Source organism: Chlorocebus sabaeus, chromosome 9 (genome assembly GCF_047675955.1).
Source record: "Chlorocebus sabaeus isolate Y175 chromosome 9, mChlSab1.0.hap1, whole genome shotgun sequence".
Classification (NCBI taxonomy): domain Eukaryota; kingdom Metazoa; phylum Chordata; class Mammalia; order Primates; family Cercopithecidae; genus Chlorocebus; species Chlorocebus sabaeus.
Window position 1 is genome coordinate 71,450,367 of NC_132912.1, and position 53,169 is coordinate 71,503,535.

At 42.5% G+C, this 53,169-nt stretch overlaps 1 protein-coding gene and 1 pseudogene across 1 annotated transcript; both read right to left on the reverse strand.

The window, feature by feature from the left end:
* Positions 1-19,311: 19,311 nt before the first annotated feature.
* KIFBP (kinesin family binding protein) lies at positions 19,312-50,078 on the reverse strand. The gene is made up of 7 exons (XM_007963233.3): positions 49,593-50,078; positions 36,742-36,840; positions 31,872-31,951; positions 31,084-31,267; positions 28,077-28,161; positions 25,980-26,095; positions 19,312-20,769 (listed from the first exon to the last, which is right to left on the reverse strand). The coding sequence occupies exons 1-7, from the start codon at positions 50,016-50,018 to the stop codon at positions 19,894-19,896; spliced, it is 1,866 nt and encodes a 621-aa protein (XP_007961424.1). The 5' UTR covers positions 50,019-50,078; the 3' UTR covers positions 19,312-19,893.
* Positions 46,831-47,557, reverse strand: LOC103216082 (mediator of RNA polymerase II transcription subunit 28 pseudogene; annotated as a pseudogene).
* Positions 50,079-53,169: the final 3,091 nt, after the last annotated feature.

A 53,169-nucleotide genomic window follows, 5' to 3' on the forward strand; every position in this document is an offset into this window, starting at 1 on the left:
GGTTATTTAAGTCAATACATGGCTCTTTTCTTTTCTTTTATCTTTTCTTTCTTTTTTGCTTGCAAAGAGACCCAACTAATACAATGTGGTAGGGAGAATAATAGCACCACCACCTCCTCAAAGATGTCCATGTCCTAATTGTCCTAATTCCTGGAAATGGTGACTGTTGCCTTACATAGCAAAGGGAAATTGGGGATACAGGTGGATTAAAAGCTGCTAATCATATGCCCTTAAAAAAGAGAGATATTCCTGGATCATCCGGTGGGCCCAACATCATCACAGAGGTCCTTCCTCACAGAAGTGGAAGAGGAAGACAAAAGATAAGATCCGAGTGATGTGATGTGATGTGAGAGGGGCTAGACTTGCCTTTGCCAGCTTGAAGACAACAGAAGGAGCCACAAGCCAAGGAATGTGGGCAGCCTCTGGAGGCTGGAGAAGGTAAGAAAACTCTCTCTAGAACCTCCAGAGAGGACAGCAGCCCTGTCAACACCTAAGTTTCATGCTGCTGAGACCCGTGTCAGATTTACAGACCTACAGAACTGTAAAATAATAAATTCATGTACTTTTAACCACCAAGTTTGTGGTAATTTGTTACAGCAAATGGAAAACTAAAACATCCAGTATTTCACCAGTTGGTTCATAACACACCTCTATTAAAGCATAGCCAGTGACTCCACATGCCTGCCTGCAGGACAAGCCCACACTCCTCACCTGGAATTCAGGTCCTTCATGGGCTGCTCTGTCTGGCCCCAATCTACTCTCCAGCCTCATAGTGCGATCTCCCAGGCTCAAGCAATCCTCCCACTTCAACCTCCCGAGTAGCTGGGTCCACAGGCATGTGCCAACGTGTCTGGCTAATTTATTATTATTATTATTATTTTTTGCCGAGATGGGAGTCTCCCTATGTTGCCCAGGCTGGTCTTGAACTTCTATGCTCAAATGATACTCCTGCCTCAGTCTCTCAAAATGCTGGGATGACAGGTGTCGGCCACCGCGCCAAGCCAGGCCTCGTGTCTTGATCAGTACTTCTTTCAGTGTCTTCAGCCAGGTTTGATCTCCTCTTTTTTCTCTCTGAGCCTTTGGTGCTAAAACTAACCCAAGTCTTCTTTCCATCTCTTCCCCCACAAAACATGCCATGCTTCCTCTGCATATTGTAACCGCACCTGTCTCTTCCTTCAGCCCAGCTCTGCCAGGTGAACTTCATTCCTCAGTGTTGACACACAAGACTCATTTTGGGTGAGCCTGCTGGCTCGCAGATCCAAGAGGGCTCGCCTCCTTTCCAAACTGTGCACCTCACCTCCCAGCTCATTTTTTTTTTTTTTTTTTTTTTTTTTTTTTTGAGACAGAGTCTCGTTCTGTCACCCAGGCTGGTGTGCTCTCACCTCACTGCAAACTCCACCTCCCAGGTTCAAGCGATTCTTGTGCCTCAGCCTCCCAAGTAACAGGAACTACAGGTACCTGCCACCATGCCCCGCTAATTTTTGTATTTTTATAGATACAGGGGTTTCACCATGTTGGCCAGGCTGGTCTGGAACTTCTGACCTCAAGTGATCTGCCCGCCTCGGCCTCCCGAAGTTCTGGGATTACAGGCATGAGCCACCTCGCCCAGCCCCAGCTCATCTTCTTAAAGAGGTACCTCACCTCCACCTGCACGTCTCAAGGTGTTAGCTGAGCAGCAGTCAGAGAACAATCAGCCTGGACTGGAGTAGGAAGGGGAGCTCCTGGAGGGAGGTCTTTGGGAGAGAAAATAACTCTATAGAGTTGGTTATGATGATGGTGAGTTTGACAGTCTGAAGATATTAAGGGCAAATACTGAAGGGAAAAAGAGCAAAGTTAGGAACTCCAGGAAGAATACTAATCTGTGCAGGAACGGAATATATATAATCAAAGTCTATTTCAGGCTGGGCACAGTGACTCATGCTTGTAATCCCAGCACTTTGGGAAGCCAAGGTGGGAGGATTGCCTGAGCCCAGGAGTTGGAGTCCAGCCTGTGCAACATAGGGAGACCTTTATCTCTACAAAATAAAAATAAATTAGCCGGGTGTGGTGGTGCAGGCCTATAGTCTCAGCTATTTGGGAGACTGAGACTGAGGTGGGAAAATCACTTGAGCCTGGGAGGTTGAGGCTGCAGTGAGCCATGACCACCTCACTTGTACTCCAGCCTGAGCAACAGAGACAGACTCTGTCTCAAAACAAAAACAATAACAACAATAACGATGATGTATATTTTACTTGATTCTGCAGTGGGCAACATATATATATATATATATGCAGTCATAATGTAGATAATATTTGTTGATTGATTACTAACCTTTAGGATCTCCCTAAAGACAGAGATACTGTAATAATTTTTTTTTTTTTTTCTTGAGAAGGAGTCTCACTCAGTCGCCCAGGCTGGAGTGCAGTGGCATGATCTCGGCTCACTGCAACATCCACCTCCCAGGTTCACACGATTCTCCTGCCTCAGCGTCCCGAGTAGCTGATGTTGGAACCTAGGTTTAGATTCCTTCCTGGGATAGGGGGTCGTCTCGAGAGACCACTCAACACGGGAGTCACAGCAGAGAGATTTATTACTAGCGCGCTAGGGTCCTCTGCACAAAGGTGGCAAAGGACCCCGATTGCTTGTTACAGGTAGTTTATATAGGCAAACACCACCGGTTCAAACAAGGCGCGAAATTCAAACAAAGCTTAAGGCGCGAGATTCAAACAAGGCTTAAGGTTCAAAATGATTGGAGCCAGCTATGGTGCGAGCAGGGTGTGTCTTTTCTGATTGGTTGGGGTAGGCTAGTTCTCTGATTGGTTGGGGTGGGCTCGTATGAGGGGTTTTTCCTGGAATTATTTTTCTGTTTGCGTTCCGGGGATATTGGGTGTTTACTAAGGGGCCATCTGGTGTTGGGTGGGTCTGAGTGGCCATCTGGTGTTGGGTGGGTCTGAGTGGGTTGTTTTTCTAAGTTTCAAAATGGCCTAACTTAAGTTTTTAATTTTTATTCCTTTCACTGGGATTACAGGTGCCCACCACAATGCCTGGCTAAGAGATACACTAATAATTATGACAATGTAATAGAATGTATGCTTACCCCTGACAATGTATACATGAGAATAGAGAGGATTGGTGAGGTTGATGAAGAAAGGGAAGTTTGAAGGGCAGGGGCACTAGTATCCTTATCTTAGTGGGTAGTCAAGAAATAGAACAACACATACCTATATCTACAAATTTACTACATGTATTATACATATGCAAGTAGATATATGTATATATATTACATATATGGTTTAACAAAAAGGTGTTAAACTATATTGGGAGATATATTGAAAGAAGTGAGGAGGGGAAGTGGGGTGTTGTAAGTGAATTAAATCATTTGCTATCATTGAAGAAATCAACAGATGTTTTAAATTGCTAAATCAAGAAATAGTGATACAAACGTTATTACAACATGTCGAGGTAACCACCAAAAGACCGTTAAACAGATTTTCTCATGGGAGGGGTGGAGGGGAATGAGTTGGGAACGATAGTACTAGGGAATGAGTAGGGAATGATAGTACTAGGGACTGGGACTGGCACTTTCATTTTAAACTCCTTGCAACTATTATTTTAAAATTGGAGTGTTTTCTCTTTTTCCTTTTTTTTTTTTTTTTTTTTTTTGAGACAGAGTCTTGATCTTGTCCCCCAGGCTGGAGCGTGATGGCGCAATCTCTGCTCACTGCAATCTCCCGGTCCTGGGTTCAGGTGTTTCTCCTGCCTCAGCCTCCTGAGTAGCTGGGATTACAGGCGCGTGCCACCATGCCTGGCTAATTTTTGTATTTTTAGTAGAGATGGGGTTTCACCATGTTGGCCAGGCTGGTCTCGAACTCCTGACCTCAGGTGATCCACCCTCCTCGGCCTCCCAAAGTGCTGGGATTACAGGTGTGAGCCACCACACCCAGCCAAATTTGGGGTGTTTCTTAAATTTATTTATTTATTTTTTAAGAGCTGGATCTTGGTCAGGTGCAGTGGCTCACACCTGTAATCCCAGCACTTTGGGAGGCTGAGGTGGGTGGATCACGAGGTGAGGAGATCAAGACCATCCTGGCTAACATGGTGAAACACTGTCTCTACTAAAAATTCAAAAAATTAGCCAGGTGTGGTGGCACGCACCTATAGTCCCAGCTACTTGGGAGGCTGAGGCAGGAGATTCGCTTGAACCTGGGGGGCGGAGGTTGCAGTGAGCTGAGATCGTGCCACTGCACTCCAGTCTGGGTGACAGAGTGAGACTCCAACTCAGAATAATAATAATAATAAATTTAAAAATTAAGTATATATATACTTATTTATAATAAAATAACTTTAAAAAGGATATGAATAAAAGTATATGTATGTGTGCACATGTGTGTGAGAGAGAGAGAGACAGTAGTATTCAATAAATTCTAATTTAAGGATAAGTAAGCTAAACAGAAGAACTAATGAAAAAAATAAAAATAAAAGCCAGTCACAGTGGCTTGAAAATATAATCCCAGCTACTTGGGATCCTGGGGAGGGAGGATTGCTTGAGCCCAGGAATCCAGGGTAATATAGTGAGACTCCCATCTCTAAAACAATTTTTTTAAGATGAAGAATTAGATATAGATGGTAAGTAATATGTCTTAAGTATGAGGCCAGGCGAGGTAGCTCATGTCTGTAATCTCAGCACTTTGGGAGGCCGAGGCGGGTGGATCACAAGGTCAAGAGATTGAGACCATCCTGGCTAACACGGTGAAACCCTGTCTCTACTAAAAATACAAAAAATTAGCCAGGCACGGTGGCAGGCACCTGTAGTCCCAGCTACTCGGGAAGCCGAGGCAGGAGAATTGCATGAACCTGGGAGGCAGAGTTTGCCGTGAGCCGAGATTGCGCCATTGCACTCCAGCCTGGGTGATAGAGCGAGACTCCGTCTCAAAAAAAAAAAAAAAGAAAAAAGTGAACAAAATTAGCCAAGCATTGTGGCATGCACCTGTAGTCTCAGCTATTCTGGAGGCTGAGGTGGGAAGATCGCTTAAGCCTGGGAGGTCAAAGCTACAGTGAGCCAAGTTTGCACCACTGCACTCCAGCCTAGATGACAGAGTGATACCCTGTCTCAAAAGAAAAAGAAGAAGAAAAAAAGAATGAACAACAGTGCCTGGAGAGATTAGAAGCCTACATCACAATCCTAAGGATCATTATAGGCAAGTGATAGATTGAAAAGACCGTTATAGGAAACATAAGGAAAGGCTGGTAAGACAGAAGAATAGAAAAGTGCAGTGTTGTAGACGGAAAAGGAGGAAGGAGCTTCAAGGAGGAAATAGTCAGCCAGGTGCAGTGGCTCGCGCCTGTAATCCTAGCATTTTGGGAGGCCAAAGCAAGTGGATCACTTGAAGTTTGGAGTTCAAAACCAGCCTGGCCAACATGGTGAAACCCTGTCTTTACTAAAAATGCAAAAAAATTAGCCAAGCATGGTGGCAGGTGCCTATAATTCTAGCTACTTGGGAGACTGAGGCAGGAGAATTGCTTGAACCCAGGAGGTGGAGGTTGCAGTGAGCCAAGATCATACCACTGCACTCTAGCCTGGGCAACGAGAGCGAAACTCCGTCTCAAAAGAAAGAAAGAAAAAAAAGGAGGAAGCAGTCAGTCAGTTAAATGCCATCCTACCAAGAGGTCGGGAATTGTGAGGACTGGAAAGTTAGCATTAGGACAGCAGCAAGGAGGTCCCTGGACCTCCAGTCAATGGCTAAGTCCACTATGTGTTGTATGCACTGTATGTGCATATATTAATAAATTGGGCTGCCTGGCTGCAGAGATATGAGGGGAGAACTGCATTTTTCTCATTCACCAAGTTCCAAGCTCTCATCCACCTGGCATGTGATTTTCATCCCCTTCAAAGGAAGATAGCACTGGCTGGGCTTGGTGACTCATGCCTGTAATCCCAGAACTTTGGGAGGCCAAGGCAGGCAGATTACTTGAGGTTAGGAGTTTGAGACTAGCCTGGCCAATATGGCAAAACCCTGTCTCTACTAAAAATACAAAAATTAGCCAGGCATGATGGCACGCATCTGTAATTCCAGCTACTCAGGAGGTTGAGGCAGGAGAATCCCTTGAACCCAGGAAGCACAGGTTGCAGTGAGCCAAGATCCAGGCATTGCACTCCAGCCTGGGTCGTTGAGTGAAACTCTGTCTCAAAAGAAAACCAAACGAACAACAAAAAACAAAGGAAGATAACACTAATGGTCGGTTTTAGATACAAAATGTCCCCTTCCGGCAGATGCGGATTTCTTCGGGGAAGGCATGCTCTGTGTGCTATAGGAGGAAAGATTGCTTCTCTATAAGCAGGCATTCAGCTTTTATTTTAACCGGACATCACCAGAACATAACCCTTCTTGGGGTGTTAAAGTGTGGCAGGCCAGGCCTCACTCATGCAGGCCTCCATAACAACTTTTTCAGTGCTGACTGACTGGTTAAGGTGAATATTAGAAGCCGGTTTTCTTAGACAAAGGCTGGGATGTAACAAAAGCCCAAAAAGAGTTTTGCCTAGGCCTTTCCTGGGCCTTAAAGCATGACAAAATAATAAAGGAATTCTTAACAGGACCCATTTAGGATTAAACAAGTTTTATTTTGGATCTGAAGGAAATCCCCAGATGTCCACAAACAAGTTTCCTGGGGGTCTGAAGGAACTCCCCAAACCTCTGTGATTTAGCAGGAGACAAGATAAAGTTAATCACCCCATTTAGACTAAATAAATTTAGACTAAATAAATTTACTGAGGCTCCAGAGGAAGGTCTTCAGGACTCACACCTTAGTTACCTTCGATTAAAAGAAATTAATCACTTAGGTCTTCAGATGAATGCACACTTACACGTAGACAGATAGCTTAGAAGGTATATAAGCTCTGGAAAACTTTGTAGTTTTGAGTTGGTCTGGCGATAATTTCTCCACCTTCTCCCTGTCACTGGTTGCAGAAATAAAAACTCTCTTCCTCCCCAGTTCATCTGGGTCTCATTACTGGGCCATGAGAAACAGCAGCCCGACCCTCAGTTTGGTCCGGTAACAAAAGTGGGGGAATCCTAGAGTATTTGCTCTACTCCAAACTTGCAGAGTTCCTGAGAGATGGTCCTAGCTCTAGATTGCTGAGGAAATAGTTAATTACCACAGCCCTGGGACAACCATTTGGGTAATTCCATTCAAATGCCCCAGGAATCACTCCTGCCCAGCCTGTAATCCTAGTCAATCTCTCTTTTCCTTTTCTCACCTTCCTTGAAGCAATCTAGAATATTCTTCAAGGGTCATTAGAGAGGGCCTACCTTTCATCTCAGAGACCTCCCCTTAGGTCCCTGAGAGACCCAGTGCTGTGGTTACCAGGCTCAGCCCCCAGTTGGGATGCACAGAGAATTCTCCTCCCAGTACAGGGAGCTCCAGGGAAGGAGAGGGTTGCAGCTCCTAGGCTCCTAAGGCAGCTGGGGACATTTATTGTGTCCCTCTGTCCCCGGCTGGGTTCCCCTTGGGAATAACTTTCTGGTTCAGAAGCTTCTCCCTGTAAAAGCTTTTCCAATACTCTGTAGCTTGAGTTTCCTTAACTCCAGAAGCATGGGGTTCTAGCACCTTAATGTACATAAATATCACATGGGGTTCTGCTAAAGCATAGATTCCTGGACGTCACTCCCCAGAGTTTCTGATTAGGTCTGGGCCAGAGCCTAGGAATCTGCATTTTAATAGGTATCACTAAATGTTTCTGATGCACATAGTCCTGGGACTTGACTCTAAGAAATAATGCCTTACATTGAATGTGGATACAATCTATATTAAAATTATGATGTTAAGTAAAGTTATCCCCATTATTCAGCATATCATTATATATTATTATGAAGTTAAATTTGGTTTTTTGGTTTTTTTTTTTTTTTTTTTTGAGACGGAGTCTCGCTCTGTCGCCCAAGCTGGAGTTTAGCGGCCGGATCTCAGCTCACTGCAAGCTCCGCCTCCTGGGTTTATGCCATTCTCCTGCCTCAGCCTCCAGAGTAGCTGGGACTACAGGTGCCCGCCACCACGCCCAGCTAGTTTTTTGTATTTTTTAGTAGAGATGTGGTTTCACCGTGTTAGCCAGGATGGTCTCGATCTCCTGACCTCGTGATCTGCCCGTCTCGGCCTCCCAAAGTGCTGGGATTACAGGCTTGAGCCACCGCACCCTGCCCTATTAAGTTAAATTTGTAAGTATCATTAAATAATTGAATGATACAAACAAATCCCTGCTGCTTACCGGGGGAACACAGAGTTGCCTATGTGAGAAGCAGATTAATTAGCAATCAATACTTAAATTTGGAGCTCATAGCTGAGACCTATTTGTTTTCTGTCTGTGTCAGCTTAGTAGCATCTTGGCCTCTTGCACCTTCTTTTTTTTTTTTTTTTTTTTTTTTTGAGATGGAGTCTCGCTCTGTCACCCAGGCTGAAGTACAATGGCACAATCTTGGCTCACTGAAACCTCTGCCTCCCAGGTTCAAGCAATTCTCCTGCCTCAGCCTCCCGAGTAGCTGGGATTACAGGTGCCCGCAACCACGCCTGGCTAATTTTTGTGTTTTTAATAGAGATGGGGTTTCACCATGTTGGCAAGGCTGGTCTCGAACTCCTGACCTTAAGTGATCCACCTGCCTCGGCCTCCTAGTGTGCTGGGGCTACAGGCGTAAGCCACCACACCCCGCTTCTCTAGCACCTTATCAGCTGCTCTGAGAGTTCGGCCTAGTTCTCTATGCACCCCAATGTAACACAAAATGATTTCCATTTATAACAACCATATTTCAAGTCAGATCATCCCAAACATACTTTCTATATTTAGTATCCACACCTTAGTGTATTCCTACGATAAGATGTATATGATTTTTGGACTAGGAAGGCAAGAAGCAAGCCTATGGAATTAACTTTTTACAACTTGGGACACTGGCACATCCTCAGTGAACAAAACCTGGCCGGGTTCAGTGGCTCATGCCTGTAATCCCAGCACTTTGGGAGGCCAAGGCAGTTAGATCACTTGAGGTCAGGGGTTTGAGACCAGCCTGGCCAACATGGTGAAACCCCATCTCTACTAAAAATTTAAAAATTAGATAGATGCAGTGGTGCACACCTGTAGTCCCAGCTACTCAGCCAAAGCAAGAGAATCGCTTGAACCTGGGAGGTGGAGGCTGCAGTGAGCCAAGATCACACCACTGCACTCTAGCCTGGGCAGCAAAGCAAGACTCTGTCTCAAAACAACAACAACAACAAAAAAAGTTACTTTTCCAGACGAATTTGGGAGTCATTTCTCCTTATATATAAGTGGAATGTAATTAGATTTTATGGGCTCCGCGCACAGAAAACACGGATGAAGGATTAACTATTTGGAAGCAGAGTTCAAAACTCTTGAGTCTAAAAGGGCAATGATTTTGACATAAAGTCATCCTACAGTTTTGCACAATCAGTGGAGCAGATTGGAAATTATTCTGTTTTCATTGTTAACATTTCTTGCATGTTTGTTCCATTTTCTTAGTGTCCAAGCAATAGGTTTTGGGTAAATTTAAAGCATAAAAATCATCCACACAAAAGTATAGATAGCTAAAGGGTGATGAGTTCTTCTGATAACAAAACCTGACTTAGAGTGGTAACAGGAAAGGCAAAATGATTAAGATAACCAGTGGAGAAAAAGTGGGTGAGATAATTCAGAAGGAAGTGTGGAGAAAGAGCTCTGTACTGATAGAGTTGGTATGTGGCTGCTGCAGGTCATGTCAGATTCGGCGACTCATAATCATCTAGCACATTCTCAGGTCTGTTTCTATTAACTACATTTTGAACCCCATTTTTACACAGCACATGCATAAAGCCCTCTTGTCACTTCCTGTAGATGAAAAATTAATATTGGGTCATGACCTTCCTGAGAAAGAGGTTACTGGCTTAAAGAGTCTGGTTGGGGCCAGGCAAGATGGCTTTTGCCTGTAATCCCAGCACTTTGGGAGGCCAAGGCTGGAGGATCACCTGAGGTCAGGAGTTCTCGACTAGCCTGGCCAACACAGTGAAATCCCTGTCTGTACTAAAAGTACAAAAATTAGCCAGGCGTGATTGCGGGCGCCTGCAGTCCCAGCTACTCCGGAGGCTGAGACAGGAGAATTGTTTGAACATGGGAGGCAGAGGTTGCAGTGAGCCAAGATCATGCCACTGCATTCCAGTCTGGGTGACAGGGCAAGACTCTATCTCAAAAACAAACAAACAAACAAAAAGACCCTGGTTGGATTATGAGTTATATGGGTGAGGCTTAACGAAAGCTATACTTTCTTTGGGATTTCTCCTTGACACATAGTTCCTGATTGCTTTCTTGAATTTTGTTTTCCCATCCTAGATCTTTTTTCAAAGCTTAATAATAAAAAATAATTTTAAAATAGTAATAGACATTGTGGCCTCCAATAAATTTTTCTTGATTTTTATTTGTAGAGACAGGAGTCTCCCTATGTTGCCCACGTTGGTCTCGAACTCCTAGTCTCAAGCAATCCTCCTGCCTTGGCCTCCCAAAGTGCTGGGATTACAGGCGTGAGCCACCATGTTCAGCTTTAGAATCTTTTTAAAAATATTTATTTATTTATGTTTATGACACAGGGTCTCTCTCTGTCACCCAGGCTGGAGTGCAGTAACGCAATCATGGCTCACTGCAGCCTTGACCTCCCAGGCTCAAGATGAAAGCAATTAATTTTTTAAAAAAAGATTACATCTATCTAGAGAGCAAAATGACTGAAAGGCTCATTTTTGTACTGCAACTGCAACATGAATGCATCTATACATAATTTATTATTGCCCTAACATATTTGAATTCTATATTTTTATAACCCATGATTAGTGACTGTGGTAATCAAAAAGCAGACATGCACTGAAGGTGTCTATGGCAAGCTTAGAAACAGACTCATGCCTCAAGTTTAGTTACAGGCTCATGCTTATAATCCCAGCATTTTGGAGAAGCTGAGGTAGGAGGATTGCTTGAGTCCAAGAGTTTGAGACCAGTCTGGGCAACATGGCGAGACCCCCATCTCTATAAAAAAGAAGAGGGAAAAATATAATATATAAATATGTATTAGTATATATATAATATATAAAATATATTAGTGTATATAAATATATATTCATTTATACTTATATAAATATATAAGTATATATAAATATATAGTATATATTTATATATAATTTATATTTATATAAATATATAGTATATATAAATATACTATATATTTATATATGCTATATATTTTATAATTTATATTTATATATACTATATATTTTATAATTTATATAAATATAATATATATTTATATATACTATATATTTATATATAAATACATCTCAAAAAACAAAAACAAAAAGTTATCTTTAAATGCAATGGGTTTATTATTGTCATTTTAACATAAATTATTTAAATGTATTCACTTAAATTTCAAATGGGGTGAATATAGAAATATATAACATACATAAACAAAAAAATCTTGGTGTCCTTGATAATTTTAAGTGCAAAGGGGCATTGAGGTCTTGGACGACAACTATCTCTGGGAAGCCAGGCTCAGGGAAAGCAGTGTTTGTGGCATAGGCTATGTGAACAGGGGGCAGGACTGCAAAGCAGCCAGTGGAAACACAGTCTTAAAATATAACAAGTCACTACAGAGAGCAAATGACAAATAGCAGAGTATGTTGATGGCTATTGGGATAAAGACTGGTTTTAAGGCCACTGACTGTTATACTTGAATTTTATCTTTTTTTTTTTTTAAGGAGTGCACTTTTATTCAACTGGTCTCAAGTCAGTGTACAGGTAAACCCTGGCTGCCTCCACACCTTCACCTGCTCCCAGGGAGACCAAAAGCCTTCATACATCTGAACCTGGGGGACAAAAAAGAGGGGCCATGATGGCTGATCATTCGAAATGAAACAAAATAAAAAGGTATAAGGGGGAGATTTTTTAAATTTTGCATTACATGATTTCTTTTTTTTTTTGTTTTGTTTTGTTTTGAGATGGAGTTTCGCTCTTGTTGCCCAAGCTGGAGTGCAATGGCACGACCTCTGCTCACTGCAACCTCAGCCTCCTGGGTTCGAGTGATTCTCCTGCCTCAACCTCCCGAGCAGCTGGGACCACAGGCGCATGCCACCATGCCCGGCTAATTTTTTGTATTTCCAGCAGAAACAGGGTTTTACCATGTTAGCCAGTCTGGTCTCAAACTCCTGACCTCAGGTGATCCACCCCGCCCCCCAGCCCTCCAAAGTATTGGGATTACAGGCGTGAGCCACCGCGCCTGTCCCACATTACATAATTTACACGAAAGCAATGCTATCACCTCCCCTGTGTGGACTTGGGAATGGACTGGGCCATTCTCCCTAGACGGAAGTGGGCTAGATTTGGGGAGGGCAAGGGACTTCCTGTAACAATGCACCTCACAATATTTAGAATGTCTATTTTAAAAAAGAACAATGTGGCCCGATATGGTAGCCCATGCCTGTAATCCCAGCACTTTGGGGGATGAGGAGAGCAGATCATTTGAGGTCAAGAGTTTGAGACCAGCCTGACCAACATGGTGAAACCCCATCTCTACTAAAAAAATACAAAAAATTAGCCGGGTGCGGTGGCGGGCGCCTGTAGTCCCAGCTACTCCGGAGGCTGAGGCAGGAGAATGGCGTGAACCCGGGAGGCGGAGCTTGCAGTGAGCTGAGATCCGGCCACTGCACTCCAGCCTGGGCGACAGAGCAAGACTCCGTCTCAAAAAAAAAAAAAAAAAAAAAAAAAAAAAAAAAAAAAAATTTGCCGGGCATGGTGGCATGTGCCTGTAGTCCCAGCTACTCGAGAGGCTGAGGCAGGAGAATCACGTGAACCTGGGAGGCGAAGGTTGCAGCGAGCTGAGATCACATCAAAGCCCTCCAGCCTGGGCAACAGAGTAAGACTCCATCTCAAAACAAATAAATAAATAAAATAAATATTAAAAAAAGAAAAAAAAGAACAATGTACAGTCAAAGTCCTTGGCCACATTGTAGAACTCTGGGGGATGCTCACTCTAACCAACTGCTGTCACCTTCACAGTCCAGGTTTTAAATCCTGAGTCAAGCCAAAAACAAAAACAAACACAAACACACTCACACAAAAACAAAGCCATGCCAATCTTATCTTGTTTTCTGCATCTATTGAGATAATCATGTGGTTTTTGTCTTTGGTTCTGTTTATATGATGGATTATGCTTATTGATTTGCATATGTTGAACCAGCCTTGCATCCCAGGGATGAAGCCGAATTGATCATAGTGGATAAGCTTTTTGATGTGCTGCTGGATTTGGTTTGCCAGTATTTTATTGAGGATTTTTGCATCAATGTTCATCAGGGATATTGGTCTACAATTCTGTTTTTTTGTTGTGTCTCTGCCAGGCTTTGGTATCAGGATGATGCTGGCTTCATAAAATGAGTTAGGGAGGATTCCCTCTTTTTCTATTGATTGGAATAGTTTCAGAAGAAATGGTACCAGCTCCTCTTTGTACCTCTGGTAGAATTCAGCTGTGAATCCGTCTGGTCCTGAACTTTTTTTGGTTGGTAGGCTATTAATTGTTGCCTCAATTTCAGAGCCTGTTATTGGTCTATTCCGGGATTCAACTTCTTCCTGGTTTAGTCTTGGGAGGGTGTATGTGTCCAGGAATTGATCCATTTCTTCTAGATTTTCTAGTTTATTTGCATAGAGGTGTTTATAGTATTCTCTGATGGTAGTTTGTAGTTCTGTGGGATTGGTGGTGATATCCCTTTATCATTTTTTATTGTGTCTATTTGATTCTTCTCTCTTTTCTTCTTTATTAGTCTTACTAGCAGTCTATCAATTTTGTTGACTTTTTCAAACAACCAGCTCCTGGATTCATTGATTTTCTGGAGGGTTTTTTGTGTCGCTATCTCCTTCAGTTCTGCTCTGATCTTAGTTATTTCTTGTCTTCTGCCAGCTTTTGAATGTGTTTGCTTTTGCTTCTCTAGTTGTTTTAATTGTGATGTTAGGGTGTCAATTTTAGATCTTTCCTGCTTTCTCTTGTGGGCATTTAGTGCTATAAATTTCCCTCTACACACTGCTTTAAATGTGTCCCAGAGATTCTGGTATGTTGTATCTTTGTTCTCATTGGTTTCAAAGAACATCTTTATTTCTGCCTTCATTTTGTTATGTACCCAATAGTCATTCAGGAGCAGGTTTGTTCAGTTTTCATGTAGTTGAGAAGTTTTGAGTAAATTTCTTAATCCTGAATTCTAGTTTGATTGCATTGTGGTCTGAGAGACAGTTTGTTATAATTTCTGTTCTTTTACATTTGCTGAGGAGTGCTTTACTTCCAACTATGTGGTCAATTTTGGAATAAGTGCGATGTGGTGCTGAGAAGAATGTGTATTCTGTTGATTTGGGGTGGAGAGTTCTGTAGATGTCTATTAGGTCCACTTGGTGCAGAGCGGAGTTCAATTCCTGGATAGCCTTGTTAACTTTCTGTCTCGTTGATCTGTCTAATGTTGACAGTGGGGTGTTAAAGTCTCCCATTATTATTGTGTAGGAGTCTAAGTCTCTTTGTAGGTCTCCAAGGACTTGTTTTATGAATCTGGGTGCTCCTGTATTGGGTGCATATATATTTAGGATAGTTCTTCTTGTTGAATTGATCCCTTTACCATTATGTAATGGCCTTGTCTCTTCTGATCTTTGTTGGTTTAAAATCTGTTTTATCAGAGACTAGGATTGCAACCCCTGCTTTTTTGTGTTTTCCATTTGCTTGGTAGATCTTCCTCCATCCCTTTATTTTGAGCCTATGTGTGTCTCTGCACGTGAGATGGGTCTCCTGAATACGCACATTGATGGGTCTTGACTCTTTATCCAATTTGCGAGTCTGTGTCTTTTAATTGGGGCATTTAGCCCATTTACATTTAAGTTAATCTTGTTATATGTGAATTTTATCCTGTCATTATGTTAGCTGGTTATTTTGCTCATTAGTTGATGCAGTTCTTCCTAGCATCGATGGTCTTTACAAGTCGGCATGTTTTTGCAGTGGCTGGTACTGGTTGTTCCTTTCCATGTTTAGTACTTCCTTCAGGAACTCTTGTAAGGCAGGCCTGGTGGTGACAAAATCTCTCAGCATTTGCTCGTCTGTAAAGGATTTTATTTCTCCTTCACTTATGAAGCTTAGTTTGGCTGGATATGAAATTCTGGGTTGAAAATTCTTTTCTTTAAGAATGTTGAATATTGGCCCCCACTCTCTTCTGACTTGTAGAGTTTCTGCCGGGAGATCTGCTGTTAGTCTGATGGGCTTCCCTTTGTGGGTAACCTGACCTTTCTCTCTGGCTGCCCTTAACATTTTTTCCTTCATTTCAACTTTGGTGAATCTGACAATTACGTGTCTTGGAGTTGCTCTTCTCGAGGAGTATCTTTGTGGCATTCTCTGTATTTCCTGAATCTGAATGTTGGCCTGCCTTGCTAGGCTGGGGAAGTTCTCCTGCATAATATATCCTGAAAAGTGTTTCCCAACTTGGTTCCATTCTCCTCGTCACTTTCAGGTACACCAATCAGACATAGATTTGGTCTTTTCACATAGTCCCCTATTTCTTGGAGGCTTTGTTCGTTTCTTTTTACTTTTTTCTTTAAACTTCTCTTCTCGTTTCATTTCATTCATTTGATCTTCAATCACTGATACCCTTTCTTCCAGTTGATCAAATCGACTACTGAAGTTTGTGCATGCATCACGCAATTCTCGTGCCATGGTTTTCAGCTCCATCAGGTCATTTAAGGACTTCTCTACACTGGTTATTCTAGTTAGCCATTTGTCTAATCGTTTATCAAGGTTTTTAGCTTTTTTTGCGATAGGCTTGAACATTCTCCTTTAGCTCGGAAAAGTTGGTTATTACCAATCATCTGAAGCCTTCTTCTCTCAACTTGTCAAAGTCATTCTCCGTCCAGCTTTGTTCCATTGCTAGTGAGGAGCTGCGTTCCTTTGGAGGAGAAGAGGCGCTCTAATTTTTAGAATTTTCGGCTTTTCTGCTCTGGTTTCTCCCCATCTTTGTGGTTTTATCTACCTTTGGTCTTTGATGATGGTGACGTACAGATGGGGTTTTGGTGTGGATGTCCTTTCTGTTTGTTAGTTTTCCTTCTAACAGTCTGGACCCTCAGCTGCAGGTCTGTTGGAGTTTGCTGGATGTCCACTCCAGACCCTGTTTACCAGAGTATTACCAGAGGAGGCTGCAGAACAGCAAATATTGCAGAACAGCAAATGTTGCTGCCTGATTGTTCCTCTGGAAGCTTTGGCTCAGAGGGGCACCCAGCCGTGTGAGGTGTCATCAGTCTGCCCCTACTGGGAGGTGCCTCCCAGTTAGGCTACTTGGAGGTCAGGGACCCACTTGAGGAGACAGTCTGTTCACTCTCAGATCTCAAACTCCGTGCTGGGAGAACCACTACTCTCTTCAAAGCTGTCAGACGGGGACGTTTAAGTCTGCAAAAGTTTCTACTGCCTTTTGTTCAGCTATGCCCTGCCCCTAGAGGTGGAGTCTATACAGGCAGGCAGGCCTCCTTGAGCTGTGGTGGGCTCCACCCAGTCTGAGCTTCTCGGCTGCTTTATTTACTTATCCAAGCCTCAGCAATGGCAGGTGCCCCTCCCCGAGCCTCCCTGCAGCCTTGCAGTTCGATCTCAGACTGCTGTGCTAGCAATGAGTGAGGCTCTGTGGGCGTGGGACCCTCCGAGCCAGGTGTAGGATATAATCTCCTGGTGTGCCATTTGCCAAGACCATTGGAAAAGGACAGTAGTAGGGTGGGAGTGACCCGATTTTCCAGGTGCCATCTGTCACAGCTTCCCTTAGCTAGGAAATGGAATTCCCCAACCCCTTGTACTTCCCTGCCTCACCCTGCTTTGGCTCACACTCGGCGGGCTGCATTCACTGTCCAATAAGCCCCAGTGAGATGAACCTGGTACCTCAGTTGGAAATGCAGAAATCACCCATCTTCTCCGTTGCTCACGCTGGGAGCTGTAGACTGGAGCTGTTCCTATTTGGCCATCTTATAACCTCCCCCAAAACTCTTAATTCTAAACCCACATATCCCCTATAAAAACATGCTTTGCCTCCTTCCTTCCTCAGCTTAACATGGCTCTTCTTTTCCCCTCATGCTCTACACTTTACCCTCCAACGTGTTCAAAACACATCCAGAATTTATCCACTTTTCTCCATCTCTACTCCCTCATCCTAGTCCAAACCACTTTCATCTCTCACTTGGATTAATCTTAACAGAAACTCACTTGTTTCTCTGCTTCCTCTGGTTCTCAGCTGCCCTTTCCCCCTTCCCTTGCCCTAAGAGCCAGAGTAGTTTCTTAAAAATTCCAATCAGAGGCCGGGCGCAGTGGCTCATGTCTGTAATCCCAGCACTTTGGGAGGCCGAGGCGGGTGGATCACAAGATCAAGAGATTGAGACCATCCTGGCTAACACGGTGAAACTCCGTATCTACTAAAAATACAAAAAAATTAGCCAGGCGTGGTGGTGGGCGCCTGTAGTCCCAGCTACTCAGGAGGCAGAGGCAGGAGAATGGCGTGAACCCGGGAGGCGGAGCTTGCAGTGAGCCAAGATTGCGCCACTGCACTCCAGCCTGGGTGACAGAGCCAGACTCTGTCTCAAAAAAAAAAAAAAAAAAAAAATTCCAATCAGATCATGCTGCTTCCCTTTTTAAAATTTCATGAAGGTTCCCACTGCACCTTGAATAAAATCCAAACTCCTTACCCTGATCTACAAAGCCCTCTCCAACTGGACTCCCCACTGCTCCTCGCACTGCTCCCCCTTATCTGCTCCAGCCACTCTGGTCTTTCTCATGCCAAACTCCTTCCTGAGCTTGTTCCAGCCCTGGAACACCCTACCTAAAGATGACCTGGCTGCTTTCTTCCCCCATTTAGTTCTCGGCTCAGTGTCACCTCCCACCTTCTCAAAGACCTTTCCAGATCACCACAGCTAAGACAGCACTCCTTCCATTATGTTTACCATTTCAGGCTGGGCGTGGTGGCTCACACCTGTAATCCCAGCACTTTGGGAAGCCGAGGCAGGCAGATCACTTGATGTCAGAAGTTCGAGGCCAGCCTGGCCAGCATGGTGAAACCCCGCCTCTACTAAAAATACAAAAAATTACCCAGGCGTGGTGTTGTGCCACCTGTAATACCAGCTACTCTGGAGGCTGAGGCAGGAGAATTGCTTGAATCCGGGAGGCAGAAATTACAGTGAGCCGAGATCACGCCACTGCACTCCAGCCTGGGCGACAGAGCGAGACTCTGTCTCAAAAAAAAAAAAAAAGTTTACTTTGTTTTCCTTTCTTAACAGCCCTTATGGCCTGAAATTATCTTAGTTGTTTATTCACTCTGTGAGAACAAGTCCTTGTTTATCCTGTTAATCATCATATCCTCTATGATTAGAAAAGTGAGAGCAGGGCCTGACCTTAGTAAAGACTTGAATAAATATCAGTTAAATATTGAGTGAATTACACATTTCTGACTATTATACTCAAAATAATTTTCTTCCTGGAAAATTGATCTCAAAGGGAAAGCAAGGTGATTTTCGTGTATGTGTGTGTGTGTGTGTGTTTACATAAATGTTACAGAATCTTAGCGTTGACCCAGACCTAAGCTTTCAGAAACAATTTTAACAGGCAAGCTAACACACAGAGCTGTTCTCTATATTGAATGTTATGACTGATCTTGACAATACACCGGATAGGAACTCCATTTCATTCCTGCATTTCTTAAAATGACTAACACACTTTAACAAGGTTTAATTATGACAAATATATCCTTTCTCAACAGTGCTTAGAAGTTTATAAACATGCCAGGATCCTCTGACGAGAAATCAGTCAGTAAGGTTTCCTGGGACACAGTAGTAGCTCAATAAATATTTACTAAGTGAATAATATTTTATTTTATTTTGAGACAGGGTCTTACTGTCACCCAGGCTGGAGTGTAGTGGCAATTATGGTTCACTACAGCCTTGGCCTCCTGGGCTCAAGCAATCCTCCCACCTTAGCCTCCCAAGTAGCTGGGATTACAGACAGGTGGCACCATGCCCCAGCTAATTTTTGTATGTTTTGTAGAGATGGGGTCTCACTTTGTTGCCCAGGCTGGTCTCGAACTCCTGGCCTCAAGTGATCCTCCCACCTTGGCCTCCCAAAGTGCTGGGATTACAGGCATGAGCCACCACACTCAGCCATGAATGATATTTTAATGTTTTCTAACTATGCAATGTTATTGAAGAAATACTTTTCTCTAGCTTCAAATAAGCTAGTATCTTTGAGGTATCAAAAAACAAAACCAATGCTCACAAGAAAACAAAAGAGGAAATGGAAGTTTTTATTAGTGAAATAAGTCAGTTTATTTTATTTCCAACAAGGCCTTTTCTCCTATAATTAAGACAAACCATTTTACACTTTATAATAACATAACTTAGTTTTTAGTATTTTCAAAAGGAAAAGATTTTGGGTGGGGGGAATTTAGGAAATCAAATATTTTAGAAGGAGTAACTAGAGAAGTTACTTTTTCAATCTTAATATAGTAACAGGTTTGTCTACCATGTACATTACCCAGCATTTTTTCTTATAAGGAATCTATCAAGTACTAGCCAACAAATAATCTACATTTAGAAACTGAGGGTAGAAATGTCTATATTTAAATAGGAAACAAGCATCTAAAATACAAATCACATGTCTTTAACAAGGCAATTTACATAATTAGGTGTAAGTTTTTAATTAACTTTATATTCCTTGGGATCCTAGCAAACACTCAGTTGACTGTATCTCAAGCTCAAACTGCACTCACCTGGCCGTAAAGGTAAATATCACAATGGAATTGGGCCTGTTTGACTAGGGAAAAAGATCACTTCAATATTGCACATTTCCTTTCTTTAAAAACAAGGATTAAGTCAGGGCCATCTTGGTTCTGAATCTCTCCATTTTTGTTGGGAGAAGACTAACCATCTCTTTACTAAGTTCTAGCTCAACTTCTATTTCTTGGGCAGCCTCAGGATGCTTTTCACAGTAATCAACAATAAATTTGTAATGTTCCAATGATGTTGCCAAATTTTCCAACTCTTTCTTGGGATCTGCAGTGATGATTTTACCATAGAGACGGGCAACTCGAAACTTGGCTAACATGGCAGGGCGAAGAACATCTTCCCCTATATGCTCAGGGAATACTTTATTTGGGTCTCTCAGGGAGTCTAAGAAGAGCTGGTAGTACTTCAGCGCTGACTTATTAAGATTATTTATTTTTTTTACAATGTGTGAATCGGGATCCCTTAGCCTGTCAGCAATGGCAACCTTCAAATCCATCATATCATAGTAAGCATGTGCAATTTCAAACTGGATCTGTCTGTTGACCAACAGGTAATACTGTGGATTCAGGTCTACAGTTAGAGGCTCTAGCATGGCTATTCTGCGTTTATGCATCTTGCACCGTCTCTCCATGTCAGTTTCAAAGAATGCAAGCACCTTAAACAGAGCACTGTGGTCTTGGACAACTTCAATATGGTCAGTGACATAACCATCAATCTGAAAGAACTCTTTTGCCTCAAAGACATAGTGCTGACCCAATAAGAAAAGTTCTCTGGCTTCTTCAAAATCTAAAGGTCTCAAGTAGCTCACTTTCTCTTCTACTGCAGAGATGGCATCACACAGCTCACCGGTTCCAAACTGCACAGCTTTTTTCCGAATGCTTTCCTCCTCATCTAGTTCTTTTTTCCTTAAAGCTCTAAGTTCAGACTGTTTATCAAGATCAAGCTCTCCTATGTTGTCCTGAAGGAAAAATAAATAAATTATGGTTAAGTAGGACACTTACCTCCTGCTGTTAAATAACATTAAAGCAAACTTCAGAGTTTTTTAGAAAAGTCTCTTACTTTCCAGCCTGGTTTAGAAGGGTATCATAGTCTTAAACACCTTTGAAAACTTCTTTCTTTCTTCCAATTATATTAAAAACTCAAGAAATGTGAAAAAAAAAAAAAAGTATTTAAATAGACAAGCTGCTTACATATCGTTTATTCTGAGGAACTGAAATTCATTTACAGTTACTCCTTCCAATAAGATAAATGCTACCTGTAAAAGTACTTTGAGAATTGTGAAACATTATATACATGTGATACATTACTCCCAGCACTTTGGAAGGCCAAGGCGGGCAGATCACGAGGTCAGGAGTTCAAGACCAGCCTGGCCAACACAGTGAAACCCTGTCTCTACTAAAAATACAAAAATTAACCAGGCATGGTGGCAGGGGCCTGTAATCCCAGTCACTTGGGAGACTGAGGCAGGAGAATTGCTTGAACCCAGGAGGTGAAGGTTGCAGTGAGTGGAGATCGTGCCACTGCACTCCAGCCTGGGTGACAGTGCAAGACTCCGTCTCAAGAAACAAACAAACAAACAAACAGACTGTAATCTACATCACAAAAATATTTCACAAGGATGCCATTAAGATTAATGCTACCATGTTTATGCTATTAGTTATTTAGTGAAATATATCAGACAGAAATGCTCTAGGTCTCTTAAAGACATCAAAATGAACAAAGTTAAATCTACCTTCCTAGTTAAAGTTTTCTCCTCTACCTCTTGGGGGTGGGGAATAACTAAGAATAACTAAGGTGGTTAAGAAATAAGAGTAAGCTCTTCCTGGCCAATAAAATTAAATAACAGATCCCAAGGCTTTTTCTTCTTTTCTTTTCTTTTTTTTTTTTTTTGAGATATAGTCTCGCTCCGTTGCCCAGGCTAGAGTGCAGTGGCCGGATCTCAGCTCACTGCAAGCTCCGCCTCCTGGGTTTATGCCATTCTCCTGCCTCAGCCTCCTGAGTAGCTGGGACTACAGGCGCCCGCCACCTCGCCCGGCTAGTTTTTTGTACTTTTTAGTAGAGACGGGGTTTCACCGTGTTAGCCAGGATGGTCTCGATCTCCTGACCTCGTGATCCGCCCGTCTCGGCCTCCCAAAGTGCTGGGATTACAGGCTTGAGCCACCGCGCCCGGCCCCTTTTCTTCTTTTCACTTGACACTGTCTCACTAGTGATCTCTCCACAAACCCTTCAAGGTTTCCAAATGCTCAGAAGATGAAGACAACAATGCTTCAAAGCCTTGATTGCTCCAGCCCCTTTCTAACTCTAACTTTACCTTATATCACACTCCCTCTCCCTCAGCTCCAACCTCACAGCCTTTGCTCCATCCCTTCTGATATCATCCTCCCTTACGCCACAGAACTTCTAAACATGCTGCTTCAGCTCCTTGGCATGGTGTGCCTTCTTTTCTTCAGGCTAGGTAACTCCTACTTACTCATCCCCAGAGCTTGCTTGTTATTTCCTCCTATTGTGCCTTCTCATATCATGTGTCTCTCCTTTGTGGAACTTAGCAAAACTGTACTTTTACATGAAGTCAAAGGCTAGGTTCATTTTTGTCCATCATAGTATCCTTGGCCAATGACTAGCACAGGTTTGGCATAAATACTTAATTGAATAAATATGTGTACGTCTTAAAGCTTGAGCTGGGCTGGGCGCGGTGGGTCACACCTGTAATCCCAGCACTTTGAGAGGCCGAGATGGGCGGATCACAAGGTCAGGAGATTGAGACCATCCTGGCTAACACGGTGAAACCCCATCTCTACTAAAAATACAAAAAAGATTAGCCGGGTGTGGTGGCGGAAGCCTGTAGTCCCAGCTAATCGGGAGGTTGAGGCAGGAGAATGGTGTGAACCTGGGAGGCGGAGTTTGCAGTGAGCCGAGATCGCGCCACTGCGCATCGCGCCACTGTGCTGCACTCCAGCCTGGGTGACAGAGCGAGACTCCATCTTTAAAAAAAAAAAAAAAAAAAAAAAAAAAAGCTTGAACTGAAGAAGGTCTTTCAGATAAATACACAGATGATACAGGATGAAGTTAAGGTTAAAAAAGAAAGTCAGGGCCGAGCGCAGTGGCTCACACCTGTAATCCTAGCACTTTGGGAGGCTGACATGGGTGGACTGCTTGAGCTCAAGAGTTCAAGACCAGCCTGGGCAACATGGTAAAACATCGTCCTAACAAAAATACAAAGAATTAGCCGGGCACAGTGGCACACACCTGTGGTCCCAGTTACGTGGCAGGCTGATGTGGGAGGACTGCTTGAGCTGGGGAGGTGGAGGATGTAGTGAGTGGAGATCAGGCCACTGCACACCAGCCTGGGTGACAGAAACTCCATCTCAAAAAACAAAATTGGGTTTAAGGAAAATCTGAGTAATTTAGTAGCATGGCAAGTATGTGAGTTTAAACTAACCAAGTGATGAAGTTCTAAGTTCCCAGACTAGAAACATCAACTGAATGAAAGGTAAGGGTCAAATCATAGTGCATTATGCTTGACACAATTACTTCAAACGTATATCATAAGTCTCTAAATCTTGTATACTTCCTTCCTTCCTGGGCTGCTTGTTTATCTACATGTTCTCTCTAGGATGCTTCCTTAAATTAGCCTACTGTTTTGCTCCAATAGTCCCTGCAACCCTCCTTTTCCAGCTTTCCTTACCTGACCAGAAGAAACTTGACAGCTCTTCCTGGCTCCAAATTCTCTAGACATAAAGCCCATAGTTTTTCTCCCTACTTCCTGTCTTTCCTTAATATGCCTCCTCTTTACCCTCTAACCTCTAAAATGATCTTTATCTCTTCAAGACCTATGCTTCTGATGTGTTGAGGTTTGTTTAGTTTTCTTTAGTCTAGTAGTTTCACAAGGTTCTACATTATTTACCACTGACACAATATGGATTTGTGTCCGCGGCCAAGTCTCACGTCAGACTGGAGGAGGGACCTGGTGGGAAGTGACTGGATCATTGGGAGCAGATTTCCTGCTTGCTGTTCTTGTGGTAGTGAGTGAGCTCTCTCATGAGATCTGATGGTTTCGAAGTGTGTAGCATATCCCCCTTTGCTCTCTCTCTCTCCTGCTCTGCCACAGTAAGACACGCTTGCTTCCCTTTCACCTTCTGCCATGACTCTAAGTTTCCTGAGGCCTCCCAGTCATGCTTCCTGTTAAGCCTGAGGAACTGTAAGTCAATTAACCTCTTTTCTTCATAAATTACCCAGTCTCAGGTGGTTCTTTTTCTGTTTTTTTTTTGAGACAGGGTCTCACTCTGTTACCCAGGCTGGAGCGCAGTGGTGCAATGTTGGCTCACTGCAACCTCTGCCTCCCACGCTCAAGTGATTCTCCTGCCTCAGCCTCCCCAGTAGCTGGGACTACCGGTGCACACCACCATGCTTGGCTAATTTTTTGTATTTTTGGTAGAGACAGGGTTTCAACATGTTGTCCAGGCTGGTCTCAAACTCATGGGCTCAAGTGATCCACCCACCTTGGCCTCCCAAAGTGCTGGGATTATAGGCATGAGGCGCTGCACCTAGCCTCAAGTAATTCTTTATAGTAGTGTGAGAACGGACTAATACAACCACTAAAGATTATTATACTTTTATCAAGCAGAGTCCCATGTAAAAAAAAAAAAATTATCATACTTTAATACACACATATAAAAAAACAAAAGCACAATGACTCCCCCAGGAAAGCTTCCTATGTATCTACAATTAGCATATTGCATCTAAATGATTAATTTTATTATCCTCCCTAGTGGTTAGAAACTAGGATTGGGTATAAATTAATAATGATGATGGTAGTTAACATTTATTAAGGACTTAGTATGTCTCAGGCACTTTTCTGAGGCCTTAATATATACTGATTTAACTCTCATAACAACAGTATTAAGTACTATTATCTCCAACTTATTTGTGAGGAAATAGAGGCAAAAATATATTAAGTAAATTGCCACAAAGACATAGCTACGAAGCAGCAGAGCTGGAGTTCATACCTACCTAGTGTGTTTCCAGAGCCCATGCTCTTCACTGCCATCACTTCTGCTTCTATTTTTGAACTATTACATGAGCTATTTCTTAAAAGTCTACCCTTTTAGATTTTATCAAGTCCATGCTGTGTGTAAGATAACACTGAGAAGTATATAAAGATTAGTAAGGCCTTGGCCAGGTGTGGTGGCTCACACCTGTAATCCCAGCACTCTGGGAGGCTGAGATGGGTGGATCACTTGAGGTCAGGAGTTCGAGACCAGCTTGGCCAACATGGTGAGACTCCGTCTCTACTAAAAAGTCAAAAATTAGCCAGGCATGGTGGCAGGCACCTGTAATCCCAGCTACCCGGGAGGCTGAGGCAGGAGAATCCTTTGAAGCCGGGACGCAGAGGTTGCAGCTGCAATCACACCACTGCACTCTAGCACTCTCCAGCCTGGGCAACACAGCAAAACTCCATCTCAAAAAAAAAAAAAAAAAAAAAGATTAGTTAGGCCAGGCACAGTGGCTCACACCTGTAATCCCAGCACTTTGGGAGGCAAAGGCGGGAGGATCACTTGAACCCAAGATTTCAAGACTAGCCTTGGCAACATAATGAGAGCCAGTATCTACAAAATAACTTAAAAATTAACTGGACATGGTGGCACATGCCTGTACTCCCAGGATGAGGTGGGATGATTGTGTGAGCTGGGGAGATCAAGGGTGCAGTGACCCATGACCATATCACCACATGCCAGCCTGGGCAATACAGCGAGAGCCTGTCTTTAAAAAAAAAAAAAAAAAAAAAAAAGAATATGACATAGTTCCCAGCTCTCAAGAAGCTTATAGTCTAACCAAAGAGAAGTCTTCAAGGAAGACGTAGTATTTAAGATAGGCCTTGAATGATAAGTAAGATTTTATTTATTTATTTATTTATTTGAGATGGAGTCTTGCTCTGTTGCCCAGGCTGGAATGCAGTGGTCCACTCTCGGCTCACTGCAGCCTCTGCCTCCTGGATTCAATCAATTTGATGAGTACGATTTAAAACCAAGAAAAAAATATTTATGAAAACATTCTACACGCCTTTCATATTAAACACAATGTGACCCCAGTGAGCACAATCCCCACTATGAGTTTTTACTTACAATGTCCTCATTTAAGAAAGAAAAAGGCAACTTCTGACTGCATTACCTGCATGGAGAGTTGGGCATTCTGCATGAGAGTCAAACAGTATTTGATCCAGCACCTTGCTATTTCCCCCTTTCTTTGATGATAAAGCTCTGGCACCTCTCCTTCAGCTTCAGGAGCTAAAATATACATGTGATTTGTTTAAATTAATGGTCACAACTGTAATTTTCATTGGGTACTGTAATTTTTTTATATCACTTTTTCCTGACTACAAAAGTAACAGATCTTTACTGAAGCAGGGGGCTCGGGGAAAAGGGAAGAAAGATCCACTCCAAATCCTACTATGCAGAAGCACTCACTATTATTTTTGCATATTTCTTTCTCATACCACAAACACTTTATTCATATCATTATCAACTCTTAGCTTCATTTTTAAGTACACCATTATATACAATTAAATAGATATTCCATTATTTAGCCATTCTTCTAATTCTAACCTGGAATTTGTTGTTTCCATTTCTGTACTATCACAAAAACCTCTATGTCACACAACACATGGTTGTGGAGAACTTGGTGCTAAACTATTCAGATGACCTGCTTCTGGGTCAGAGTGTCATACATAGCAGGGCAGCTTTCTTGCTGCAATCTATTGAAAGTCAGCCCTCAACACAAAGGTTTAGAAAGTTTATACACACACACACATTTTTTTACACTCGAAACATGAATGTATTTGTGCAAAAATCTGCCTGGATTTTGGATTACTTCCTTAGGGCAGGTTCCTAGGAGTGGAATTTACTGAGTAAAAGAGTTTACACAATTTTAAATAATTCACAACATATAGCCAAATTATTTTCAACATATACGCCAACCAACAATATATGAGAATGTTCAATAAGAACATTTTGAAAACACTGGACACTGTCATTTTTTCAGCTATTTTGAAGAGTAAAAAAATAATATCTCACAATATTATTTTAAATATAGTATAGTATTAAATAATATCTCGGCAATTTAGTTTTTGTTCATTTTTTGAGACAAGTGCCTCTTAGACTTCAACTAATCTATAATTAATTCAATGTAGCTAATAAATTAGGGGAGAAAGCAACTATTTACTTTGATAATGTGCATTCCTTTAACTCTTAAGAGTCTCTGCACTTTTCAGATCCACAATTAGAATGTCCATTTGTAAGGAAGACATGATGTTTCAAAATCTAAAACATCGTAAGAAGGTTGGAAACTGTTCAACTGTGAGTTATAGAATCAAACTATTTTTAAAAATAAACTATTTTTAAAGAAAATGATGAACTTACTACAAAACCTGTTAAATGGCTCAAAGATACATGTTAACTGTGATTTTCTAAGACAAAATGAAACACTATACATAAAAAGATGGATATTTGGCTACATCGTTTATGCATGTAGTATTCCAACCAAAAATATATCATCTGAATGGTGGCATAAGGAAACATCACACAAACCCCAATTGGCAGTAATTCTATGAAATAACTGGCCTATATTCTTCAAAAATGTTAAGTGATGAAAGGGAAAGAAAGGCTGAGGAACAATTCTGGATGAAAAATGCCTAGAGATGTGACAACTGAATGCAATATGCAATCTTGAACTGTATAATCCAGTACTGGCAAACAAATGCTAGAAGGAATATTATGGCAACAACTGATGAAACAGAAATATGCAGTGTAGACAAAAGAATTGTATCAATGTTACTTTTGTTTTTTTAATTTCTTTAAAAACATAGAGGTAGGGTCTCACTATGTTGATCAGGCTGGTCTTGAACTCCTGGCCCCTCCCATCTTGGCCTCCCAAAATCTAGCATTACAGGCGTGGGCCATCATGCCTAGCCAATGTTACATTTCTTGAATTTGATAAATGATCTATGATTATGTAAGAAGATATTCTTCTTAGGAAATATATATTGAAGTATGAAAGGGTAAAGGAGCCTAATGTATGTAACCTTCTCTCTAGTGGTTCAGAGAGAAAAATAAAATTTGATTCCAAGCGAGGAAAATACTAAAAATTGGTGCATTTAGGAGAAGGGCATATGATAACTCTTCTGATCTTGCAACTTTTCAAAAGTTTAAAATAATTTCAAAATAAAATACTTTTTAAAAAGCTATGTAAAACATGCAAAGGTAAACTTACTGTCTTCTGTGGCTGAGATCTTTCCAGTTTGACCAAAAATGACATTAGCAGCTGATAAACAGTGCCTGGCCTCCATAAAGCATAGCTATTGGGGAAATAAACAACATTGAATGTGACTATCATACAGCTTTATTTGCAACTGATACTTGCATAATTTCTTTTAATACGGGAAAAGGTATAAAATCAGATAAAAATACTACAAAGGAGGCCCTATAGAGTTGCAGATCATTCAGAAGGTATAAAAGATATATTATCATATTATCTGGTTAAAATGTAACCTCAAAGGTTAAAATATTAATGCCCCCAAACTCCTAATAATAATCCACTCGGGCTGAAAGACAACTGCCAATTGAAAGTTAGCTCTCCTTATTTAATCAATAGATATACAGGAATGGCTGTCATCCTAGGCTTAAACTGTCTCAAAAAGTCCTTTAGGTTCAGTCTAAATAGCCAAACTCCCACGCACAATAAATTCTTAGACTATTTACATTGTGTCAGGACTGAATTTTTTTTTTTTCCTTACGAGATAGGGGTCTCACTCTAGCCCAAGGCTGGAGTGCAGTAGCACAATCATAGTTCGCTGCAGCCTCAACCTCCTGGGTGTAAGGGATCCTCCCACCTTTAGCTTCCTGAGTAGCTGGACTATAGGCACATGCCACCAAGCCTAATTCTGGGGTTCCTCTATGTTGCCTAGACAGGTCTCCAACTCCTGGCCTCAAGCAATGCTCCCACCTTGGCCTCCCAGAGTGCTGGGGTAATAAATGTAAGCCACCTTGCCCAGTCTGAAGATTTAATTTTTATTAGGTTTATAGAGCCCTTTTACATCCTACTATACACAGGCAATTAGGATAAATTTGGATAAGGAGAGACTCCTATGTTCTAAAATCTTTGAAATTTACATACAATAAGGCTTCCCACCAAATTTTGAAGTCAACAGATTTCTACAGATGAACTTTATGGAACTGCTTTACCAACACTCTTGAAGACTTCATAATTCAATTCTGGGCAGGGCAAACTTCTCAAACAATTAGAGAAGATCTCCTTATTAATAGAAACATTTTGTATTTGTCATGTAAGTCAAAGGACCACCCAGCAGAAGTTCAAAGTTAAAGTCCAACTTTTAGTTGGAAGCCACCCTCATTAAATAGAATGTCTACTTAATTATAGTAATACCTGAAAGGCTTTAAATGGTTGGCTATAACTTTAAAATCGCAGCATTAAATGTGTCTTTCCATTATGGCAAATTCAGAAGCCATCTTGAGAATAGCTGGGCATGTCAAGTATTGGCCCAGCAACATCTATAGATAAAAATGTGTTAAATCTTAAAAGCCAAAAGAAAGTTAGAGTTTATATAATGAAACTTTAATTATCTCTCTATAATCCAATCCCTTAACCATTATCATCATTTCAGCTTTGTCCAGATTGGCTCCCTGTGAGCAATCGCTGCTAGAACAGTGAGTATCTTAGGCCCTCTAGGTGGCTGGTAAATGTGGGACTTTAGCAGCTGCCAGGTAGGGATTCACCACGTAGCAAAACCTCATCACTGGAATCAGATGAAGATGACAATGATATAAATGACAATTGCATTTTTAAAAACATGGTTCAAATCCCTCTTTTTGCAATACGACTTAGTTGGTTTTAACAAAAACTTAAAAAAGATTTTGGCAAAAAATAAAAGTGCAGGGTGTGGGAAGTCTCATGAAAATTATTGCATGCTCCACATAAGTAATGCTTAACAACTTTAAATTTTAAATCACACTTTAATATCTAGATATCTTAGTACTGCCAATATCCATGGAGTTTTAAGTATTAATTAAAGTCATAGTGAATACATAATTTTAAAGTTGCTAAACAGAATGAACAAGGGGCCTCCAACAGCTGTAAAAAAGATGTCACAAGCAGAGGCACTGGATAACACTTTGGATGAGGACAATGAAATGGATTCATGAGAATTAGTTAACTGAATGCTCTGATATATGCAGTAGCGTTACTTACACACTTGATCTTAGACCAAAGTCCTAGAAGCGATGCTGCAGTCACCACAGCCCTTTCTCTCCTGCTAATAGCTTTTCTGAATGAAATTCTGTGGGACAATACTTTAATCATAGGGCGCATTTACAGAACCAACGCTAACGAAATGCTCAAAAAGGATAAAGGCCCAAGAATAAGGCAGCAGGTTACCAGAGAGATGAAAGAAGGAACTCTGATAAGCAGAGAATTACCAAAATTTCAGAGAGGCTTGCGAATTAGAAATATAAATAAAAGTAATTTATATTGCCGAGATGTCTTATTAAGGATTAATAGGAAAATCTGGTTAGAAAAGGTAGTGTAAAATTATTTTAGCATTAAAAACTCTTAGGGATTAAAGGAATAAATGGGTCAATTAAGGGTACATCAACATGATGTGAGCAATGCTTTTTAAAATTTTTATGAGAAATTCTGATAAACAGTTAAGCTCAAAAACACTGTCTCTGTTTAACAATCCAAAAGAAGTATGTCATAAAGACCTAGAACTTTGGAACTCAGCAGACATATTTCCAACATTAAAAAATTATTACAGAGTTAATTCTGAAAAATAACTGAAATGCATCACATGCTTTTATCAAAGCCCACATTTAACAGTCAACTTCCTCAGTCAAATTCTCAGAGTTATGAGATTACCATTACATAAAGATAAAGATATATCTACAAGATAAAATCTGCAATTTAAGGTAATACCTCACTAAAATGAGTTGAGATAGCGTGCCTATGTTAAAAAAAAGAATTGGTCTTAGGTAACATGTAAAACAATGACAAAACTTGGTATTTTAAAACTTAAAATAATTCATAAAACAAAAAGCTACAAAATTTTAGTACACGGGCAAACTGAGCTGCATTTTCGGGTCCAGTTGCAAATCATAAAATACAAGCTACCTGTTTTTAAAAGATAGTATTTTCAAGGTACTACTGGTTCTATTTTTACCCTCACTATTGGTACTCTGTTAGATAACTACTTCAAGATGCTTACCTTATTGATGTAAAACTGTGACAAGGTAGCAGCATTGATAGCCCACTCTATAGGATGGTAGGCATTATGCTCAAGCTGGCGTTTTAGTGTACTATGGCAATAGTGAGCAGCCTTCTCAAACATTTCCAGATGCTGGTAGACTTGAGCTAGGTAATATAGGTTATGAGTATAAACCTTTTCAAATCTGTAAAGAAAAAATAAACCAATATTTGTGTAATGGTTTACTTTTTTTTTTCCTGAGACAGAGTCTCACTCTGTTGCCCAGGCTGGAGTACAGTGTCGTGCTCTCGGCTCACTGCAACCTCCGCCTCCTGGGTTCAAGCAATTCTCCTGCCTCAGCCTCTCGAGTAGCTGGAACTACAGACGCCTGCCACCGTGCCTGGCTAATTTTTGTATTTTTGGTTGAGACGGGGTTTCATCGTAATAGTCAGGCCAGTCTCGAACTCCTGACCTTGTGATCCACCCGCCTCAGCCTCCCAAAGTGCTGGGATTATAGGCGTGAGCCACTATGTCCCGCCCATGGTTTACATTTTATAAGTAAATTTCACACATATTTATTTTGATCCTCCCACCAACCCTTTGAGTTGGATTTGTTTATTGTATCTATTTGACAGATAAGGAAACTGAGTCTCAGGTTTGAACAAGGTCACATAACACGTAAGCGGTAAATGGAGGTTTTACTCATGTCAGAATCCCCATTCTGTAACCTTTATAAGTGCCTTTTTGAACAATCACTTATCTATGCTATGCGGAAATATTTGCAAGGGCTGATTTCTACACCTACTCACCTTTTTGATCTCTCTTGTTCAGTAAGTTTCTCTTCTTCAGGAAGAAAACGCTCAGTAGGATCAAGAGGAGGACACCCAACCTACAATTAAGAAAAACAAAAGCTCTTTAAAGTTTTAAACTGTAAACACCAAGTGCCCTCTTCTGGAGGACCTGGAGAAATCAACTTTTACAAGCCAAATACATTTCATTTTTTCCTAGTTCATTTTTATGTTACTCAAGAAGTAATCTTCCGTTTTTTTAATTTGTATTTATTTATTCAGACACGGTTTCTGTCACCAGGCTGGATTGGAGTGGCACAATCTTGGCTCACTGTAACCTCCGTCTCCCGATCCTCCCACTTCAAGCAATCCTCCTACCTCAGCCTCCCAAGTAGCTGGAACTACAGGTGTGCAACACCAGGCCTGGCTAATTTTTGTATTTTTTTGTAGACACAGGGTTTCACTATGTTGCCCAGACTGGTCTTGAACTCCTGGGCTCAAGCAATCCACCTGCCTTGGCCTCCCAAAGTGCTAGGATTATAGGCGTGAGCCACTGCACCCGGCTCAACAAGTAATTTTCTTAACCATAAAATCTGAGTCAAACAAATAAAAGATACCCTGTAAGTTCACATTTGACAAAATTTTACTGTTGTTGCAGTTAAACTGCAAATATGCAAAAAATTCACCAATTTGCTTTTAGATATATATAATTCTTTAAGTATTTTGTTTTTTCTTTTTTTAAGTTCTTATTTATTTATTTATTTATTTATTTAGAGATGGGGGTCTTGCTCTGTTGCCCAGGCTGGTCTTGAACTCCTAGCCTCCAGTGATCCTCCTGCCTCAGCCTCCCAAAGTACTGAAACTAAGGCATAAGCCACTGTGCCCAACCTCTTTAAGTTTTTTTTTCTTTTTTTGGAGATGGAGTCTCGCTCTTTCACCAGGCTGGAGGACAGTGGTGCCATCCCGGCTCACTACAACCTCCGCCTCCCAGGTTCAAGTGATTCTCCTGCCTTAACCTCCTGAGTAGCTGGGATTTCAGACATGTGCCACCACCCCCAGCTAATTTTTATATTTTTAGTAGAGACGGGGTTTCTCCATGTTGGCCAGGATGGTCTTGATCTCTTGATCTGCCTGCCTCAGCCTCCCAAAGTGCTGGGATTACAGGTGTGAGCCACCGTGCCTGACCCCTCTTTAAGTATGTCAAATTGCAATTTTGTCTGGTAAAAGAGCTCTGTTAAAAACTTGCATAAGCAAAACAAATAAGAAAAATGTATATATTTCTATAGTAGTAGTATTCTAAACTGGCCACTAATAAAAATCAAATGAGAGATTTTAATATTTATTCTGATATTTTTTTCTCAAGAAAATAAGAAAAGTATATTACCCCCTTTCAATACAGGGACATTAAAACCAGATTCTATTATGTATTGCCTTGGGCAAGTCACTTGATCTCTTGTGTTTCTGTTTTTTCGTCTATAAAATAAGGGTAATAACAGTATCTATCTCATGAGGATTAAGTGAGTTAATATTTATAAATCACTTACAACCCCCCTTACGTCTTCCAAAAGAACAGAACTACCTAACCTCTGCCTCATTCTACTTCTTTGAGGATAGTCCCATCTAGAAGCATACTCTTGCTTTTAACTGAATTCATTACACTCAAAACGGAACAATGCTTCCCATAAAAATATGATTTTACATTCTGGATGTGAATACTAAAAGCATCACAACTTCGGCTCCCAGGATTCACAGAAAGTAAAAATAACTAAGACAGGAAGCAAGGCCCAAGGCAAACACAATAGATAAGTAATTCTTCAGAGAACTCCTCAACAATGCTGAGGGCTGCTTACCAAGCATACCCCTGTCTAGATGAGGGGAATTAATCAATATATTATTTTATGCACATACTTCACTGTTATGGCTTTCACACTTCATAAGTAATATTAACAGTCAAATCAGTATCTTCTTTTAACTGAAATAGAGGTACAACTAAGCACAAGGAATTTCACTATATGTGTTATGTTTCCATATAAATACTATTTTTAATGAAATACTATTGATGCTTAGTAACTTTTTTTTTTCTTTGAAAAGACGGGTTCTTGCTTTGTTGCTCATGTTGGTCTTGAACTCTTGGCATCAAGCAATCTTCCTACCTCAGCCTCCCAAAGTGCTGGGATTATAAGTGCAAGTCACTGCACTCAGCTTTTACATTTTATTTATTTTTGAGACAGGGTCTCTTTTGGTTGCCTGGGCTGGAGTGCAGTGGCAGGATCCTGGCTCACTGCAGCTTTGACCTCCTGGACTCAAGCCATCCTCCCACCTCAGCCCCCCAAGTAGCTGGGACCACAAGCACACACCACCACACCCAGCTAATTTTTGTTTAGTTTTTATAGAGACAAGAGTATCACTGTGTGGCCCAGGCTAATCTTGAACTTCTAGGTCAAGCAATCCACCCACCTCGGCCTCCCAAAGTGCTGGGATTAAAGGCGTGAGCCACGTGCCAGGCCTCAGCCTTTACATTTTAAATTAACAATTTCACATAGAAGACTGTGAGTCTAAAAGCAAGAAAGGGGAGACTAACATCTCTATTTGGCCTTGTGGCACTCTGCTCTTGTTAGTACTTCAGGAAGAAAGTTAAAATGCCAAGGTGCGAGGCTGGGCATGGTGGCTTATGCCTGTAATCCCAGCACTTTCGGAGACTGAGGTGGGCGGATCACTTGAGTCCAGGAGTTCAAGACCAGCCTGGCAACACAGTGAAACCTGGTCTCCAAAAAAATAAAAAATTAGCCGGGAATGGTGGCGGGCACCTATAATCCCAACTACTTGGGAGGCTGAGGCAGGAGAATTACTTGAACTCAGGAGGTGGAGGTTGTAGTGAGCCGAGATCACACCACTGCACTCCAGCCTGGGCAACCAAGCGAGACTCCGTATCAAAAAGAAAAAAATAAATAAATAAAGACAGAATCTTACTCTGTCACCCCGGCTGGAGTACGGTGGTTCGATGATAGCTCACTGCAACCTCAAACTCCTGGGCTCAGGTGACCCTCCTGCCTCAATCTCCCAAGTAGTTAAAACTACAGGTGTGTGCTACCACATCTGGCAAATTTTTTAATTTTTTGTAGTGACAAGGCCTTGCTGTGCTGCCCAGGCTGGTCTCAAACTTCTGGGCTCAAGTGATCCTCCAGACTCAGCCTCCCAAAGTGCTGGGATTATAGGCATACCGAGCTTCTTATATTCTTTTGTAGTTAAGCATTCTGATGCCTGAATTTAGCAAACATAATTTTGTATGTTTAGTCTCTTTTATGTGATATCCAATGTTATTTCAAGTTTTTTAATGTTATAAAAGCACTTTATTAATGGATTTTTTTTTTTTTTTTTGAGACAGGGTCTCACTGTCGACCAGGCCGGAGTACAGTGGTGTGATTTCGGCTCACCGCAGCCTCTGCCTCCCAGGTTCAAGCGATTCTCCTGCCTCAGTCTCCGGAGTAGCTGGGACTATAGGAGTGTGCCACCACGCCCGCTATTTTGTATTTTTAGTAGAGATGGGGTTTCACCATGTTGCCCAAGCTGGTCTTGAACTCCTGACCTCAAGTCATCCACCTGCCTCGGTCTCCCAAAATGCTGGGATTACAGGCATGAGCCACCATGCCCAGCCGTATTAATGGATTTTTAAAGCAGATAGCTGTGACAAATAGTAATCCATAAGAAAATATTGTGCCTGATAATTTCCCTTTCATATTAAAACAAGTTTATTAAGGAAACAGATGGTAACACAGTGGCTTGTCACCTTTGCAGGCTGTGACCCTAAAGTGAGAGTCTTCAGTGTTGGCTCCCCAGAGCCCTAGAAGTTCTACAGCATCTCTTTTGTACTACTGCAGTGGGGAGGAGGAAGAATCTGTAGTAGATTGGGCTCTGGGTCCTTCTAACCTGCTTAACCAGAGTAACTCAATCAATTTTTATATGCTGCATTTTCAGAAGAGTTTCACGGGCTTAAAAAAAAAAAATCATTGAAAAACCATTGCCCTGAAGCAGTGGTTCTCAAAGTACAGTATAGTACTTAGACCAGCAGTATAAACATCACCCAGGCAGGACCTTGTTAAAAATGCAAATTCCGGCCGGGCCTGTAATCCCAGCACTTTGGGAGGCCGAGGTGGGTGGATCACAAGGTCAGGAAATCGAGACCATCCTGGCTAACAGGGTGAAACCCTGTCTCTACTAAAAATACAAAAAATTAGCCGGGCTGGTGGTGGGCGCCTGTAGTCCCAGCTACTCAGGAGGCTGAGGCAGGAGAATGGCGTGAACCCGGGAGGAGGAGCTTGCAGTGAGCTGAGATCCTGCCACTGCACTCCAGCCTGGGTGACAGAGCAAGACTCCATGTCAAAAAAAAAAAAAAAAGCAAATTCCTAGGCCCCACCCCAGAACTATTAAATCAGAGCCTGGATGCCCAGTCTGCTCTGCTTTCACGAGCTCTCCAGATTTTGATGGGTGCTAACATTTGAGAACCATTCCTTCAAAGATTTCAGATGTTTTGTTAAAGTAGTTCTTGTTTCCTTCAAGTAATGCTATTTTCATGGAAAACCAAAATAAAATATTTAAATTATAAATACAAAAACATGCAAACAGTATTTTAGGATAACATTAGAATAATATTTCCTTTATAATGGTATTTAGACTAGGTTGCCATTATGTCCTATCCAAGAATTATTTTTTTTAAACCCTGAAGTCTTTAATATGCAATAATTTCAGCTATTAGGTGACTTCCCAGATAGCTCTATAGAGAAGTTCCTGGGCACAGTGAAGAGTCACACCAATATTACGAATGAGGGATTCTTACTATCAATTCTTGACTAGTTTCAATCAAAACTTAAAAATTATCTGACATGTAACATACCTCTTTCATATACTGAGTATATAGGGCTTCTGATGACTCTAGGTAAGCCTGTGCAGTTTCAATTTCTTCTCTTTCAGACCACAAGATACCCAGGTTATTCTGGAAAACAAAGAAAAAGAGAAACAATGATATAAGACCTCCAATTAAAGTAAATTTCATAGTTTTAAAGTCAATACTTACCAACCAAATAGTGGAGTTGGATTACCAATTAATTATTCACAATGATATTGACCTTATGTAGTGCAGCAGGTAGCTGCTAAAATCAACCCCCAATGATCTCTGCTTCTGGGTATTCATGCTCTTATGTAATCTCTTCCCCTCGAGTACAGGCTGGTTTTAGTGATGTGCTTCTAACAACCAGACTATCACAGAAGCGATGGAAAGTCATTTCCAAGATTAGTTAACAAAACCCTTGGTTTCCATTTTGGGTGCTATCTATTGCCTGCTCTTTTTTTTTTTTTTTGAGACAGAGTCTCACTCTGTTGCCCAGGATGGAGTGCAGTGGCGCAGTCTCGGCTCACTGCACGCTCTGCCTCCCAGGTTACTGCCATTCTCCTGCCTCAGCCTCCCCAGTAGCTGGGACTACAGGTGCCCGCCACCACACCCGGCTAATTTTTTGTATTTTTAGTAGAAGACGGGGTCTCACCGTGTTAGCCAGGATGGTCTCGATCTCCTGACCTTGTGATCCACCCGCCTTGGCCTCCCAAAGTGCTGGGATTACAGGCATGAGCCACTGCGCCCAGCCAACTGACTGCTCCTTAAGAAGCCAACTGCCATGTTGTGAGCCACCCTATGGAGAGGCCCATATGGAAAGGAAATGAGAGAGGTCAACAGTCTGAGGCCCTCCGTCAAAAAGCCTGTGAGGAACTGAATCCTGCCAACAACCATGTGAGTAAGTTGGAAATGGATCCTCCTGGAATCCCAGCCTTCAAGTATTACTGCGAGCCCCAGCAGGTCAACAATATGATGTGGGCCTTTGAGTAAGGGGCAATCAGCTAAGCCGTGGTGAGATTTCTGAGATAATAGACAAAGATGGATCAGAAACATATAGTGCTTTGAAAATACTATGCTCTTCCAGAGACCTTTTTTAAAAAAAGAAATAGGCTGGGTGTGGTGGCTCACACCTGTAATTCTAGCACTTTGGGAGGCCGAGGCAGGCAGATCACTTGAGGCGAGAAGTTCAAGACCAGCCTGGCCAAAATGGCGAAACCCCATCTCTACTAAAAACATAAAAATTAGCCGGGAGTGGTGGCACGCACCTGTAATCTCAGCTGCTTGGGAGGCTGAGGCACGAGAACTGCTTCAACCTGGGAGGTAGAGGCTGCAGTGAGCCGAGATCGCACCATTGCACTCCTGCCTGGGCGATGGAGCAAGACTGTCTCAAAAACAAAACCAAAACCAAAAAATTATATATATGGGCCCAGCACAGTGGCTCACACCTGTAATCCCAGCACTTTGGGAGGCCAAGGTAGGCAGATCACTTCAGGTCAGGAGTTCGAGATCAGCCTGGCCAACATGGCGAAACCCCATCTCTACCGAAAAATAAAAAAAAAAAATTAGCCGAGTGTGGTGGCAGATGCCTGTAATCCCAACTACCTGGGAGGCTGAGGCAGAAGAATGGCTTGAACCCAGGAGGTGGAGGTTACAGTGAGCCAAGATCATGCCACTGCACTCTAGCCTGGGCTACAGAGTGAGACTCTATCTCAAAACAAAAAAAAAGTATATATGTAGTGGAGTTAGTCTACCTCACTTCCCTTGGAATAGTCAGCCCTTCAGGCACAAGGATACTTCTGAGGCTGGCCTTCTACCATCTTTTGCCATTTCCCTAGGGAAGGAACAGGTTAAGGAAACAGAGTTTTTAATGCAGAAATTCTTAACCTCAAGTCTAAGGACCCCCAAGGCATCCATAAAGAGAATTCAGAGTCCACGAATTTGGATAGGGAAAAAAAAAATACAAATTTCTTTTCACTAATCTCCTATTAAAATATAGCATTTCTTTTCATTATGAACACAGGAAACAAATTGTAGCAGTATTATAGGACCTGGGACTTTGCAAACAATAGAAATAAAAAAAAAAACCTATTATGCTAGTTTGCAGGTATCTCAAAATATCATTTATGCTCATCGTTACTTTAAAATCATCAAAGATATTAGATACATCATATAATGTGTTAATAAAGAAGTATATATATTACTATATCACACATTTTGTTTTAAAAATCTTTTGGGCCGGGTGCAGTGGCTCACGCCTATAATCCCAGCACTGTGGGAGGCCGAGGCAGGCAGATCACAAGGTTAGGAGTTCAAGACCAGCCTGACCAACATGGTGAAACCCCATCTCTACTAAAAGTACAAAAATTAGCTAGGTGTGGTGGTGCACGTCTGTAGTCCTAGTTACTCAGGAGGCTGAGGCAGGAGAATCGCTTGAACCCAGGAGGTCGAGGTTGCAGTGAGCCGAGATTGCGCCACTGCAATCCAGCCTGGGCAACAGAGAGAGAGACTGTCTCCATAAATAAATAAATAAATAAATAAATAAATAAATAAACAAACAAACAAACAAAAATATTTTGGCTGGGCACAGTGGCTTATGCCTATAATCCCAACACTTTGGGAGGCTGAAACTTGAGCCCAGGAGTTCGAGACCAGCCTGGGCAACACAGTGAGACTTTGTCTCTATTTGAAGAAAAATGAAATAAAAGTGACTTGATCATTCCACTGGAACATAGCACTTTGGTCTTCTGGCTTCACAAAATATATCCATTGTATAATTTTTTTTTATGTGACTTGAGATCAGTCCTCAGTATCCAGGACTATAGGTCATACTGATAATGTTGTGAGATTAGATAGTTCTCTCCTCTGTTACTTATGAGGTCCTTTCCAGGACCTCATTAAACTACGTAAGTAATAGAGGCTTGACATAATAGATGACCTTATTAAACCTCATAAGTAACAGAGACTTGAAGGGTGATAAGGTTTGGCTCTGTATCCCCATCCAAATCTCATGTTGAATTGTGATCTTCAGTGTTGGAGGAGAAGCCTGGTGGGAGGTGACTGGATCATGGGGGTGAATTTCCCCTTGCTGTTCTCATGAGATCTGGTTGTTTGAATGTGTGTATCACTTCCCTTTGCTCTCTCCCCTTCCTGCTCCAGCCATGTAGGATGTTTGAGCTTCCCCTTCACCTTTTGCCATGACTGTAAGTTTCCTGAGGCCTCCCCAGCTATACCTCCTGTGCAGCCTGTGGAACTGTGAGCCAATTAAACCTCTTTTCTTTATAAAGTATCTAGTCTCAGGTAGTTCTTTATAGCAATATGAGAATGGACTAATACAAAGGGCTCTGCCTTCCTAATAACTTACTGAATGTAATTTCCTGATCTTAGACTTACAAGTCACCTTTTCCTCTTTTTTTTTTTTTTTTTTTTTTTCCTGAGACGGAGTCTCGCTCTGTCGCTCAGGCTGGAATGCAGTGGCACCATCTGGTCTCACTGCAAGCTCCGCCTCCAAGGTTCATGCCATTCTCCTGCCTCAGCCTCTTGAGTAGCTGGGACTACAGGCACCTGCCACCACACCCAGCTAATTTTTCTGTATTTTTTTTTTTTCAGTTGAGACGGGGTTTCACTGTATTAGCCAGGATGGTCTCGATCTCCTGACCTCGTGATCCTCCCGCCTTGGCCTCCCAAAGTGCTGGGGTTAAAGGCATGAGCCACTGCGCCCAGGCTTTCCTTACTCTTTAGTTCAACTTATTTCTCCTTTGATGATAGAAAGTGCTTGGGAAACTCCTTTGACCATGACACCACTATGCCCCACTGCAGCACACTGCACCTAACCTAGGTAGTCTGGAGACTCACCTAGTACCAGAAACTGGTTAGTCACACTCTATTTTTGGGACAGGGTTGTTTTGGCCTGCTAGATCCAGGGTAGACTATGCCACAGAAAGCAACAATTCTTGGTATGTGACAAATCCGAAACCAAATAGAGACCCTAGAGTATGTCCAAAAATGACTAAAATTCTTCTTCTGGATCATAACCTATTAAGGCCCTGAAGGTAAGGACCATGTAAGGAATCTAGAATGCCTTTATTTATTTATTTTTTAATTTAATTTAATTTTTTTTTCAAGATGGAGTCTCACTATCACCCAGGCTGGAGTGCAGTGGCGCGATCTCGGTTCACTGCAACCTCTGCCTCCCGGCTTCAAGCAATTCTCCTCTCTTAGCTTCTTGAGTAGCTGGGATTACAGGCGCCTGCCACCATGACTGGCTAATTTTTGTATTTTTAGTAGAGAGGAGGTTTCACCATGTTGGCCAGGCTGGTCTCTAACTGCTAACCTCAGGCAATCCACCCGCCTTGGCCTCCCAAAGTGCTGGGATCACAGGTGTGAGCCACTGCGCCCAGCCTATTTATTTTTTTGAGACAGTGTTTCATTCTTGTCGCCCAGGCTGGAGTGCAGTGGCACGATCTCGGCTCACTGCAACCTCCACCTCCCGGGTTCAAGTTATTCTCCTGCCTCAGCCTCCAGAGTAGCTGGGATTATAAGCGCCCAACATCACACCCGGCTAATTTTTGTATTTTTAGTAGAGATGGGGTTTTGCCATTTTGGCCAGGCTTGTCTCGAACTCCTGACCTCAGGTGATCCACCTGCCTCAGCCTCCCAAAGTGCTGGGATTCCAGGCGTGAGTCACCACACCAGGCCTGCCTTTATTTTTAAAATTAAATTAGGTTTGGTGTTTTGGATTTTTTTAAGTTTGACTCCACAGAGATAATCACTATTGACATTTTATTTGAATTATTATTACCTGGTTTTTTTTTTTTTTGAGATAGAGTCTTGCTCTGTTGCCCAGTCTAGAGTGCAGTGACACAATCTCGGCCCACTGCAACCTCCGCCTCCCGGGTTCAAGGATTCTTGTGCCTCAGCCTCAAGAGTAGCTGTGATAACGCACCCACCACCACACCTGGCTAATTTTTGTATTTTCAGTAGAGACGGGGTTTCATCATGTTGGCCAGGCTGATCTCAAACTCCTGACCTTAAGTGATCCACTCGCCTCGGCCTCCCAAAGTGCTGGGATTACAGCCATGAGCCACTGTGCCCAGTCTTTATGTGAATTATTCTTTAAATGCAATATAAATTCTACTAAGGGTAGAAAAGCTACAATGGAAGGTCTGGCATCTTTCACATATCATATCCTTGCCATCATATCAAACTAGGTAAGGAGAAAAGTAAAATACAAAATAAAAACAGCTAAAAAAGTATTACTGGTAAATTCTGTCAAACATGTAATGAAGTTTAACACCAACACTACACAAATACTTCCAGAAAAGAGAAAAGGACAGAACACTTCCCATATTAAACCAAAGATATAACAAGAAAACTACAGACTAAAATCCTTCATGAACATAGATGCAAAGATTTTAAACAAAATTTTAGTGAATTCAGTTCAACAATATATAAAAAGGGTAATACATTATGACCACATGGAGTTTATCCCAGGAATGCAAAGTTTAACATTTATAAAAATCAATGTAATCCACACTATTAACAGACTGAATATGAAAAGGCATGATCAGCTCAGTAGATACAGAATGAAATAATAATGTGGAGTGGAAAAAAGGTATACCAAAACAAGAGTATATACAATATGATTTCAGTAACATAAAATTCTACATAGGCTGGGTACAGTGGTGCATACCTGTAATCCCAGCACTTTGGGAGGCCAAGGCAGGCAGATCACTTGACGCCTGGGCAACATGGCAAAACCCTGCCTCTACAAAAAATACAAAAATTAACTGGGCATGTTGGCGTGACTGTGTAGTCCCAGCTACTTGGGAGGATGGCTTGAGCCCAGGAAGCAGAGGTTGCAGTGAGCCAAGATCCTGCCGCTACACTCCAGCCTGGGTGACAGAGCCAGACCCTGTCTCCAAAAATAAAATAAAATAAATTTCTACATAGTCCCAGCTACTCAGGAGGCTGAGGTGAAAGGTTCACATGGTCCCAGGAGTTTGAGGCCAGCCTAGGCAACACAGTAAGACTCTGTCTCTAAAATAAAATAAAAATCTACAAAATGTAGGGTTGGGGCAAGCAGAAGGGAGGAAAAGAATATAGGAGAGAGGGAGGGACTACAAAGGAGCACAAGAAAACTTTTGGTGGTAACAGGTATGTTCCTATCTTGATTGCAGTGATTGTTTCACAGGTATAAATACATATGTCAGGCTGGGTGCGGTGGTTCATGCCTGTAATCCCAGCACTTTGGGAGGCCGAGGCGGGTGGATCACGAGGTCAGGAGATCTAGACCATCCTGGCTAACATGGTGAAACCCCGTCTCTACTAAAAATACAAAAAATTAGCCCGCTCCTGTAGTGCCAGCTAATCCGCAGGCTGAGGCAGGAGAATGGCGCAAACCCAGGAGGCGGAGCTTGCAGTGAGCCGAGATCGTGCCACTGCACTCCACCCTGGGCAACAAGTGAGACTCTGTCTCAAAAACAAACAAACAAACAAACAAAAAAGGCGGGGCGCGGTAGCTCACGCCTGTAATCCCAGCACTTTGGGAGGCCAAGGCTGGCGGAAGGTCAGGAGATCGAGACCATCCTGGCTAACACGGTGAAACCCTGTCTCTACTAAAAATACAAAAAAAAATTAGTGGTGGCGGGCGCCTGTAGTCCCAGCTACTCAGGAGGCTGAGGCAAGAGAATGGCGTGAACCCAGGAGGCAGAGCTTGCAGTGAGCCGAGATGCGCCACTGCACTCCAGCCTGAGCGACAGAGAGAGACTCCGTTTCAAAAAAAAAAAAACAAAAAACAAAACAAAACAAAAAACAAATCACATGTATCAAAACTCATCAGACTGTACCCTTACAAATATGTGCAATTAAAAGCCAGGCACGGTGGCTCATGCCTGTAATCCCAGCACTTTGGCAGGCTGAGGCAGGCAGATCACGAGGTCAGGAGATCTAGACCATCCTGACTAACAAGATGAAACCCCGTCTCTACTAAAAATACAAAAAATTAGCCGGGCGTGGTGGCACGCACCTGTAGTCCCAGCTACTCCGGAGGCTAAGGCAGGAGAATGGCGTGAACCTGGGAGGTGGAGCTTGTAGTGAGCAAAGATCTTGCCACTGCACTCCAGCCTGGGTGACAGAGGGAGACTCTGACTCAAAAAAAAAAAAAAAAAAAAAAAGTGCAGTTTATTATATGCCAATTGCAACTCAACGAAGCTGTGAACAATGACAACAAAAAGCATGCCTTATACATATATAACCTGGAGTGGGGAGAGTAGTCTACTAATTTCCCAAGAAATTTTACTAAATCAAGCTGGTAGTGCCAGTATATATCGGTAATAACAAGGATCAGAAGGAATACCAGATAAAAATTATTCCTAAGGCACCTGGAACCCAGAGAAGGCAGAATTCTCTTTTGATAATCTAATGTAATATCAATCTCTTTTGATAACGTAAAGCCAAGTTCTATAGTTCCCCAAGGAGAAGACACCAGATTAAGACAAAGCAGTTAGAATATCATGAATTCTCATGAACTGATACTTGCAAAACTCTTTCATATACATACACGTATATATGTATTCGTATATATTCACACATATATAAACTTTTTATATGTGTATATATAATGTAAATATGTGTGTGTATGTGTATACATAGTCTTATACAAAAATAGGATCATTCTACAAATTCTTTTTTTTTTTTTTTCTGAGACAGGGTCTCACTCTGTCACACAGGCTGGAGTGCAGTGACACCATCATAGTTTACTGCAGCCTTGATCTCCCAGGCTTAAGTAGTCCTCCCACCTCAGCCTCCTGAGTAGCTGGAACTACACGCCACCACACCCTGCTGATTTGTTTTTGAAAAGCTGCTATTTATTTCACCAGAAAAACATTTTGGACTTAAGAAATGGCAGTAACTGGTACATACATTAATTCAAAATATTTTCACAAAGCACCAAATAGAATAGTTCCCAATCTTTTCACTGAGAAACCTTTGAAAGAATGCCTAAAACTTAATCAGTTTATTTAGGTTTTTAATTAAAGCAGCCAATCAGACTTTCTAATTACCAAGAGATGACCAGGTTAACAACCTTGAGGTTGCAGGAGCTTTTAAAAGCTTTGTTTAGGCTGGGCTCAGTGGCTCATGCCCGTAATCCTGGCACTTTGGGAAGCCGAGATGTGAGGATCACTTGAGGCCAGGAGTTTGCGACCAGCCTGGTCAATATAGTGAGACCCCATCTCTAAAAAGATTAAATTAAATTAAATTAAAAAAAAAAAAGTTTTGTTTAACCTATGCATTTGTCGACCTCAGGCTACTAATCACAGGTCCATGTGCCAGATACCCTGCACACACAAAATTGAGTAATAAGTATCATGTATAAAAGATAAAGACTATATATGGTCCCTGTATATTTAAAAGGAATAATACCTAACTCTCATGGGTGAACAATTAGTGAGGGGCAAAGAGACAGAAAGAAATTACTAACCCACAAGGGAGAACCAAGCAAGGTCAGTAGAAAAGAGAAAAGTCCTGTGCTCTGAGAATGCAGCAGAAAGAGCACTGGGATAGTGCAGGGACCAGGCAGCAATCCAGATCATACCAGGAACATGAGTGGATGTCAGCAAGTGTAGGAAGGAGTCTTCAAGGCTGAAGAAAACTAAACGAGCCAAGACACAGAGCCACAGGAGTACTGCCTGTTCAGAAGACAGTGAAGCATTTGTTCTGGGTAACACGATGTGAACTAAGAAGAGACATAAAACTCAGGAAAACCTCGCCCAGCAAGAGCCCAGAAACAACGCTGGTCTGTATTTCTTAACAGCAATTCAACAGAGAATCTGAGGTGGCCTGCAAAACTAACAAGAGAGCAAATTATCTTCAAAGGGCAGGGGCACCACATACTCTCTGTGGAGGGTCGGTAGCCAAGGATCACCCTGCAGTCCCTCCCCAACCCCATTGTGATGCCCCAGGCCCTTGGAATCAAATCCACTAGCAAATTCTTCCTTAATGGAAAATCTCTCCCCTCCCCAAATGTAAAACAAAAAAGATAAAACCAAAGAAAACTAAACAAAAAGAGACCATCAGAGCAAGCTTTAGTCCTCATAACTCACCTATACCCCTACTGAGAACAGGGTCTACCCCATTACTTAAACTGATTTGTAACACTGCTCCTACTACATCCTCCTCTTCAAAAAAAGTAAATAAACACCACACAAAATATAAGCTTACCCCAAATAAAAGTCAGCATCAACCTAAGGATCCTACTGTAATATCACTACACTAACCCAGGATATTTTAATCCTCTTCCAACCCATTTACAAAAAAAATTCCTCTTCTGAGACCTCTGGAAGCATTACAAATACCGTTGCATTAGATTGTTCTTCTTGAGGTAGTCTGAAGTCTTGAAACAGAAAAAACTTACCTACTTTTCTACACCACCACTGAGGGGTATTATAAAAGGCCTACAACCAAAATCCCCATCCCTTTGATTCTCAAGCTATTAGAATTTTTTCCCTCATATCAAACAAATGGGAAACACACATAAAAAGATGAAAAGTCATGCAAAAAATTTAAAAAGGCCAGGCACGGTGGCTCATACCGGTAATCCCAACACTTTGAGAGTCTGGGGTGGATAGATTGCCTGAGCTCAGGAGTTCGAGACCAGCCCAAGCAACATGGTGAAACACCGTCTCTCTAAAAATACAAAAATTAGCTGGGCATGGTGGCATGCACCTGTGGTCCCAGCTATTTGGGAGGCTGAGGTGGAAGGATCGCTTAAGCCAGGAAGGTGGAAGTTGCAGTGAGCTGTGAAGGTGCCACTGCTATGTAGCCTGGGCAACAAAGAAAGATTCTGTCTCAAAAATAAAAATAAAAAACAAGCAAAAAAAAAAACACCCCACATAAAAAAGAAACTGTATCGTCATACAAACAGTCTAAACTTGGCCTAAGACAAAAAAAGTTTATTTGGTTTACCCAAGGTACAGGCATGTTATAAATAAAGCACTCAAGAAATTAACACCTTATAAAAATACTGAAAAAATTTTAGGTGGGAGCATAAAACTAAAATCAACTCATTCTCTGTCAAACAGTTCTTCCAAAATGCCAAGTCTACGAGAAGGGATGTGTGGCAAACCATCTGCATGGGGCTGTCTCCCACACCAGACCACTCTCAGGCCCACAGCCTTTACCCTTTTGCTCAGGTGCACTTCAGAAGTACAGGGATACTGAATGCCTGCTGAAGGTAGACCAAGGAGCCTTGACAGATATCCGTTAGCTTTTTGTGCTGCACGTGATGACCTCCAGCACTTGCTGCCAACGCCTTAGCTTTGTCAAGTGCTTCTGGACCAGTGCATGTCTCCAATGTTACTCATTTCTTAGTTTGGAGACATCCTCATTGATAACTTGCTCTGGTTTCTGGACAGATAATTGCAATCTTTTTTATAGGAAAAAAAACATTCTGTCTGTCTTGCAATATCCAGAAACTTGTGTATACACCGATCAACACCAGTTCCAATTTCTTCCTGATTGGTGCCATTGACATAGCCCTGACTTATCGGAGAGGCTAAGCAAGTCTGGAAAGATGACTTCACATCGTCCACCAAAGTGTTGTTAGAAGGTCTCAGAGCTCCTGGAGCTGCTGGTAAGTAAGGGAAGCCTGGTCCCAGAGCCCTGGTGGTGGTTGGGGCTCTGATGGCTGCCCAAAGAACATACTGCCTAGCGAAGCAGCCATGCCTGGAATAATTTTTTTTTCTTATTTTTAGTAGCGACTAAAAATAGGTGTCACTATGTGCCCAGGCTTGTCTTGAACTCCTAAGCTCGAGTGATCATCTCATCCCAGCCTCCCAAAGTGCTAGGATTACAAGTGTGAGCCACCATACCTGGCCTTTTTTACATAATTCTAAACATGGCTTACAGTCTTCTCCCTCCCTCTTCATATTGCCAATTTTTTAAAATATAAATTGTTATTTTTAATAATTATGTACTGTTCTTCTGTTTGGATGTAATGGAATTTAATCATATTCCTACTGACATTTATATTGTTTTCCTTTTCTTTGTTTTTTGAGACAGGGTCTCACTCTGTTGCACAGGCTGGAGTGCAGTGGCATGATCTTGGCTCACTGCAGCCTTGACCTCCTGAGCTCAAGCAATCCTCCTGCCTCAGCCCTGCAGTTTTTCTTCTTTAATAATCAACACTGGCCGGGTGTGGTGACTCGTGCCTGTAATCCCAGCACTTTGGGAGGCCAAGGAGGGTGGATCACGAGGTCAGGAGATCAAGACCATCCTGCCTAACACAGTGAAACCCCATCTCTACAAAAAATACAAAAAATTAGCCGGGCATGGTGGCACGCACCTGTAGTCCCAGCTACTCAGGAGGCCGAGGCAGGAGAATCGATTGCACCACTGCACTCCAGCCTGGGAGACAGCAAGACTCTGTCTCCAAAAAAAAATCAACACTGCTTTGATGAACACCCATATTCACCTGTCCCAATATTAACTTTTTAAAGTATTTTTCTTTTTTTCACCCTTTCTTTTCACAGGTGTTGACCAATATTACTTTAGAATATTGATGTGGATTTTGTTGTTGTTGCTGAGAAAAGGTCTTGCTCTGTCACCCAGGCTGGAGTTGCAGTGGCATGATCACGGCTCCTCCAGGGGCTCAAGTGATCCTCCCCAGCTCAGCCTAGCCTCCCCAGTAGCTAGGGCTACAGGTGTGTACCACCACGCCTGGCTAGTTTTGTGCGGTTTTCTTTTGCTTTTTTTTTTTTTTAGAGACAGAGTCTCACTTTGTTGCCCAGGCTGGTCTTGAACTCCTGACCTCATGCCATCCTCCCACTTTGGCCTCCCAAAATGCTGGGATTACAGATGGGAGCCACTGTGCCCTGCCCAGATTTATTTAATAAATCAAGCACCATATAAATGGTATATACAAAAAGTATTATAAGAATTCAAAGGTAGGAAGGAGAGATCAGTTTGGCTCAAAATGGTCCCAAGAAAGTTATTAATACTAAAGGAAGTGATTCTTGAGATAGGTTTTCAAGAATGGGAAAGAATTCCCTAAGATGCAAACAAATGAATTTGGTAAGAAAGGAAGCTGAAGATTTTGGACACATTATTTTGAATTAAGAATGTATTCCGAGCCAGGCACAGCGGCTCAGGCCTGTAATCCCAGCACTTTGGGAAGCCGAGCCAGAAGGATCACTTGAGTCCAGGAGTTCAAGACCAGCCTGGGCAATATAGTGAGACCCCCATCTCTACAGAAAATTTAAAAAATTACCAAGAATGGTGGCGTGTGCCTGTGGTCCCAGCTACTATGAAGGCTGAGGCAGGAGGACTGCTTGAGCCCAAGAGGTGGAAGCTGCAGTGCGCTATGATGGTGCCACTTAACTCCAACCTGGGAGACACAGTAAGAACCCCATCTCCAAGAAAAAGACAAAAACAAAACCAAAAAAGAATGTACTCTGGTCATTGTCATTTCCTTGAGACGTTAAGATTTAAATTACTTTGGATTTTCTTAACAGAATGAACAGGAGTTGGACTGGTGGAGAGGAAAGCGCATGACGATGTAGGAGGGTCTCGGACACCAATGCATCGCCACGACTAAGTGAAGCAGCAGCAAGCGATGTTGGAGTGGGCGACGAGGGTGGACACGGAGTCTGGGGACGACTGTGGGAGATCTAGTTACAAGGCAATACGTCCTTAAGACTGGCTTTTTTGAAGACCACAGACGCTCTCTGGGACTCAGTCCAGAGCTTCAAAAACGTGGGGACGAATTGCGCCTTAGAACTTCTGCCCTTGGCCTTGGCAGGGGCTCCTCCCCATCCCTCGCCATTCGTCGACAGGGGCCGGCCTGCCGGGCTCGCTCTCACCTGCGCCTGGATGTAGAGGGAGATGCAGTCGTGCGAGAGTCGGTACCGGCACAGCAGCCGGAGGCATTTCACCAGGTGCTCCTCCCCCGCCGATAGCTCCTCCGTGTCGATGTGGTTCACCCCGAGGTGGAACTCAATGACCGCCAGCCTCACCGCCCGCTGGGCCACGGGCCCCTCGGGCTCCACCACCTCAGCCGGCAGCCCCAGGGCGTGGTCACCAGCACCCGGGCCGTCCTCGGCCTCAGGCCGCTCATCCTCGTCCTCAGGCGCGGGGCCGAGCAGCGCCTTGACCTCTTCCAGCAGCGCTCGGGCGCTGTATTTGGACTTGTACGGTTCCTTCTCCGGATTTTTTTGCAGTTCCACCCGCGACAGGGTCAGCGCCGCCTGGAATTTCTCGCAGACCTCTGCCCACGGAACGTTCGCCATAGCGGCCTCTACTGCCTGGCTTTCTCAATGTTTGCAGTCGGGACTCCCGCCTTCCTTCTGCTTTGCGACACTTTACTTACGGCTCTCGACACGTTGCGGCCGCTATGGAACGAGAACCAATAAAACCCGTCCGGAGAACCGCAATACGCTCGGCAGTGGCCAATGGGAAGACGTAGCAATCACCACAGCAACCATTCTCATAGAAATGAAGTCGTCAATGAGGGTGTTCCCGCCTCCTTCCCCGCCCCCTGCAGCGGAGAGTTTATCTCTAGATTGACCCTGTGAGGATGGATTTATATAAATGTTTAATATCAGCTTACTTTAACGAAGCATGCCGAAATATTTTTTACAAACATAGCTAGCTAACTCTACTCGCGTTGATATGAACTGAAAGGCAAAAACCTTTACACATTAAGTGTATATACCCCAGCCTGTCACTGGATAAAACTTTCTTTTTTAAAAAAGGACAGCCGTGGCGGCTCACATCTGTAATCCCAACATTTTGCAATGCCAGTAACATTTTGGGATGCCCACTGGAGTGGGCAACATAGCAAGACCCATCTCTACAATAATTTTTTTTTTTTTTTTTGAGATGGAGTCTCACTCTGTGGCCCAGGCTGGAGGGCAGTGGCCGGATCTCGGCTCACTGCAAGCTCCGCCTCCCGGGTTCACGCCATTCTCCTGCCTCAGCCTCCTGAGTAGCTGGGACTACAGGCGCCCGCCACTGCGCCCAGCTAATTTTTTGTATTTTTAGTAGAGACGGGGTTTCACCGTGGTCTCGATCTCCTGACCTTGTGATCCGCCCGCCTCGGCCTCCCAAAGTGCTGGGATTACAGGTGTGAGCCACCGCGCCCGGCCAATAATTTTTTAAAAAATTAGCCGGGTGTGGTGGCGCGCGGCTGTAGTTCCAGCTACCACGGAGCGTGAGGTGGAAGGATCGCTTGAGTCCAAGAGGTGGAAGTTACAGTGAGCGAGACTGCCTCAGAGAAAAAGAAAACACGAGCATTAGAACAAATACCTAATGCATGCGGGGCATAAAACCTAGATGATAGGTTGATAGGTGCAGCAAACCACCATGGCACATGTATACCTATGTAACAAACCTGCACGTTCTGCACATATATCCCAGAATTTAAAGTAAAATAAAATAAAAAAAAGATTGAAATGTAGCCAAGAGCTGATTATTATCAACATATAATATCTTGATCGAGAGCCATAAATACACAAAACACTCAGTGATAGTCAAATACTTTCACTTCAACCCTGAAATACAGGTTGTAGGAATCTGTACAACTGCCCAAGGTAACAAGAGCTAAGTCCCACAGCTGTGAAAGCCACCTCATGCCTTTTACCTTCCTAAGTTATCAAGTCAAATGGGGAGGGGTGATATAAGATTTTAACTATTACGCACCAGTTGTGTAAAGTGCTTTGAGACGTACAAAGGAGCATTGATTTTGGAAGCTCATATACATATGACTTGAACCTCAGATTGAGCTGCTTTCTTAATTGACAAGTTAACTTTTTTAAGCTTCAGGTTTCCCATAGTAAAATCTGAATGATACTACTACTTACCTCTACAGAATTATTCTGAAGAATAAATAAAATTAAACGTCTATCCTTTAAGTGTTAATGCTCCTAAAAATTCCTTCCTAAACCTTATCCCTGGGAGATCTCATCCATTTCCAGGTCTGTCATTACATGTGCTGCTCACTCCCACTTTGTCTCCAGGCCAGATGGCTCTCCAGAGTTCCAGACTGGAATATCCAACATCCAGCTAGAACAATCACACCTGAATGTTTCAATAGCTGCTGTGTATCAGTATGTTCAAGTCTAAATGTATGATCTTCCTCTTCACATGCCCCTTCCTTCCCATACCAAATTTGCCACATTTGCAATTCTACATGTCAGTGAATGGCACCACCATTCACCAGGCTGATTTCCTGTATTTTTTTTTTTTTTTTTTTTGTAGAGATGGGGTCTTGCTTTGTTGCCCAGGCTGGAGTGCATTGGCATGGTCTCGGCTCACTGTAACCTCAACCTCCTGAGTAGTTGGGATTACAGGTGTGCACCACCACACCTGGTTAATTTTTGTATTTTCGGTAGAGACGGTGGGACCATGTTGGCCATACTGGTCTCGAACTCCTGACCTGAAGTAATCTGCCTGCCTTGGCCTCCCAAAGTGCTGTGATTACAGGTGTGAGCCACTGCACCAGGCCTTTTCTGTCGTTAAACCTAAAACCAAATAGTACTGCTTAGTCCACCTACTAAAGAGCTCTGTGTACATCTTTTTATCTCCATTAGTTTAGGCCATCATCTGATTACTTCTAACAGGCAGTCCTGTTGCCGGTTTGGCCTCCTATCAATGCATTTCCCAGTACATTTAAAATGATTTGGGCTGGGCGCAGTGGCTCCCACCTGTAATCCTAGCACTTTGGGAGGCTGAGGTCATGGGATTGATTGAGCCCAGGAGTTCAAGACCAGCCCGGGCAACAGAGACCCTGCCTCAAAAAGAAAAAAAATTTGTTCACTTGTTCATTATTGAGTGTCTGTTATTTGCCAGGCACTGTTGTAGGTGCTGGAAATTCAGCAGTAAAAAATGGACAAAAATTCACCAGCCTGGACAATATAGTGAGATCCCCAGCTCTACAAAAAACATTTTTAAAGAAATATTGGCCAGGTGTGGCAGCACATGCCTATAGTCTTAGCTCTGTGGGAGACTGAAGTAAGAGTTCAAGGCTGCAATGAGCTATGATCATGCCACTGCACTCCATCCTGGGTAACAGATAGAGACCCTATCTCAAAAAAAGACAAAAATCCATGCCCTGGTATAGGGAAAACACTAAACATATTAAATACATAAACCATAATGCAATGACTAGAGATCCATCTCATGACAGGTAATTACAAGAGGCCAGGCATGGTGCCTCACACTATAATCCCAGCACTTTGGGAGGCCAAGGAAGGACGATTGCATGAGGCCAGGGGTTCATGACCAGCCTGGTCAATGGAATGAGACTCCACCTCTATAAAAAATTTAAATATTATCCAGGTTTGGTGGTACCCACCTGTAGTCTCAGCTACTTGGGAGGCTGAGAGGGAGGATAACTTGAGCCCAGGAGTTCAAAGCTGCAGTTCTACCTTTAGTAAACGT

Excerpts from the sequence above, each read along its gene's own strand:
- KIFBP (XM_007963233.3), bottom strand. The coding sequence starts at position 50,018 with ATGGCGAACGTTCCGTGGGCAGAGGTCTGCGAGAAATTCCAGGCGGCG. Across the intron at positions 31,952-36,741 it reads ATACTCAGTATATGAAAGAG|GTTGGGTGTCCTCCTCTTGA; the intron begins GTATGTTACATG and ends TCTTAATTGTAG. Across the intron at positions 31,268-31,871 it reads GAACAAGAGAGATCAAAAAG|ATTTGAAAAGGTTTATACTC; the intron begins GTGAGTAGGTGT and ends TTTTCTTTACAG.